We start from the raw sequence: 51,285 nt of genomic DNA, 5'->3' as shown, positions 1-51,285 counted from the left end.
GCCTTGAGCCTCCAGAACAGGGACAGGCCCCGGGAGGCGCAGCAGCCTCCGCTCCCGACCCAGCACCTCGGGGCAGAAGTCTCCCCCTCCCCCAGGATGGAGGGCTGACGGGGGCCCTGCCTCTCCAAGGGTGAGGACAGCATGGGGGCCACCTGCAGGGGCAGCCCAGGGTCCCTGAGCCGGCCCAACGCAGGGTCTGGACTGGGATCCCCGCCCGCTCCACCCCACACCATTTCATCGTCAGAAGCTATGGGAAAGCAAGAAAGAGGAAGCGCAGAACCCTCTCCCCAAGCCCTAGGATGGTATCCGTCCCCATTTTCACCCTCATGGTGAGGCTTCTTGTGCAAGAATAAGGAGCATCCTGTGAGTTTACACACCTGGTCACACTCTCTTCAGGAAACCACTTTTTTTTAAAACCTCTATCTCTCCTTGGTAAGGACTAGACACCCTGTGGTGGCTGAGGTGACCCTCCAGACAGACGGACGTGTTTCTGTTTTTAAGATGCCACTTGCTGAGCATCTTCCGTGGGAGAGATACTGCCCTGGTCTGTCTGCATCTATAGTAATAAGTGACGACAAGAGCAGACACGGCGTCGCGCTCACCACGGGCCGGCACTCCTCTGCCGCCTCCCACGCAGTCATCCATTCATTCCTCCCCCCTTGCACGGCAGGGCCGTGCAGAGGAGGAAGCCGAGGCAGAGAGAGGTGAGGCAACTTGCCCAGGATCACACAGTTAGAACTGGTGAGGCTGCATTCCAACCCCGGTAGAAAGAGGCTCAGAGAGGTGAAGGAGCTGACCTGGGGTCACAGAGGGCTCCTGCCCACCCCAAATCAGGCCCCTGAGTGGGCATCTCCTGCCCTGGCCCCAGCTCCCAGCCACACCCAGTCCCCTGAGGACTCTGGCTCCACCGGACCGTCTCTCCGGCCCCTCCGGGGCTGAGGTTGATGACTGGTCTGGCTCCCTGGGGATGTCCCCACCCTCCCCACTGGACTCCAGCTGCAGCAGGGAGTCAAGCTAGATGGGAAGGAGAGTGGGTCTCCAGTAGGTGCTGTGCAGTCCTGGAGTACCCCAGGGGGCCCTTCCTGAGTCAGAAGAGATGCAGAGTTCTTGCCCAAGCGCCCACAGCTGCAGGGCGCAGAGCTGGGATCCCATCCATCCACCCCACAAAAGCTGTGGGGTGTTGGGGCAGCCCTCAGGTGAGCAGTTCGCCTGTGCCCAATGCTTGGACCACCACCGTGGCCCGCTGCCTGAATGTCAGCACATGCCCTGGGGGCCCAGGCCTGCCTCTCCAGGGACGCTGGCTCGGGGACTCGCCCTGGGCAGTCAGCACCCAGAAAAGAACCCCAGCACAGGAGTAATCGAGTCGGTCTCCCCCAGGGCTGCGATAGAGCTACCCTCTGTTAGGGAGACCGCCCCTTTTTACGGAACTGGGTTTCAGGTCCACGATGGGCCGGCCCCGCAGCTCGCACTGCGGACAAACAGGTCTGCGCCCTCGCGACCCTGCTTCTGGCCCGCCCGCAGGCTAGCCCTTCGTGGCACTATGGTGGTGACCAAGGCGTGCGCGGACCCATGCGAGCCCTCGAACGTGGACAGGCTGGGCCAAAAGGGCCCGCAGAGATGCTGCCTGCTGGATCCGTGCCCCGCGCGGAGCACTGCCGGGGTCCGGGCCGGGCGGGGCCCGGGGGCGACTCTGGGGGCGGGGCTGGGCGGAGCTTGGGCGGGGCCGGGGTGGGGCCGAGGTTGGGTCCCGGTCCAGGGGCTGCCCGCCGCGTTCCGGCCACTCGCACTGCTGCTCCTGTTTTGCCGGGCGGCATCCTAAGCCCCTGCTCCTCTGGGGTCTGGAGCCTCGAATCCAAGCAGGCAGCCGCTAGAACTTAGGCTGCGGGCCTGCCTCTGGCGGTGACGCCCGGTGCTACCCAGACACGAGAGTCCTTGAGGAACCAAGGGGACCCAGAAGTACCCCTCCGCTGCTCCTCCACCCTGCTGGATACTCCAAGACAGGGCCGCGGGAAGGGATCAAGGTTCCGCGCCCAGGACTCCTTCCAGCCTCCCAATAAACTGCCAGTGACCCATCACAAGATGCCTGCGTCCACTGTGTAGGACTGAAGCGGCCCGATCGTGGGGGGAGGGGGGGCAGAGAAGGCGCTGGTTCTTACAGCATTCACGTTTTGAGCGCCCTCGGTGCACCGGGCATCCCGCTGGCCCTGGGATTTGGCAATCAACGAGACAGACCAGGCCCTGGCCTCCTGGTCTCAAGGTCCAGCAGGGAGAGAGCACCCCCTGCCTACGGATCATATCTGTGAGTAAAAGTGGAGTGAGACCAGGGCTCTGGGGATCTAGCCCAGTCCGGGATTCAGGAAAGGGGTAGATGGGGCAGGGAGGGTCCCCTGGCAGAGACAACAGCATGTGGGTGTGGGTGTGTGTGTGTGTGGGGGGGGGTGTTGGGTGGCCTCCTGGATAGCAGAAGCTCAGAAGGAAGCCAGGTGGGCGGGGCGATGGGGGGAGCACAGGCTGTGAGGAAGTTGGGGGCAGGGGTCTCATAAGCTCCCGGCTGGATTCTCATTCACCAAACTTCACTGACATCTCCAGAACCAGGTCTCTAGCTTCGGGGCCTTCCCCTGGGGGGACGGGACAAGGTGGGTGACAAGGAGGCTGTGTTCTCAGAGGAGCAGCCAAGCGGGGCTCCAAGAACATGTCATTCTTCTATTCGCCCTGAGAAGCTAGCTCACCCCCGGACAGACAGCTCAGAGCCAAGCCAGGGCAGGGAGAGCATTACAGGGACACGTGTGAGCAATGTGCGGGAAGGGCCTTCTTACCGCCAGGGCTTCCTAGGGCAGCTGGGCCTGCCCTGATAGGAAACGAGTTCCCTGTCCCTGGGAGTATCCAAGCAGATCCAGGGACCCAGGAAAACCCAGACCCCACTCTGCCCAGCTGCTGGCCCCAGAAGCAAAGCCAGAAAAGCAAAAAACTCAGCCTCTGCCCTGACAGTGAACGTGGCATGGGAGGCCGCCCAGCCCCAGCGTGGACTGTGGAACAGGACTACCCCAGAATCTCCTTCTTCAGGGGCTTTCAAGAACCCCGCCACCCGAGCCCAGGCTGGGTGTGGACTGGATGAAAGCCCAGTTGCCTCAGTCCAGCTGCTGTCAGATGCGTTCTCAGAGCCTCGGGACCTCAGCAATCACTCCTTAAACCCACCCATCCCGGGACTCCAGTACTGACCTAAGGAGGCGGCCTCCGGGGTCACTGGCAAACGCCGTCGTTGGAGAGGCCTGGAGGCCGGCCGGGCCTTCTCTGGGCCTTCCCTCCCGGCCTCGCAGAAAAGAGGGACAGGACGCCTACTGTGCGTGGCAGTCCGCCAGGCCAGGCGTCCCAAGTGCCTAAGGCAAGGCCTTTGAATCGATTGCTGAGTCATTTACATTTACTGACTCCTCCCTCTCCATCCAGGATGTTATTTGCTCCCTCTTCAAAAAATGCAAAGGGTGGGAATGCTTGGAAATGAGGTTGCAGTTATCAGGACCTTTGGGGAGGAAGGGGTGAATGTGGGGGGAGGGGTAATGAGGTTACAGGCTGAGACTGAAAAGGTGTATTGGGGCCAGACTGAGATACTCCCTGAACCCGCCGCATATGGGGCTGTCGCCCTGCGAAAGTGGGGAGCCAGCCCCTGGTGGTTCTGGAGTGGAGGAGGGTCGGTTTCCAGCAGCCTCCAAGCAGCGCCGCTAGGGACTGGCCTATGTCCCTGTATCCTGCCAAATTCCACAGCCTAGGCCGGGGAAGTGCTGGAGACTCTGACCCTCCCAGATCAGAGGCGGAATCTCCGGGGTCACTCCAAGTCTTCAAGAGCCAGGGAAAGGCGCGAGGTGCTCGCGCTCCCAGAGGGCGGGCAACGCTGCGGAACACCCGGAACGCTCCTGCGCCTGCAGCGCGGGGCGTCACCGCCAGATGCCGCTGTGGTGCTCGGCGCGCCGCCCTGTGCCCCGCCCGCTCCGGGGAAAGCAAAAGTGGCGCGGGCTGCCGGGGTGGGACGGACCACTGAGAGCGGGGAGGGGGGGCCCGGGGCGGGGGGCGGGGCTCCGCGCAGGCCTCCGGCGCGTCTCCCCCCTTTGCCAGCCTCGCGAGATGGTTCGCTCCGGCCGCGCTGCGCTCAACGGTTCCCAGGCTGGCCGGCAGAGCTGGGGCATCAGGGCTGCAACGCCGCGCGCACTGTCGGCACCAGCGCCGAGGGCTCCGCAGCACCCCTGCGCCCGCCGCTGCCGCCGCCGCCGCGATGCTGGGGCTGCTCATGGCGGTACTGGCCCTGGCGCTCGCCTACTTCGCGCTGCTGGACGGCTGGTACCTGGTGCGCGTGCCGTGCGCCGTACTGCGCGCGCGCCTGCTGCAGCCCCGCGTCCGTGACCTGCTGGCTGAGCAGAGCTACTCGGGCCGCGTGCTGCCTTCGGACTTGGACCTGCTGCTGCACATGAACAACGCGCGCTACCTGCGCGAGGCCGACGTGGCGCGCGCCGCGCACCTGGCCCGCTGCGGCGTGCTCGGGGCTCTGCGCGCGCTCGGGGCGCGCGCCGTGCTGGCCGCTTCGTGCGCGCGCTACCGCCGCTCGCTGCGTCTGCTCGAGCCGTTCGAGGTGCGCACCCGCCTGCTGGGCTGGGACGACCGCGCCTTCTACTTGGAGGCGCGCTTCATCAGCCTGCGCGACGGCTTCGTATGCGCGCTGCTGCGCTCCCGCCAGCATGTGCTGGGCACCTCGCCGGAGCGCGTCGTGCAGCACCTGTGCAAGCGCAGGGTAAGCGTACCCCGCCCCGAGCGCACTCCTCCCGCTGGACCCTGAGGACTCCTGGTCCCTGCCCCCCGCCCCTGGGGAAGGCCTGCCGCCTACCCCTTTTGGGGTGCCCCTGTCCGGCCGAGTACCGCTCCAGCCCTTTTCTTTGGACCCAGGGCCTTCTTCACTGATGCCATTCTTCTTGGGACCTCTCAGGGTCCCCTCATCAACTCTCCGTAGTCGGACTCAGCATGCTCCCCTCCTGCCATCCCTTATTAACCGCTCAAGGCTCCCTGCCCCACGCTACGCCTTTTCCAGAACAGGGAAGGCCAGACCAGGCGTCTCCCAAAGAGTCTAAGTGTGGCTTGGAGTGCGGAGCCGGCCTCACTGGTCCTTGGTTCTGAATGTAGCATGGAAGCTGGGTGGGGCTGGGGTGGGGAGATGGGGGCTGGGGCGTTAGTGAGAGGAGGTTGCTGGGAGTTCTCAAGGACCTGAGACCCCCTTCACCCAGCTTAGACCTGAGGGGCTGGGTCACCATCACCTGGGTTAGGGGTGAGCCCTGAGCCCTATAGAGCTGCAAGCCCTTCTGCCTTTTCCAGTTGGAGAAAAGAAGCCTGCAACACCTGCCTGGGGCTCAAGGCCCCTCCCCAGGGCCTGCTCCTCCCAGCACAGCCTGCTGCTGCATCATGGCCCCTGGGCCCTGGGGATGCTGCTGCGGTGCTGGTTGCCAGGGCAGGCTCCTGCTGCAGGCACGTTCCTAAAAGCATGCTTGGAGCCTCCATGCCAAAGCCAGGGCCCGCTGGGCCCCTAGGTGCCCTCAGGCAGGGTGCTGCCCTCTCTGGCCCTGGACAGGAGCAGAGGAGGAACACAGCCGCACGTTAGTGACAAGAGGCCCTTCCTTTGTATGGAGGTGGGGAAGCTGAGCCTCGGGGGCAATGCGAACCGCTTGAGGCTGCACAGTGGGCCACAGGCCAGTCCCCTGGTGTTCTGTCTCTCTGAGTCAGGGACGCCCCCAAAGGGCCGGGATGCCTCCCACCCCTCACCCACAGAGGTGCTCTGTATGTCCCTTCACGCGTCAGGAGGCTGGGAAGGATGGCCATCGAGGCTTTAAATCGACGGGCTGAGAGCTGCGAGCAGAAGGCGGAGGAGAGGGAGCCAGGGCCACTGTCCTGCAGGGGAGGGGGGTCAGGCGGGGGCTGATGGGTGAGACCCACATGAGAGGCGGGGGGGGGCCCATACCATGGCAGGCGAGGACACTCAGCCACAGATAGCCAGGGGTCACCCAGCCTGATCCCCTGGGTCAGGAGGGTCCCGGGTGCAGTCCTGGGTTTAGTGTGGAACAGGCTGAGCCCAGTGCCCAGAGATCTGCATGCTGAAAGGCTGGTGTGGTGCAGCACGGCCTGGCAGGGAGGGCTGGGCTACAGCCAAGTCTGGATCTGGTGATTCCAGCTGGGCTGGGAGGAGGATACTTCCAAGAGCCAGGCCTGGATGTTGAGCAGAGCCAGGCCCAGCTCTGCCCAGACTTACCCTGTGACCCGGCTCTGAGCACCTCTGCCCAGCCTCCCTGGTGCCCTGAGGTGGGTGGGCATTCACCCTCATCCCTGAGAGTCCCGCAAGTCCTCGGACCCCTCCAGCCTGGCCCAGCCCCTTGCCCCGTGACAAAATGGTGGCCGAGTTTGCAGGGAGGCGGCTGGTGTGGCTGAGCAGGAGGGCGCAGGAACGCGGTGCTGAGCTGGGAGGTGGCGTCCAGCTCCTGTTGGCGCGCTGAGAGGGGGCCTCAGGCCTGGCCCTGTCCTGGGCTCTCCCGGCAGAGCCGCTCCGACGCCGCTTCTGCCCCTCCATCCCCTGCCCTGCCCCTGGCCACTCTGGGTCTCCCGTCTCCTGTCGCCCCCTCCAACCAGCCGGCCTCAGAGGCGTTTGCCCCGGACCTGGGAATGTGCAGTGGGCTTAGTCGCGACCCAGTGGGGGAGACAGGCCTGGTGAGGGGCGTGATGCCCTGAGAGCGGGGGAGACACAGGCCTGGTGAGGGGCGTGGTGCCCTGAGAGCGGGGGAGACACAGGCCTGGTGAGGGGCGTGGTGCCCTGAGAGCTGGATGGGGAGAAGCCAGCACTGCGGGCGCCCTGGAGGGGCTGGGGCTGGGGAACCGTGTGAGCCGAGGTCCAGAGGTATGAAGGCAGCAGCCTGGCTGTCCCCCCCACCCCCGGCCCTGCTGGTCCCCACGGCAGCGGGTGGCTGGTGGGAGTCTCACCCTCGTCTTCCCCTGCAGGTGGAGCCCCCTGAGCTGCCAGCCGACCTGCAGCACTGGATCGCCTACAACGAGGCCAGCAGCCAGCTGCTCCGGGCCGAGAGCGGGCTCGGCAATGTTGTAAAGGACCAGTGAGCACCACAGCCTACCCGCCCTGCCCACCAGCCTTGACTTGGGGGCAGTTGCCCACCCTTCCCCGCCTGCCAGGAGGCAGAGTGCGCAGAATGGGCTGGCCGGGCTGGGCTCTCTCTGAGCTGGAGTGGCCTTGGGACCGGCCCAGCCCCCTTCACACGCTCAAGGCCCTCCCCCGCCCCCATTATTGATGCCCCTCTACGCCCCATCCCACGCGGAGCACGGGATGCGGGTGACACAGGCACCCAGACCAGCTCTGCACTCAGGATGATGACGACGGGCAAACTGGGAGGCCCAGGGCCCTTGGCATGCAGGCAGCGGGGTTTGGGGGTGGCCCACCCAGCAGGTGCAGCCCCGTGTCCGTGTGTCGAGTTGGGGGAGAGTGCCGGAGCAGGGGACTGGCTAGAGTTGCCCTGAGCACCAGAGCCTGGAGTCTGAGCTGCCGTGGGGGTGAGGCCGAAGCAGTCCTGGAGGCAGGGCTGGGCGGGCCTGGGGGCCTGATTCGGGCATGGCAAGGAGCTGGGAAGGATCCGAGCAGCATTTCAAGGCAGATCCCTCTGGCTGCGAGCGACGGAAGGGGGGGCTCAGGGCAGAGTCTGGCAGACCAGGGGTCAGGGAGACTGACCCAAAGGCACTCAGGAGGGAGGCCTGGCCACCGGGCTCCTGGGATGGGGCAGGTCCTGCAGCAGAGGCTCGTGGCCCTGGAGAGTGTGCTGGGGCCAGTGCAGGTCAGATGGCACAGGGGCGCCAGTGGAGGGGTTGAGCCGTCATAGCTGGGGGTGTCCTAGTTGGGGCCTGCTGCTGAGGAGGGATTGGGGCGTGGGATTCTGCCTGGGTGCCGTCACCCATCTGCACCCTTCAGTGCCCATAGGACTGTGCTGTGTGACGCTGGGGGGGTGTCCTGCCCTCTCTGGGCCTACAGCACCTCAGTTGTCTGCCCTCCTGCTGGGGCTGTCCCTGCCTGACTTTCTGCCCCGCTGTTGACTTTTTTCCTTCCTGTGCAGAGCTGCTTCCCTCAGTGGGCTGAGGCTGGAGAGGGTCTTCTTGGTTTTGCTTGAGTGGCTCTGTCCTGGCAGCTGCTCTTGGGGCTCCCTGATGGTGTCACCGGCCAAGGGCTCCCACTCCTGCCCAGTCTCCCGCCTTGCAGCTGGGGAAGGGAGGCCTGGAGAGAAGCAGGCACTGGCCCGGAGCCTCCGGGAGCGCTGAGGGCAAAGCAGGTGGGCCTTGTCCCTGGCTGGCTGGGGACAGAGGTCAGGGCTCTGGGTGTGGGATTGCTGCTTTCCCGTGGTGGGGAGGGGCTGCCCAGGGCAGGGTGCCTGCTCACCTGTGCCCCTGCAGCTGCCCGCTCCGGCCCACGGGGCAGGCCAGAGCAGCTGGGGCCCAGGACTGCCCCCTTGCCACCCAGTCCACGACCCGCTGCCAGCTGGAGCCAGGAGCACAGCCACACCCCTCATGCCTCCCCTGTCCCCACAGTGTCATCTGCCTCACAGCCACCGTGGGAACACTGCAGTGTTTCTGTTTTATTTAAAGAAAGCCCGAGAGTAAAGGGTCTTAAACGTGAGCTTGCTGGGGAGTCCTCATTTCCGAAGCCCTGGTCCCCCAGGGGTGTTTTCTGGCGTGGGGGGCTGTCGGGCTTGTTGGGTGAGGTTGGGGACCACGCTGGCAGGCAGGGATGCTGTCCCCATTCCACAGAACATGGGGTCGAGGCCAGAAAGGAGCTGCCCCAAGCCCCTCCAGCCCTGGTCCTCTCGTCTGCAGTTTTCCACAGGGACTTGGGAGGTCATGCCCCAGACTCTGGGTCTGGGCCCCCAGGCTCCTGGGGTCACTGCGCAGGGTGTGGGTGCCAGGGGGTCAGAAGTCAGTGGGCCTTGATGCGTGGGGGCCAGGGGGAGCATAGGGGCTGTTCCGCAGGCTGCTCCAAGAGGGCAGGGAGTGGGACCCCTGGGATGTAAGGCAGGTGAGTGATGGAGGTGTGGGTGGTGTCCGTGCTCTGACCACATGCCCAGGAGGGCCTGGCACCGGGACCTGGGAAAGAAGGGCAGTTGGAAGCAGCTGGGTTTGCAGGAGGCGTTCAGCGACGGGGCAGGGGAGCTGGAGAGGCGGGGAGCAGGTCAGCGGTGTGCTGCCAGGGTGGTCAGCTGGGGCCTCGGCCCTTTCCACCTTTCCGGGCAGCCTGAGGGCCTTGGGGACTGACGGGCCGTGCCTCATGCCTGTCCTGAGCCAGTGGCCACGTTGGGGGCAGTTGGGCACCCGCACAGAATGTCTGTTTCTCTTCGTGTAAGAGGTGTTTGCACAGGTCCTGAGAGGTCGGGGGCAGGGGAGGTTGGGGGATCGTATTCGGTGTCTGAGCTGAGCATTGCCAGACAGGACAAGTTCCGGGGTGGGACCACAGATAGGAAATGGTGCACGCGATGATCTGGGCCTGGGCAGGTCCAGCCAGTGGTCCGTTGTGCAGCACTCGTGGTGATTTGCTCCGGATGCCCCGCGGGATGAGGCCACTCCTCCCCCAGCGACTCCACAGCCAGGCTGAAATTGTTCCCTTTGCAGGAAGGACAGGGAGGAAGGAGGGAGGGAGGGAGGCCCGGCTGCTTGGACCCAAAGCCTTTTCTGGAATTGACGAAGGTGGCGACTGCTCTCTGCCCACGGGCTGCCTGGCCTGGAGGCAGCTCTGCCCCTGGGACCCCGGCCCCACTGCCCCATCTCCAGGGAGCGGAGCGTGGTCTTGCACATGGTGCTGTGGGCACTGCAGGTCGTGGTGACTCAGCTGGACACGCTGGTGGGCTCAGGACAGGTGTAGCATCGCAAGGCCAACAGTGGGGAAGGAGTGGAGAGGGATGGGTCAGGCAGGCCCCGGTCCTCCCAAGCCCTCTGACCAGAAGGCCCAGGTTTGAGGGGGACAGCTCCACCCCGGGTCCAGTCGCCCACCGACCAAAACTCAGGGAAGATTCAAGAGCTTCGAGCTGGGGTCCCTGAGGCCTGAGGCCGATAATGCCCCTGGAGGAGCCAAGGCCAGGCAGGGATGAAGCAGCTTTGGGAACACTGGGGGGGCACTGGGGCCCCTGCAGCAAAGGGCCTGGCAGGGGCAGGCGGGTCACCCCTGGTGTCCTCATCAGCAAAATGCAGGACCTGAAGGGCTGCAGAGGGGATCAGGGATCAGGTAAGGAGGTATGTGGCGTGCAGGGTGGGCCGGGCTGGGCCCGGTGTGCCCGCTGGTGGAAGCTTAACAAGGGAGGGGAGAAGAGCCACGGCCCAGTGAGGCCCAGGCCGGTCAGGGCGCAGGCTGGTGGGGTGGTGGGGGCGCTTAGGGCACACAGGCTCCTCTTCCCTCCAGCCCCAGTGCCCCACCCCTACCATGGCAGCCCGGGCCGCCCGTGTGCACAGTGAGGCCCCTCCCCCCCCGCTGACTCTTGCTGTGTCTCTCAGGATGACCTCAGTTTTCCCCTCTGGGAAATGGGCAGAACCATCTGGCTAGGGCCCACCCAACCGAGCTCCTTTTCTGGTTGGGTGTGGGCCCCCCAAGGGCCTGGGATGTCTCTCAGACCTCGAGTCTCCCAGTATGTCTGGTTTGCTTCCCTCTTCTCCACCTCCTGCTCCCCCAACCCCCAGGGCCTCCCTGGTGTCCACAAGTCCCCTCCTGAGACCTGCCCCCACACCACGGCCCAGGAGCAGGGAGCATGATTCTGACCCTGCCCGCCCGCCCCAGCGGAAAGCCCTTCTCTGGCGCCTCATGCTGATGAAGGGCTGTTCTCCAGCGGGCACCCAGGGCCTTGGCCACCAACCCCCCTGCCAGTCTCAGCCCTGTGGAGAGGCCCCTCCCCGCCACACCCCTCCTCACCCTGGCCCAGGTCGCAGGCGCCCCACCTGCCCCAGAGCCCCTCCGTGCCTGGCCCACCCCACTCCCACCTCTCCCATCTCACACCACATCTCCTCTGCCTCCCTGCTTTCTTCCTCTCCCTCCGTCCCCCCCAACCCCCCAGGCACTGCCCCCTCTGGCGGCCCCGCACCCCTCACCAAGCTCACAGCTGGCGGCCAGCGCCAGCAGCGCCAGCCGTGTGCCCCCCAGAGCCTGGTCCCTGCAGCGCGCGGTCCTGGGCCTGCCGCGCAGGGATGGTGAGCACCCGCTGCAGCCACCAGACCGGTCAGCCGAGCAGATCAGGGGACTGGTTTTCCCGTGGGTGGCAGAGGTACGGAGACCCGCCCCCCCGCCCACTGGGGCCCACCCGCCTCCAGCTGGACACCCGCTCCTCCCTCATGCCTCCACCTCCCGCAGTCTGGGCCCCTCCCCGCACCCTCACAACCCCCCCTTAGGACTGGGGCTTCCTCACTCGCCTCTGCAACTCCCTCGGTGGGGCTCTCTACCTTGTCCCCCCACCCCAACCTGAGACATCCCTGCACCTGAGGAAGACCCCCAGGCTACCTGGAAGGGAGCAGCAGAGGGTGAGGGCTCTCCTGCACCCTGACTCCTGCCTCAGTCAGGCACCTGTCTGGCCTGGGGTCCCCACTCCTTTCTCCAGGGTGGATTCCTGGTCTAGTGGTTCCGCGTTCGAATCCTCCCAGGGCGCCCCAGGCCCCAGCACCCAGCTTCTTTGAGGTGGTCATGTGGAACGCAGTGATGGGGAATGGCCGCCAGGACAACCAGCCAAAATGTGCTCACAGGCTTAAGGGGACAAAGACAGGAAAAGTGCTGGGTCAACAGGAAGGTCCTGGATGGTGGGAGGGGGAACGGGCAGGGTCGTCTTGGGATGCTAATCCTGACATCCCCTGGAGGCAGGCACACCTGGGTCAGGGCCAAGGGGGCTGCCCCTCAGGCAGGGCTCCCCTGGCCCAACTGCAGGTCACGAAGTGGACAGGCAGGCCCTTGCCCCGGCTCAGATGGGGGAGATGTGGATTTGGGCCCTAGATTCAAGCGGCTCCAGGCACTGCTCCCCCTCCCCGCCCCAGGGCGGCCTGCACCTCAGCCTCGCCAGGTGTGCCCCACCTGTGACCCTGTCACCCCCTCCTCCAGGCCCCATGCTGCCGGAACACTCGCTGGGAGCGTAGGGGCGGGTTGTTGACAGGGCTGCGCGCAGACGCACGGGGCTCTGCTGAGGCCTCGTTCGACCGTCCGTCTTCTACCGAAGGCTCCAGATCTCACTCCCCAGTTCGACCCTTCGTCTTCTACCGAAGGCTCCGGATCTCACTCCCCAGTTCGACCGTCCATCTTCTACCGAAGGCTCCAGATCTCACTCCCCAGTTCGACCCTCCGTCTTCTACCGAAGGCTCCAGATCTCACTCCCCAGTTCGACCGTCCATCTTCTACCGAAGGCTCCAGATCTCACTCCCCAGACTCCGCCCCCACTCTTCCTGCACCAGGGATGCCCTCCCCACCCCTGCCTCTCGTGGTTGAAGTTCTGTCTTGGGACTGCCTGCCTCGCCCCGCCGCCACCCCACGGCCTTTTCTAGCCTCCGGGCATCAGCTCCATTTGGCATCTGGTCTTTGACCCCGAGACTGGGAGGGCCTATGTCCCCCTGGGCACTGGGTCGGGGGACACCTAGCCTTCCTTAACACCCAGAATGTGTCAGACACTCCGCCTGCTGGATCTTATTTTCCTCACTACAGCCAGCGATGGTACCCAGTGCTAATGCCTGGATTTTGGATGCAGGATGGGAGGCTCTAGCAGCGAGCTGACAGGCTGGTCATCCAGGGAGGGCTGGGCAAAAGCCAAGACAGCAGCTGGGCGTGTCTGATTCTGCTCTTCACCAGGCTGCCAGGCTTGATGCTGGGCGCAGCTAGTCCTGGTGGTGCAGACACCACCGAGCCGAGGTTCCTCCTCGGGTTGAGCCCACTTCCTTTGCTGTGCCTGGCCCACCGCCCTCCTGCCCTCAGACCCAGGGCCCCCACCTGTTCTTTCCTTCCGGAACATGCCTGGCCCTTGGGCATTAGTTCCTCCTAGAGTTTCTGCATGACCCCTGCTGGGGAGACACAGGCTGAACCTTTCTGCCAAGTTGCTACCTACTTAGGGTGAGGAGGAATGTGCCCCAGCCAGCGTCTGGGCTGCTCTGCTTAGGATGCCTCCCTGATAAGAGGTCTACATCCCTCTCTCTGTTTCTCCAGGAGCCTCCGGATCAGAGATCAGCATGCCACCAGGCTCAGGGCTTAGCCTGTGACCAGGCTCAGGGCTCAGAGTGTGACCAGGGCCAGGGCTCAGAATGGGACCAGCATCAGGGCTCAGAGTGTGACCAGGCTCAGGGCTCAGAGTGGGACCAGCATCAGGGCTCAGCCTGTGACCAGGGTCAGGGCTCCGCTGCTCTGTCTGCCTGGCATGGCCTCCTACCCAGCCTGCCTGTGGGGTTGTCTCCTCAGAGCAGGCTCTGTGGATCCCCAAGTAGGCCAAGGGGTTTCCCTACCTGGGTTTCCACTTACCTGTGCCCCTCTTGTGTCCGGCAGAGCAGACTGAGGGCCCTTAAACCCATGTTTCTAAGATGTGAAGAAACTGCGCAGACAGTGTGAAGGGCTCCTGGGGCTGTGGCTGCTGCCTGTTTCTTCTAACTGCAGCACCCAGTGGGACGCCCTAATGGATTCTTCCCTGTCCTAGTGGGCACTCAGGCTGCTCAGTCTGTGCTCAAAACACTGCTGTGAGCCTCCTCCTCTGCAGTCTTCACGGCCTTTAGCCACAGGCAATGGGACACACACACGGGGGCCAGATCAGTCCCTCGAGCACCGTGCCGTCTCCCTCACGGGCAGGGCCCTCCTGGTCCAGTGGTTAGGGCTTCTTACCCCACGTCCCTCCCGTCCCAGGTGTCTGGGTGACCTCTCGGGAGCCTGCACTCAACAACACTCCAGGGACATCTTACAGCTTCACAGACGGCACCTCCAAGAGGCTGCGCGATACCCGCAAGGGCACACAGCGGGCGGGGTCCCTGCCGCCTTGGCATCATTGTCCTGCCATTTTTTTGCTCAAGGATTTAAAATGCTACTTCCTTCATTTTGCTCCTCTCTGATTGGGAGTGTGGTTGAATGTCTTTTTCTCTGAATGTGGATTTGTAGTTTTCTTTATATAGGAAAGGAATCCACCTCTTTTTCACATATAGCAAATGTTTCCCACCTTGTCTTCTTTTAGTTTTGTTTATGGCATTTTTCACGCATTTCTTTTTAGATTTTTATGTCATCATGAATCTTTCTCCATCGAATTTTGAGTCTTGTTTTTCCTAAAATGATTTCTCTTTTTTTTCTTTTTAACAGCTTTATTGGGTGTATTTCCCATACCATGCAGTTCACCCTTGTGAAATGTTTTTGGCATATTTAGAGATATGTGCAACCATCAGAGTCGGTTTTTGAATACTTTCATTGTCTCAAAAAGAAACCCCTACCCTTTGGCCGTCACCCCCCAACCCCCTGATGGGAGCCCCTGGGGGCGGAGGGTCAGCCCCCCACCTGGGTGGACATGGTCCCCTCTCTCAGGCCTTCTGGGCTGAGGCCAGTGGGTTCTCTCCCTGTCCTGCTCCTGACTTACTGTACGCCTGGGTCAGGCTCTGCCCCTCTGAGCCTGGCTCTCCCCACCTGGGCCAGGAGGGTGTGGCCAGCCCACTCCGCACCCCCTACTCATGGGTGGCAATAGTGATACAGCGGCTGGAGCCTGCTGGGCATCTGGACTTGTGGGAGCATCCTCCAAAGCCCTTGCACTGGTGACACTGCAAGGCCTGGACTGCAGCCACAGGCATAGGGACAGACAGATGGACACACAGACAGGGACAGAGCTGAGGGCACCTCCTGCACAATGGCACCCTCTCTTTCCACTCAGTGACGCCTCAGTGGACACTCAGCACCCGGCGGGGCTCCCATGATCCCCTGGCCATAGGCTGAACCGGGGGAGGGAGAGGAGACCGCCCAACCCCCGTGACCCAGCCCTGGCGGTGATGAGGGCTTTCTCTGCATTGAGCTCAGATCCCCCTGTCTTCCTGTCCTCATCCATACACCCTGATGACGCAGGGGCCGTTCTTGGGGGTCATTGGTGAGGCCTGGGCCCCGAGCCTCACAGTCTTTTCCCACAGGGCAGAGACCCCCCTTCCCCAGGGTCCCTGCAAGGGGATACAGTGGGCAGATCCCAGAAACAGTTGGGAGGGGGTGGGCTGGGGCTGTTCAGATGCTTCCTCTGTCCATCTCATTTAGGGCCATGGGGCTGGTGAGGCGGGTGCTGACCCAGATGGGAAAACAGGTGAGGGCTGGGGGAGTGGGCTGGCTGGGATTGGATTGGGGGGCCCAGCTGGTCTTGTTCAAGCATCTGGGTGGGTGGAGATGCCACCCCAACTCGGGGGTCGGTGGGGAGATGATGAGGCCAGGTGTGGGCAGCCCCATTTGGGGGCATGTCCCCGAGGAGCCCTCGAGCAGGCCTCAGGGGCAGAGGCAGCCAGCGACAGTGGATGTGGGTGGAGCCAGAGAAGACTGCAGAGATGGGAGTGGGAAAACTGCCTCCAGAATAAGGCCAGACCGGAAAGGGGAGAGGCCTGGATCCTCCCTGGGGGAGAGGAAGGAGGAAGGCAGGAGAGGGTGGACCCAGGAGCAGGCCAGGCCATCAAATTCAGGTGGGTGGGGTCACTGCTGGACTGGGAAGGCCTGTGGGGGTGGGGGAAGGAGGGGTCAAGCCAGGGGCAGGGTGCTGAGTGGTCCGCAGCTCCTGCAGGGACGAGGACAGGGTGAGGGCTCAGCTGATGGGCCCGCAGGTCCGGGGAGGGGCTGGGCAGAGGGTAGGAGCTGGTGGATGGGAGGGCCAGTGCCTCAGGAAAGGGGGTGCGGGGGCAGGAAGTGAGCTCCCCCAAGGTGGGAGTCACAGCTCAGTGGTGGCCGAGATCGGAGGGACAGGCTTAGAGCAAGTGGGGAGGGCTGGAAAGGAGGTGGCCCTGATCCCTGGACTCACCCGGCTCCAGGTTCAAGGCAGCGGCCAGCAGGAGCCCAAGGAGCAGCCTCATGTCCTCCTGGGGGAGGCTTGGCTCCCAGGGCGCCTGGGCTGCCGTCTTAAACCAGCTGCTGCTCTGCCCTGCCCCACAGGCCAGCGCAGCCGAGGAACTGGACTGGGGCCTGGGCAGCACGGGGGTCCAGCCTGGTCCCCAGGCTCGATGGCTGTGTGGCCTCCGGAGAGCCTCATTTAATTCCATAAACCTCTTTCCTGGTCCTCAAATGATACGACTGGGGATCACGTAAGGTGGCGTGACACACGATGAACCCTCAGCACACAGCCTCTAGCCTCCCAGGTGAACAGGAATGAGGGTCTGGCTCAGGCCTGGGGGCCTAGCCCCTGGCCCTAAACATGCAAACAAAGCTTAGGGCCCCAAAACCAGAAGCTTCACCAGCACGGCACCCTGCGGTGAGTTAGCTGAGCAGCTGCCCTCCGAAGAGCCACAAAACACGGTCCTCAGCTTTCCCATCTGTCAAATGGGCCTCCCTCCAGAAGTGGTGGTTCTGCACTGCCTACCCCCTGGGAGTGACAAGGGACCCTGGTCATGATCGCGACTGTATTGCAGGGCCCAGGACCTGTGGGTGTTTGCCAAGTGCTGTGGGGCGGGGAGCAGAAAGGCCCTTGGTATTAAGAGAGGCCCCATGATGGGTGAGAGCCCAGAAGGACCCTCCTGAGAGCAGGAGCCAGACTTTGTGGGAGCGATGCGCTAGCCAAGCCATTCTGCCAAAATGGGAGGTGCACCGTGGGGGCGGTGTGGGTGGCTGTCTGAAGGGGGCCAGCCCTGCTGGCCCAGAGGCCCTTGTCTGCCCTGGCAGCCCGAGTGGCTTTTGTCCATCCCTCTATCTGGTGGGCCCCTGTGGGTAGTCAGTCTCAGACCCTGCTCCCAGGCACAGAGGAAGAGCCGGTGTCAGGAGCTAGAGAGCTGGGTGGGGGGTGGGTTCCTGGGGTCCTACCTCCTCCACCAGCCCCGTCAGCCTTCCCCAGGGGGCCGCTGGGTGAGGTGATAGGTCTGCCTCGCTCCCAGGGAACCAGAACGGGGGCCGCTCCCGTGAACCTTGGGAGTCCTCCTGCCTCTCCTGCCTGGCTCCCTCCCCTCCCATGGGTCATCCCCTGCCCTGGGCCAGGGCTGGTTCCGAGGTCAAGACTGGGCGACCCAGGGTGGGCGGGAGTCTAGGACAGACAGAGCCAGCAGGACCAGCAAACCAGACCACTGGGTGGAGGTGAGCGCAGGAGGGGTGGCTGGTGAGACAGAAAGTTGACACACGTTCATCCGTTTATTCAATAGCTCGAGGAGGTGCAAACGAGACCTCTCTGGGAGGCCGTGTGAGGGAGGGGGGCCATGGCCTGAAGTCGATGCCCATGCTGGGTAGGGTCAGGAAGTGGATGGGAAAGGCACCATCCGTCCGTCCGTCTGTCCGTTCATCCATCTGTCCACCCGGTGCCTCCTGTGTGCCAGGCCCCAGACTGGGCAGTTACGCCCCAGCCTGGTGAGCACTATTGTCCCCATTTTATCAGCAAGACAACAGAGGCTCAGAGGTGTGAACGACAAGCTCCAGATCGGCCTGAGGGATAGGATCCAACAAAATTTGGGGAAGGGGGAGAGATGAGAGACCTCTCACTTTCTTTTTACCTTTGTCAGAGGTTTAGAATCATGAAAATAAATACACGTTCATCACCACAAATCAGATGTTACAAAGGGAGGTGAGAAGCAGCTGTCCAGCCTCCCCTCTGCACGTCCGTCTGCACCGGGGCCGCAGCTGTGTTCCAGGCAGATGGACGGCACAGGAGTCCACGGAGGTGCCACCACACAGTCAAGCAGCCGCTCCTGAGACAGGCAGGCTGCTTCCAGATCTGAAACGCCGCAAAGAGCCGCGGGGAAGAGCCTGGGCCTCTCCGCCTGCTGAGCGGCCTCTTGTTTCCGTTGGGGACCCTCGATCCTGACGCAGGTGGGGAAGGGGTCTGGGCCGGGCGAGCTCGGAGTGCCTGGCGCCCCTCTGCCCTCGTCTGTGCTTTTCCGCCCCTGGCCCAGCACCCAGACACAGGGCTGGACGCCCTGACTCTTTCACGGCTTCTCACACCTAGTGCTGATTTTCTCCTTCCTTCCTAACCCTAAGCTGTTACAATGATTTCACATGCTAAAATCTCTTAAATTTATAAACCCACCTTCTCAGCTTCCCCTTCCTCTCCCAGCCGATGGGAGAAGTGACTGCAGGGTGGGGCAGGGGTGCAGTGGGGGCGGGGGACAAGAAGTCCCACCTGGCTTGGGCAACTACTTCACCTCTCTGTGCCTCAGTTTCCTTATCTGTGAAAGGGACATGATAACGGCTCCTACCTTGCAGGGTTGTCTTGCAGTGCTTAGAGCCACGACTGCAGGGAAACGGGCAGATGTTAGTTACTAACCTCATGGACAGTCGGGACAAGTTGACTTGTTTGATTTCCAAGGGCCCTACTGGTACGGTCCCCTGATTTTGCAGTGCCACGCGCTTCCCACTAGGGGGCCCGGCCAGGGCGTGAGCATAACACATTAGGTGTGTCTGTGCTGAGTTTTGACCACAGCCGGGCCAGGCAGAACCCAGTCTGTGGAGATGGGATGGGCAGCATGGTCCCCGGTGCTGGGGGCGGTGCCATGGGTATTGGGATGGGACCAGGTCAGGGTGGAGGAGACGGAGGCAAGAGACAGGTGTGAGAAGCTCCCCCAACACCAAGCACACACAGCTGCTGGATCCCTGCTCTCAGTGACCCCAGAGCCCACAGGGGGCCAGGACGGGAGGGAGGGAGGGAAGGAGGACCCGATCTAGCCGAGGAGCCACCGGACCCAGGACAAAGTGCTTGCACAAGCAGGGAGTGACAGTGCTTCCCAGGCCTCTCCTGCTGAGTCAGAAGGGCAGTCTGCCCAGGACTGCCCTCCCTCCCAGGAAGCATCTGGAGCTGCAGTGGCCCCGCAGCCAACTCTGCAGGGAGTGTGGTCGCTTCCCTGAGATGGACCGCTCCTGGGAGTCTTTGGGTGGAGGAGCTGGGGGTGGGGTCTGGCTTCCCCCCAGCCTCCCCCAGGGAGGGGCTCACACCACACTGGGCATCAGGGGGAGGGGCCACCTGGCTGGCTGTCTGGGGTTCAGTCCTTCTGCTTCTTGGCCCTCTGGGAAGCCTGACCCAGGCCTGCCTAAGGACCTCCTACCGGGGCTCCCCCAGGGCAACCGGATCCCCTGAGGTCTGGCGGTCCCAGAGCGAAGTTCTCAAGAGGGAATTTCCAGCACAGGTCCCCCTGACAGGAGCCATGCTTAGGGGCCAAGGGCTTCTGAGTTCCAGGGACAATACCCCACGTGGGCACCTGCCACCATCCTGCACACTTGGGCCGTGCCAACCTGAAGGGGCTCCTTGGCCCTCCCCGGACACTGGAGCTGGGGGCACTGATCAGCTGAGGAGGCCTCAGGCGCTGTGTGACCCCCGGCACAACGCTGCACGTCCTGACTGGCCTCACTGGAAGGAGGGCCCGGCTCCCCGGGCCACCCGGATACAGAACAGCAGACACTGGGCAGACCCGGGCTTCTCCAAGCTGGCCAAGGGTGGGGCTCACCTAGGGTGGGTGCCTTTTAAATGATGCCCTTTCTTGGGTCTCTGGGGGTCCCAAGGCCCAGCTTGACTGGGGGCACCTGAGAGCCACTCCCTGAGCTGAGGCTGGAGCGCTCCGGCCGGAGCGGAGCTCCCGCCCTCCCCGTGGGCAGAGTCAGAGGTCGAGGGGCCCGCGAAACCCTTTGGGGCCAAGGCCGGCGCACCCGGCACTCGTTCAGTCTGGATCCTGCTGCCGCCCGGATAGCAGTCAAGCCGCTGCGAGGGGCGAGGGGATCCCGGCTGCGCGGGGAGGGAGCGCGGCCCTTTGCACCCTTCTTTCCCGATCCGTCCTCCCCTCCTCCCCCGGACCTCCGCTCTCCTTCTCCCCTCCCCTCTTTTCCTGACCCCAGTCCCCCTCCCTTCCCCGACCCCTCCTCCCCTCCTTCCCCGGACCCTGCCTTCCCTTCCCCTCCCCTCCCCTCCGGCGGACCGAGCCCACCCCTGCCCGGCGCGGCCCCAAGCGTCCACCAGAGGGCGCCCCGCTCCGGTTCAAGGATGCACCACCCCCGCCCCCGCCCCGGCGAATCCTCGGCACTCCGGGAAAGTTCGCCGCCCCAAACCCCCGCCCCCCGTGAAGAGGCGCACTCCGCCAGGGCCTGCTTAGGGCTGAAGGCCAGGCTTCGAGTGGCCACCGCTTTGCTCCCTTCCCTCCTGGCCCAAAATAGTCCTGGGATCAGCTCTCAAGCTCGACCAAATATAGCCTGGCCTCTCCAGGCTCAGGCTTTGCGCAGGGGCCCAGCGCCGGGTCTGGAGGGGCCTCAGGGGCCTCTTCAGGCTGAGCCACTTCCTCCCCTGCCAAGGGCTGCCTAGACACGAGGGGACGGCCGACGGGGGGGTGGGCACAGGTCTTCCCCGATCGGCCTGCCATGCCACACCTGCCCTGGACAGCTCTCCTGGGGCCCTGGAGAGCCTTCTTCCTAGGACTGTTCTCCACCCCCTGGGTCCCTAATCTCCCCTCCCCCTCCAGCACACTTACAGGGCAGACGCAGAGGTCCCCTTCACATCAGTGTTCACCGGCCAACTGAAGATCCCCCATAAACAGCACACCGTGCCCACACCCCCATCCTTGGACAGAGGAGGGGGCTGAGCTGCCCCGTCAAAGCCAGATGCCTTGGGAGGTGTGGTCCCACATCGGCCTTCTTAAAACAACAGGTCATGACCTGGAAGCAGACCCCCAGGTGGCTGGGGGAGGTCAAGAGTCCTCTTGCAGACACTCCTGGATGTGGCTGGGGGGGTCTGGGGAGGGCAGAGGGGGAGTGTGCAGGGGAAGTGGGTGGGACCGTGCTGCTCAGCACTTTGCCCTTGAGTGAGGCTGTGGAGGGCGGGACGGGGCTTTAGAGCAGACCCCAGAGAGTGGCCAGGAGTACAAGGGCCAGGGTTGCAGGGGCCGCGAGGCCAGCGCCGTTACACAGGTCGTACTGGCAGCAGGAAGTGGTGGACGCGTGCTTGGAGTAGCCATCGTACACGGTCTCAAAGCAGCTGGGCACACATGACTTGCTCACCTTCATCCTGGTCGGGGTGTAGTCTGCAGAGGGATGGGGAGGTGGGCCAGGACGCTGAGGGGGCCAACCCCAGCACGCAGGGCCATTAGGCCAGGTTCCCCTAAGCCAGGAGCTCCCAGAAAGGATCCTGGGGCAGGTGGGAGCCTCCCTCCTCAGCTCCCTCACACTCCCCCACCCACCGCCGTGCTCCCCAGGCAGGGCTGTGAGGGGCATCCCAGCAACTCACAAGTGCGCGTGGTCATGCAGTAGGTGACCATGGCCGGGCAGCGCATGGGGTTGAAGCAGTTTTCGCCATTGTAGGCGCACACGTGGCAGTCCAGAGCCTGGGCTGGGGGCCGGGGGCCGGGGCCGGAGGGAGATCGGAGTCAGAGAACAGCAAGAGGCCCCCTCCTCCAGCCCATCAGCCCCCTGGTCCTGTCAGCTTCCCCAGGTCAGAACAGCTGGGAGGAGAGGCGGTCACTGGGATTTCCACCCCACCCCCTCCAGCCTGCCTGCCCCCAAAGGTGGGTCTGTCCATCCCTCTGTTCTCCATCCATCTTACCCACAGGTAGGCCCACCAAGGCCACCAGGAACAGGGCGAGCAGGGGCACCATGGCCGGAGGTGAGAGAGCAGAGTGGGAGCAGGGAAGTGGAGAGCAGCTGGTCCTCGATTCAACTCAGGCCAGGGCTGGGGCAGGGCACAGACGGGGTGGGACAACCCCCTGCCCTCTGGGAGCTCCTGGTCGACTGGAGGCGCTATAGCCCTGCACAGAGGGGGATGAGGACAGGTGGTCACAGCAGGGCCTGAGGGACCCACAGGCTTGGGCAGAGGAGCCCCCCAACTCAGCCTGGGAGTCAGGGAAGACTTCCTGGAGGAGAAGACATGAATGAGATGAGAAGGAAGCAGGGGTGGGGAGCCAAGGGGAGGCCAGAAGGCTGGAGGGGCCTTGAATGCCAGGCCAAACCCACAGTCTACCGGGGATGGTTGATGCAGGGGCCCAGGAGCTTGGCACCCAGCCCTCTCCCACCCAGGGCCCTGGAGCCCTGGGGGTGGGTCTATCCTCACTGATCCCCCTACCCTTTGCCCCTGGTATGTCCCCGCGTAGGCCCCCCCACTTCCTGACACTTTCAGGGCCCAGCTAGGGACCCCTCTCCCGGAAGATCTCCAGAGCCCTGCCTGAGGTTTTGAGTCAGTACTGCAGAGCTCAGGCCTTGCGCAGGGGCCCAGCGCCGGGTCTGGAGGGGCCTCAGGGGCCTCTTTAGGCTGAGCCACTTCCTCCCCTGCCAAGGGCTGCCTAGACACGAGGGGACGGCCAACGGGGGAGGTGGGGGTGGGGCACAGGGCTTCCCAGATCTGCAGCGGAAGGCTTCGGGGCTCTGTCCAGCTTGTGGGGGAATGCGCTTTGAATGCACTCCAGGAGGGCACTTGGGCAAGACAAGAACTTCCTGGTCTGGACCTGCTGTTTGGAGCGGAGATGCCCACTCTCTCAGAAAGGGTCTGGGGGGGTGTATGGAGTACGACTCCCCTCCCCGCGCGGATAGTCCAGCCCCGGGTCCCCGAGTTAGACCCTCCCCTTCCCGAGAACAACAAATCCATCTTCCATGACCCATTTTCCGGGCGTGCACCTCGGGATGTCAAAGGTCTGAGCAAGGCCGGGCCTGCGGCTCCTGCTCTTCCCGCCCCCTCCCGGAGAGCCCCACCCCCAAGACTGCGGTCCCAAGTTCGGGCGGCTGTCGGGGTGACCTCAACAATGACCTTCACCACAATGAGCCCTCGGTGCGCCTAGGACTCACCCCTCGCCGGCCCTTCCAGCCCGGGTCTGACAGTGCGTCCGTCCTTGAGCCCCGCAGTGACCACGCCGCGCGCCGCCCCACGGCAGAGCCGCCCATCGCGCGTGACCTCACCACAGGCCCCGCCCCGCCCCGCCCGCGAGTTAGTCCTTCCCGCGGGGACTGGGCCCCACCGCCCTCCGCGGAGAGCCAACCGTGCCCAGACCTAGGCCCCCCGCAGTGACACCCGCGCTACCGTCAGACGCACGCGCCCCTCGGGATGGGGCCACGGGCCATCTCCACGGAGACGGAATCTTCTGCCCCTCCCTCCCTCTCCCTGCTTCCGCCCGCCGCCCTTTGCCCACTCACCCCCGTGTTGCTAGTCAGCCCCGCACCCCAGCAGCAGCCCGCGCCCCTTCTTCCTTTAGCCCAGTTGTACCGGGATGTTAGCGGAGCTGCAGCGAGTGCGGGGGGGTGGGGGGTGGGGCGGTGCTGACTTCTGGATCCGGCTTCTGGGTCCCCACGTGGCCCCGCTTTACCTGCTGTGTGACCTCGGCAAGTTACCTAGCATCTCTGGGCCTCGGTCCCCACACCAGGTCCCTCTTAACAAAGAGTAAAAGCAAGCCTTGAAAGGAGCCCATTGTTTCATGGACCCCCTTCCACGGTAATAATAATGTTTAAGGCAAATTTTAAGATGTTCATGGGCCCTAAATTTTTTTTTTCTAATGCGAGGGAAAAAATGCAACATTTTCTTTGACCCTCAATTTTATTTTTCTTTAAAAGCGTTGAACCACTTTGGGGACCGTAGGCCCTGAGCCTCCAGAGCGAAGTGGGCACTCTCCCTGGACGGACTGGGATGGTTGGTCACCCTATTTGCCAAATAGTCCCTGAGATGCCACAGGGTGCCAGGAGTTGGAGATAAAACGGGCAAACATTCGCAAATATTCTCACGGTCATGAAGCTCGCACTCTAATGGGGCATAAAATAAACACGTGGGTCAAAACCCAAGTATGCTGTGGGCTTCAGCATCAGATCATGATGAATAAACAGCAACTGGGTTTTCTGCCTGCCTTTAAACAACTGAAAAATGGGACAAAATAAATGAAGCCATGGTTCTCAGAAGAGGTCGTACAGCAGGCAGCAGGGGCCATGACCCTGGAGGTGGGGGAGACAAAAGAGCTGCTGGCCACAGCGCAGGGAGGGGAAACCCAGACAGAGCCCGGAACTCTCTGAGGAGAAGAGAGTTCAGAGAAGCCAAAGCAGCTGGATCTCACAGGGCAGAGAGGAGAGAGCTGTTCCCTCTCCAACCCACAGGGCTGGGGAGGTCAGCAGAGGGTGCCTGTGTCTTCAGCTGAGGCCCATCAGTGCACACATTTGAGGAACCAACCCCAAGATGTAGAAGGAGCAGGCACAAGGGTTCCCAGAGCTCACACAGGCTGGAGGAGAAACCTTGTGTCAACTGAAAAAAATACAAACCCGCACAACCTAAAAGTCTTGAGTTAATATTTTATTTGGGGACCCTACTGAGGACTGTAGCCCAGGAGACAGCCTCTCAGCTCTGAGGAACTGGTCCAAAGAAGTAAGGGAGGAGCCGGGACATATAGGAGTTCTTGCTGGGAAAAAACAAACAAACAAACAAATGTACTCAAACATCAAAAGATCACTGCTAGTCACAAAAAGCAGACATCGCAAGTTAATGATTTTAGTGCTTTTCTCTGTTCGGGAAGATGCAAGAGTCTGGGCTCATTGAAATTATTCCTTTGATGTGCATCTTAGCTATCTAGGGGGAGTATCCTGTTTTCCTCTATCCTGAATTCCCCTCAGGGAAACTATAAACTCATGGAACCCAGAAATTCAATGAACCTCAAGCACAAGAAATTGAAGAAAACTATACCAAAGCACATAGTGATCAATTGCTTGAAAGCAGTGATAGGGGCTTCCCTGGTGGTGCAGTGGTTAAGAATCTGCCTGCCAGTGCAGGGGACACAGGTTTGAGCCCTGGTCCGGGAAGATCCCACATGCCGTGGAGCAACTGGGCCTGTGCTCCACAGCCGCTGAGCCTATGTTCTAGAGCCCGCGAGCCACAACTACTGAGCCCGCGCACCTAGAGCTCATGCTCCACAATTAGAGAAGCTACTGCAATGAGAAGCCCACGCACCGCAACGAAGAGTAGCCCCCGCTCACTGTAACCAGAGAAAGCCTGCACACAGCAACAAAGACCCAACACAGCCAAAAATAAAATAAATAAATTAATTAAAAAAAAAACCACAGTGATAAAGAGAAACCACTAAAAGCAGACATTGTGTGACGCACAAGAAGAGAAGGACGCCAACAGGTTTCTTGTCAGAAACAGTACAAGCCAACACAGTGAAGCAACATTTGAAATACCAAAACACAAAACCAAAACAAAGAACTTGGAATTATATGCCCCCAAAAAACATCTCTGTAAAGTGAAGGGGAAATAAAGATATTTTCAGACATGCAAAGGCAAAAAGAATTCTTTTCTAGAATTAAAAAAAAAAATAAAGAAAGAGCAAGAAAAGAAAAATCAAAGAGCTCTACTTAATAAAGTAACAAAGGAGATAAAATGGAATCACAGAGAGTAATCTGGTCATTGACAAGAAGGCAGAAAAAGAGGGGAAAGGAAAAAGAACAAGTGGGACTGAGAAAAGACAGAAGGCAGGAGGAGAGAGTTAAACCCATGACACCTCTAATCACACTGAATGGTCCAAACTCCCCAACTAGGAAGCAGAGGTTGTCAGATTAAATAAAAAGAGAAAGAGCCATGTCTCTGCTGCCCTCAAGAAGTCCACTGTACATGTAAGTTCACATGTAGGTTAAAAGGCAAAGCACGGAGGAAGAGACACCAGGCTCACAGTAATTAAAAGAAAGCAGGAGTGACCACATTCATCTCAGACAAAGTGGATTTTAGAGCAAAAGATATAGCCAGGAATAAAGAAGGGCATTACATAATGATAAAAGGGTCGGTTCATTAAGGGGACATAGCAATCCTAAATGTTTATGCACCTAACAACTGAGTTTCAAAACACACAAAGCCAAAAAACCTGATAGAACAAAAAGGAGAAAAAAAATTCATGATTCCAGCCAGAGATTTCAACACTCCTTTCTTAGAGAATTTTTTTTTTTTTGGCTGCATTGGGTCTTCGTTGCTGCACACGGGCTTTCTCTAGTTGTGGTGAGCAGGGGGCTACTCTTCGTTGCAGTGCGCGGGCTTCTCATTGCAGTGGCTTCTCTTGTTGCGGAACACGGGCTCTAGGTGCACAGGCTCAGTAGTTGCGGTGCATGGGCTTAGTTGCTCCGCGGCATGTGGGATCTTCCTGGACCAGGGCTCGAACCCGTGTCCCCTGCATTGGCAGGTGGATTCTTAACCACTGCACCATCAGGGAAGCTCAACACTCCTTTCTTAAGAGCTCATAGAAGTCAACAGAAAATGAATAACGATAAAGGAGACTTGAATAACACTACCAGCCCACGTGAGCTACTTGATAAGTACAGAAGGAGAGCCTGTTCCTTTCAAGAACACACAGAATACTGATCAAGTTAGACCTATTGTGGGCCATAAAATAAATCTCAACAAATTTACAGGGATTGAAATCCTACAAATTATTTTCTTGGGCTACAGTGGAATTAAATCAAGAAATCAAGAACAGAAAAATAAGATCACCAAATATTTAGAAGCTGGGCAACATATTTCTAAATAACCGGTGGGCTAAAGGAAAAATTTTAAAGGAAATTAGAAAGTATTTCCAACTGAATGAAAATGAAAACACAATATATCAAAGTTAGTGGATGCAGCTAAAGCAGTGTTTAGAAGGAAAGTTTTGGCACTAACGCTTGTATGAGAAAAAATAAAGCTCTTGACACAATGGCCTATGATCCCACTTTCAGAAACTAGAACAAGAGTAAATCAAACCCCAAGTAAGCAAAATAAAGTAAATGATAAAACTAAGAGCAAAAAAATCAAGGAAATAGAAGTAGAAAATCAATAGAGAAAATCAGTCAACCCAAAAGCTGATCTTTGAGAATATCAATACAATTTTTAACCCCCTAGCCAGACTCTTCAGAAGGAAAAGAGACAAGACAGATCGCTAATATCAGGAATGACAAAGGGAGCCTTGTGACAGCCCATAACGGCATCACAAAAATAACAAGGGAACTTTATGAATGACATTGTTACCAAAAGTGGGGTCTGCCTGCTCGCTGCTCAAAAGCCAATAAAGAGGCCAGGTTGGTGAAAAGGAAAGTTAGGTTTATTTCCGAGGCTGGCGACCAGGGCGGGGGGAACTCCTGTCCGAAGGCCGACCCCCCCCCAAAAAAAATCAGTGGGCTAGAGCTTTGACAGACAGAGGGAGGGGGCTCCATGCAGAAACACCACAGGCAGCTCTGACAGTCACCTTGAAATTGGCCATCAGTGGTCTGATCAGCATCATCTTGATTGCTTCAGATACAGTTAATCTTCATTCCCAGGGTTGGTTTGTTCCCATTTCTTTGAGGCCAGTTCTCAGAATTGTGGCAGCTTATGTCATGGCTACAGCCTGGTCATCATGTAGTTAACTTCTTCCACCTGGTGGGGATTTCTAACCTGGGGCCCAGGTGGCCTCGGTGTCCCTTCAGGGATGGCTGCTCTGCGGAGCCTTCCCTGACCCCGTGTGGCGGCCTCCTCCTCCCTCTGCCCCCTGAAGTTTGCTGACGGCACCCCTGGCTTCCAGATGGGGGGTGGGGGGTCTTCTCTGGAGTTTGGCACCAGGAGACACTTTGCTCCCTGGCTCCAGCTGGCCCAGCTCAGAGCGCCCTCCCCTCTCCGGAGGCGGATGTCCCTGCCCCCGACCTCTTGATTCAAATCCCAGCCACACGGCCGGCCTGCTGTGGGATATCCCGAGGACTCGGGATGGTCCGCGCCCTGTGCGTCCCCGCCCGTCTGACGTCCGACCTCAGTGGCCCCGCGTGTCTGATCCGGCCTTTCCACTCCCTGCCCCGGGTGCCGGGTGCCGAGGGCACAGAGTGGGCTCTGAGGGAGGGGAGAGGCATGCCCCCCTTGGCAGCTCCTCCCAAGGCCCGGCTCTCCGGTGGCCACCGCGTGGGGGCGGGGGCGCTGGTCCTCGGAATATTCCCGCCGCAGCAGGAGCTACGGTCGCATCGCAGCCCACGGGAGCGCGGAGCGGGAGAGACCTGCCGCGGGCAGAGGGTGTTGCTCAAGGTCACCTGGTAGGACAAGGTGGGACCCGGGCGAGCCTGGGCAGGCGGGGCTTGGCCGTGAGGGGTGGGGGAAGGGCTGGCAGGGTGCGCGGGGCGGCCCTGCAGGGAGGGGCTCCACCGCGTGGTCTCAGGCAGGCTGGCGGCGGCCTGGTGAGGAGCTATGGCCTCGCATCCCTGCTCCACCTACAAACTTCTGCCGGCGCGCCTACTCAGGCCTCCCCCAGGAGGGCCCTCCTTGTCTGGGGCTGCAGAGGAGGTGCCTGGGGAGGGTCGTGTCCCCTCCGGGGGTGAAGGGTGACGGTGGCCCTCCAGACATCATGCACGCTGCCAAGACTGGCCCTGGGTGACAAACCCTTGGGACTTGGGGGCCTGGTTGTGTGGATGGCTCCCCCCCACCTCCTCTACCCCCGTAACGAGCACAGACACGACCACACTGGTTTGCAACCATTTATTCCTGTGCAGGGCTTTGGGTAGAAAAATAAACGGAAACCAGACAGAATGAATCTGAAGCCTGCAGGGAGCCGAATGCCTCCTGTCCCCCTCCTCCCCGCGCTGCTCAGGGAGGGGCGTCTTCTTGTGCTGGGGGAGGGGCGGCTCCAAGCCAGCAGCTCTTCGTGCCGCACCCGCCGCCCTGCCCTAGACTGTCCAGGGGAGCCCCCAGCCAGGGTGTCTGAGCCCCCATTCTGGTCAGGGAGAAGAGGGGGTGGGGCCCCGGTCCCGAGGGTCACAGGCCGGGGGCCCAGGTGAGGGCGAGGAGGCCCAGGGCCAGCGCCAGGCCGAGGGGGGCGCTGGTGAGCAGGGCGCGGGCGGGCGCAGCGCTCTGCTGACTCTCGTTGCACAGGTCGACCTGGCAGCACAGGGTGGTCGAGGACCACGTGCTGACTTGGCCCTGCAGGCTGTGCATGGGCATGCACGACTCCGCGCAGTCCTTCTTCACCAGGTTCCCAGATAGGGGCTCCACTGGGGACGGGTGGGCGAGGTCAGGCCCGGCAGCACCTCCCACCCCCAGGGCCTCCCAAGTGCCAGTTCCCAGCTTCCATCGCCACCGTGACCGGACGGTCACCGAGATCACGCCCACCATCCTCCCCAGGGATGATCCTCCAAGCCCTGGGACACCGGGACAGAGCCCTGGAGTGTCCTGCAGGGGTCCCTTTCCCCTCCCCCAGATCGCTCACCCTTGGTCACGGTCCTGCAGAAGTTTGAGTTGACTGGGCAGGTCTGAGGATTCTCACAGTTGGTGGAGCTTGTGCATACGTGACACCGGAGAGCCTGGGCTGGGGGCGAGGGTGTAGGGGTTTCAGCAGGCCCCAGGGAGACCTCCCAGGGAGACAGGGAGGCCTGGGTTTACTGCCGGAAAAGACTCCTCCTGGACAGAGCCGTCTGTCACCCCTGCCCTAGGTCAGTCCCCTCTGAGGTCCCTGGGCCCCGCCAGGGTTCAGGTCTTGCACGCAGCCTCAGGAGGCAGGAGGTGACAGTCCCCGTCTGCTGGGGCCCTGGCACCCCACACGGAGGAGCTGTCCAGTGCCGGGCATCCTTAGAGGACCAGTGAGGAGGTGGCCAGTATGGGGTGCACTGAAGACCCTTCCCCAGGGGCATCAGAGGCTCTGGGATTTGCTAATAGTGGCTCACAGGACCTGGCTGCAGTCCCCACCCTGGGGGCTGTCTCCTGGTGGGCAGCCCACGGTGAGGACCTGAGGCTGCGTTGGGGTCCCGGAGGCTGTCAGGTTGGCCATGCTGAGCCTGTGGGGTGGGGGGGAGGGTGACCCAGGAGGGCCCTGGGCCCTGGAGAGGGGGATCAGGGGCTGAACCCTGGGTATCTGTCTTTCCCCAGGAGAGGCATCTCAAGACAACTCCCAGCATCGCTCCCTCTTAGAATGTCTGATTCTCGGGGTTGATTCTCTGATTCTGAAATATTGTTAAGTCTGTGATCCCACAAAGTTAAGATGCGGGATTCACTTTGTTCTAGGGTTCACAACGCCAAGGTTCTCTGTGCCTAGAGGTGAGCAACTCCAGGCTTCCAGGGTCCGGCTCCCCACTACCCCCAGCCCCCAGCCAGCCCCTCACCTGGCCCAGAAGCCACAGCCAGGGCAACAAGGAACAGCAGGGTTGTCTTCATCTTGGGCGTTCCCCGGAGCAGTGGGAGCCCCTCCTCTCCGGAGGCCTTATAGCTGGGACAGGTGCTGGTGGGAGGGAGGGGCGGGGACCTGCCCCTCCCTGCCTGGCCCACGCCCTCCAGTGAGGCACACCCCTGCCCTGCCAGCTGGAGGGATCTCTGCCCCAGCTCCACCCCCCCACCCCCCCACCGCCCCACCGCCTGCCCCTCTCTGGGCTGTGGACAGCGGCCTCAGCTGGCTCTGCAGCCCGCCTCCTCTCTCTGTCCTCTGCCCAGCTCTGGTCACTTTGTCTTTTTTTTTTTTTTTTTGCGGTACGCGGGCCTCTCTCTGTTGTGGCCTCTCCCATTGCGGAGCACAGGCTCCGGACGCGCAGGCTCAGCGGCCATGGCTCACGGGCCCAGCCGCTCCGCGGCATGTGGGATCTTCCCGGACCGGGGCACGAACCCGTGTCCCCTGCATCGGCAGGCGGACCCTCAACCACTGCGCCACCAGGGAAGCCCGGTCACTTTGTCTCTGACCTTCCACTTTGTCTCTGACTTCCACCCTCAGATAGGGTCACAGAGTCCCAAACCTGTGTGGGTGCCCTGGGTGTGCCCAGTGCTGTGCTCGGGGCCGAGGGGTGTGGTGCAGGAGGAGGCTCAGGCCCTGCATTCTTGGGCTCCCGGGGGCTCTGGGTTGCTAGGTTGACCCCCAGGGGTCCTGGGAAGAGACCCTAGGGAAGTGAAGTGTTCACTAAGATGTCTGGACCTGGGGGAGAAGGGGAAAGAGAAGCCCTCGGGGCAGGGACGTGGATGCCAGATGTGCCTGCGGAGAGGTGAGCACCAACTGGGTGAGAGGGATGTGAAGTCCAGGGGGCCTGGGGCTTCGGAGGAGGGGCAGGGGCTGGACTGCTGGGGAGGGGGTGGTGTGGAGGCAAAGACTCAACCCCCCATCGTCTCCACCGCCCCTGCCTCCCATCTTTCCAGGCCCCAGGACCCCTCCTCACCAAGTGCTCCCTCCGCCATGCTCCAGCCCGACCCTCCTCCAGCAGCTGCCTGCATCCTGCCTTGTGACAGTGGCTCTGTGTCTGCTTTGGTCCTGAAAGGCAGTGTGTGCTCTTCCAGGCCAGGCCTAGGGTCCCGCCTGGTGCGGGGTTCAGCTGGGGGCTGCCAGGCAGGTCCCGCCCCACCTTCCCCCTCCGGCCGTGCTCACAGGGGGGACTCGGACCTCTGCGCATAGGCTCCCCCTTCCCTTGTCCCTCTCCCCGCAGATTTCCCCGTCTGCTTGCTGGCCCTGGGACCCCACTACTTCTCCGATGTGCCCGGCAGACCCTGCTGGGAGGTGCGGGTGGGACCTGCAGAGGCAGGCTGTGATGACGCTGAGTGGGGCCGGGGCACCGATGGAGGTCGGCCCTGGGCCGCTGCCAACAGCCGAACCTGCCGGTGGACACGCCCCTGAGGGTCTGGTGGGGCAGCGCCTGCTGTGGGGATCTGGGCCAGCCTAAGGCTCTTTGGAGCAGCGGCTCAGGCCGGTCAGGTCTGGGCTCCAGACCCCTGGCCTTTCCTCCTGGCAGGCCCCCGGGCAAGCTGGCTCCTGAGCTGGGCCTCACCTCCTCCCTGCCGAGTCAAGGGTGCATATCGTGATGCTGGGGGTCCAAAGAGGTGTGCCCACCCTGAAGCAGTCACTAGACCTGCAGGACCTACACGATGGTGGAGGGGTGGTGTTGCGGTGCCTTCCAGGATCCTGGGAGGCACAGGGAGAGGGCAGGCAGGAGCCCCCGAGGCAGCCCCCCATCAGCCTCCTCAGCCCGCGAAGGCTGCCTGTCCTACTGGTTGGTCCCTGGGGCTTGTTTAAGGCAGCTGGGGTCTGGATTGACAAGGCAGGTGACGTGGGGGTCCCTGGGCCCTGATCCAGAGAAAGTCACTCTGAGCTCCGAGGCCTCCCTCGGAGTGGGAGGGAGGGTGCCCAGGAGGCCCTGGGAAGCAGGGCACAGGGCTCAGTGACAGGGCAAGGGGTGGCGGATGGCAGGTGGGGAGTGGGGACTACTTGGGCCAAGGGTCATGGAAGCTGCTGGAAAAATAGGTTTGGGGGATTGGATTTCCTGTCGGGCCCGGTGGCGCTGCAGGATCGAGGGATGTCGGGCCGACTGGGAGTGGAGGTCTGGGCGTGAGGGCGCTGGGCAGGGGGCTCCCCGCATGTGGGGCTGGAGGGGGCCCTGTACCCCCAATCCACCTCCGTGAGGCACCTCAGGCTTTTACGTGGCTGTGTGCCCTGGTGGCAGGGCTAGACACTGGAGCAGAGGCGGCAGCTGGTCCTGTTCTGTGGGAAGGAGGCCTTTGCCCCGGCAGGGCTGCCCACGAGGACGCGAGCTGCCTCCCCTGGGGCTTCCTAGCAGAAACATCAACCCCAGATACACTTTACTTGTGGGAGAAAGTGGGTGATTCCAATGACAGGAGCTCTCAGAGAACTGGGAGTTATCAGGATGGTGCAGTCGGGGAGGGCTTCCTGCAGGCAGTGCTCTGGCCACCACGGTCTTAGAGGCCGGGTTCAGGGGAGAGAGGAGCCCTGAAGCTCGTCCCCTACCAACCCCTTTCACTGGTGAGGAAATAAGGACCAGAGAGGACCGGGATGGCACCAGGTCATCTGGGAGTGGGGCAGAAACTGGCACTTGTTTCTGTCACCACTGACCCCTCCTTCCCTCCACCCTCACATGCTGGAGAGAGCAGCTGCTTTCCAGAACCCGAGCCCTCCTATCGGCCTGGGTCCCTAGACCTGACAGTACCAGCAGGTGTGACACCCAGGAGAGGCCTTGGAGGGAATACTACCCCCTACACCCACCCGCTAGCCCTGCCTGCTCCCTGAACTCAGCTGGCCAGGAAGCCAGACGCCAAGACAAGCCCAGGTCTCTGCCTGCAGCTGAGGTTCTCCTGCCCGGGCCCCCTCCCTGCACCTTGCCTTCCTGCCCTCTCCCCCTCGTCTCAGCCTGGGCATGGGAGAGGGGCCAGGGCCACTGGGGTTACACAGAGCAGGAGTGTGGCCCAGAGAGGGAAGCGCCTGGCTCAGCGTGGCACAGCAGGCACCCCAGGCCCTCCAAAAGGCCCCCAGGCCTGCCCCGGGCTGAGGGTGGGCGCCTCCAAACCTCAGGCTGAGACAGGCTTCTTCAGCTCAGGTCACCAAAAGGGCAGCCCTGGCCCCAGCTACACCCCCAAACTTCCCTCCACATCAAGGCACCCCATTCACCCCCTCTTCATTCCTTCAACAGAGTTTTAGAAGGACTCAGCACGTGCCAGGCACAGAGGGTGTAACAAAGACTGAACGAGGAGAGACAGGGTCCAGGCTTCAGGGCCCCCCGACTAGCTGGGGAGATGTCGAGGGGGTGGACATGTGAGGCTCTGTGTGTACCCCACGTGAGCATGATGATCAGGGAGGCCGAGGGACCCAGGGGGGCTCTCCCCAGGGTGGAGTGGGGAAGGACATCCCGGCAAGGGAGCCAGGGTCTGGCTCAGGGGCCGTGCATGGCCTTGGGGGTCATGCTCCCTTTCTGTCTCTCTCTTCTTCCCCAGCTGGGGTGAGGTGACTTCCCCTGAGTCAGGCAGTGGAGTGATGCAGGGTCTCCCTCGGGCCTGCTCTGTTCCTGTAAGTCACACACCTGCTCGCATACGGGGCCTCCCTCAGCTGACATACAGAGGGCAGGGCCTTGCCCAGGGTCACCCAGTCAGTGAGTGGGAGCCAGAGTTGGGCCTGGCCCCCCAGCATGGGGCTGTAACCCTCACCCTGGCCTCTCCACTCCTCCCTCCTGGCGCAGGAGAGTTGCCTTTATACCCAGGGCCGCGGGCCTAGATGTAGGTCTCTCTCACCAACTGCCCAGGGCCTGACGTGGCCCCATCCATCCTAGATCATCCCCTGGGACCCTGGCCACCAGCTGCCCTTCTCCAGAGACACCTTCTCCCCATCGCTGGGCGAGGCTTCTGGATGCAGGTAATATCCTTGGGCTGGGCTGGGGCTGTGGTCCAAGGCCGGCTCTGCCCCTCTGCGCTGGCCTCTCATACATGCGGGGCCCCTCTTTCCTGCTCTGCCAACCAAAAATCCAGGGAGTAGCCACATGGGCAGCCCTTCCCTGCCTTGAAGCACAGCCTGTTGCCAGGAGTGGCTGGGCAGGAGCCCTAGGGCCAAGAGAGACCAATCCCCCTGAGAGAGGCCTCACAGGACGCCTGCTCACAGCAACTCCTAGAAACAGCACTGGGCACCTCTCCACGAAGCCCCACATGGGCCCTGACTGTCAGCTTCTCTGGCTGTGTCGCTGAGAGGACACTGGGACTTGGGGATCTGGGTGATGAGGGCGAAGCCCTCGGGTGTGAGCCGCATCCTTCCATGAAGGCATGGGTATAGGGTCTGGGGTAGTGACCACGGGACCCTTCTCACTGTCCACCTCACTTCTCTGTCCTCACTTGCTCCCAACACCTCCCCACCCATCCACCCATCTATCCATCATGCATGCATCCATCCACCCATCCATCTATCCATCATGCATGCATCCATCCACCCATCCATTATCCATCCATCCATCCTCCACATCCGTATATCCACTCATCTACCTATCCATCCATGTATCCACCCATCCTTTTATCCATGCATTCATCCATCTTCTATCTGTCTATCCATCTATCTATCTGTCCATCCATCCATTCAACCATCCACCATCTACCCATCTACTCATTCCTCTTACATGTCCTCTAGGAAATAACTACAGGGATGTTTCTCTATCTCCTCTCTCCTTTCTCCTCTTCCCTTTCTCATTTATACGCACACCTACCCCTGACAAGAGAAAACAGTAATTCTCAAAGACCACAGAGTGAAACCTGGTGGCACTCTGAGAGCCTTAGGTCTGCAGGTGGTTGGCAGGCAGCTCTGGAACTTGCAACACCTCACATGCAGACACTCCCTTTTTATTTAAGATTATGTTAACTGGGGAGGAGAAAGGCTTTGGGAGGACATCACTGATCCTATCCCTTAAGAGGGGAATAAATATCTAATACAAATCACGCGCTCCGTGTCTGTCCGCCTTTGGCGCTAGTACCCCTTACACAGGGCAGTGGAAATTCCTTTTCTTGGCAACCCTGCACCCCTGTCACTTTGTCCCCTGCCCCTTAGGAACAGGAAATGACCCCTTTTTGGGTGCTGCCACTCTTTAAGCCCCACTAAAATATGGCCAGGACAACCTAGAATTTAAAAAAAAAAGTTTTTTGGAAACAGCTGATGAAACTGTGGAATTGGGACTATGTGTCGGGGAAGACTTCAGTCTGCAGTGAGGCCCCGACTTCAGACGTGGGCAGCCTCTCTGCAGACCCTGCATTTTGCAGACACGGTTCCCGGGCACAGGGCGATGGGAGCCAGCAGGGCGGCATCTGCAGCAGCCACGTGGCCTGGGAGCTGGGGGCACTCTGTCCTCACAGGGCCGGGTGCCTGCTCCTCCAGGCTTCAGGCAGCTGCTGAGCTTGGAGTCCGGAACAGCCCAGCTCCAACGCTCTCTGCTCAGCTTGGTGGCCTCAAGGACACGGCTCTGGCACCAGTCATGGTCCAGGAGTTTGCATATTGTTGCAGCCCGCTCTGGGTGTGGGTACAGCCCTGGGGCAGGGAGTTGGGTCCCAGTCTGGGCCTGCCAGGAGCTCATGACTACAATCCCAGGGGCTCAGGGGATCAGAGGGTTTGTGCCGTCATAACTTGGGACGTATGTAAGAAGGGAGCAGGGGTGGCCCCCCTGGCTGGAGGGAAGGTGACTCACAGAGGCCCAGGAGCCCCAAGGGATGTGCCCAGAGCAGAGGAAGCAGCTCTGACTGCAAAGCCCAGGGCACACGGAGGGCCTGGTGCTCCAGGACCCCTGCTGGGTGGCGGTCTGGGCTTCTAACCCAGAAGACTGCAGAGCCACCCCTGCTCCCAAGCCCTCTGAGCTCCAGCTGCCTCCCTGCCCTCCCACCCCACCCTCCCTCAAGGATTTCAGAAATAACAGGTCGAAGTCTGAGCCTTCCATGGACGGCCCCACCCCCCCGCTCCCTAAACGCTCCTCCCTAAACCAGCAGCAGAAGTGGGGGCTCCAGGGTCAGAGCCAGCCTCCCTGCCCCGCTGCCCGAGAGCCCTGCTCTGCTGGCGCATCAGGTGCCCACCCTCAGGCTTCCCACCAGGGGTCCTCTTGAAGTCCCTCCAGCCCTCCCCTACCTCCGGGCCTTTGCACCTGCCATCCGGCTGCCTGCCTGTGGTCAGGATCACAGCCACAGCCTCACCCTCTGAGAGGCCAGTGAGCCCTGCAGCACCCGACCTCCTCCCGAGTCCCCGTCAGAACGTGCGGGCCCACCTTTGCTTGTCGGTTTGCGGGCTACGGCCCCCAGGTCTGCTGTGTCACCGTGGTGTCTCAGTGTCCACGTGATCCCTGAGTGTCTGTTGATTTAATGACTGGGGGGCACCTGTAGGTGGGCGTAGAGAGAACTCAGGCTTGGGTGCAGACCACCACTCCCCCACCAGGAACCAGGGGGCCGGGAAAGGGTCCGGAAGGCTCTTTGTGCCTCAGTTTGCTCATCTGTAGTGAGGGAGAGTGAGTGTCTTCACCTGGAAACAGCCCCCTTGCCCCACCCCTACTTCTGAACACAGAAGCTCTTGGAGGAGGTGGCCATGTGTCGTCATGTGGCTTCCATTGTGGTTCTCCGTTGGGACTTGTAGGGGTGGGGCCTGCCCCAGAGGGAAGGTTGGTCAGACAAGAGAGGCAAGAAAGGAAATTTCCACTTTCGTTAAGAGAAGAAACCCCAAGCTTCTAAGGCTGGGTGGAGTGGTCCAACCCTGAGCTCCACCTCTGCTGCTGGGATGGCTGCCCCATACGTGCCCCATAAACACCTCTTCCTGGGCCTCTAGGCCTGGCTGTGCTGGGGGCTGGGAGGGCCCCCAAGGGAATCCTGACACCCTTATTTCAAGGCAGGGCACCCTCAGCCTATCTTGTCCTCCAGACAGCCCAAGGTGCAGACAGTGGGCAGAAGTCCCACAAGAGGGCAGGCCCCCTCCCACTGGCTTGAAACCTCTGCTGCCCTGCACTTCTTGGGACCGCTGTGCTCCCCGATGGAACGGCCACCACTGCCCTGTTACAGGAGCAGGGGACCAACAGTGGCTGGGCACACAGGACTTGGGGCCAGAGAGGTGGCTGCCGGGAACAGGAAGGGCCTTCCTCCCTCTGGGGCAGGTAGACGGGCTCCTGAGGAAGGGCCCTGGGCAGATGTGTGGAGGAGCAAAACTTCTGGAGAGTTGGGGGCTTTGGGCCCTGGGAGGAGACTCAGAGCTCCGGGTGCCTGGCGTGCCCTGATCGGGGATGTACGATGGGCAGGGGTGGGCACAGAGCTGACCACCCATGCTGGGGGACACTGAGGCTCCGAGGGGCTACCCGGGGGGTGCCGTGTCAGCCCCCAACTTGGGATTTGCTGAAAGCATGTTTCTGCCTCTCTGGCCAAAGGGGTTCAGGACAGAAGTTGGCTTCTTAGAGAAGAGGAAAGTGCTGCATCCCCACCTGAGCATGTGCCTTGTTGAGGACCCCCCTCATAAAGTGCCACCTGCCCCTCCAAGGCACAGCGGGGCCCCCAAGACCGAGGACGAGAAAACTCACCGGACCCCACGTCTCAGACTGAGCTCAGAGCAGCCCTGCAGCTTTATTCCTTCTCTCTCAACACCCTGGGGGGTCGCCTCTGGGGGAGGTAGGGCCACCTCCCAGTCCCGATGCTGCCCCCGTGGGCAACCAGGGTACCGTGGGATAGGTCTAACTTCACCTGGCAGGGGCTGGCCGGGGTGCCAGTGGCCTTCCAGAGGCTCCGTCCCTCCCCGATTTCAGCACCCTGAGCCCCGGAGGCAGGAAAGAAGGAGGCCCCGTGGGTCTGTGATGCGTGAACGTTCTAGCTGACCAGTGGACGGGAAGGTGGGAGAGCGAGGGGAAGAGGGGCCAATTGTGGACGAACGAGCGTCCGCGTGGGCAGGGGAGTGGCCGGCGGGGCGCGTGGAAAGCCCAACCCTCAGATCTGCCTCTGCCCGCACGGGAGGCGGCTGGAGGGACCCGATGGCCACGGAGCACAGGGGTCCTGGGAGGCAGGACCTCTCGGAGCCCCAGGGGAAGCCCCTGAAGTGGGATGGCGGGTGCTGGGGAGAATCGAGGTGCCCATCCCACTCCCGGATGGTCAGGGGACCCCAGGAGCCCTGGAGAGGGCTGAGGGTGTCCCCACATCGGTGGCTCCCTGAGGGAGGGGGGCTGGTGTGGCCTGGGGGGAGCAGGGAGGAGTGACAGGGAAACAAGGGCTCTTCCTGCCAGCGCTGGGGCTTGTGGGGGGGGATGCGTGGGCTGCAGACGGACCCCGTGCAGCCTGAGTCCAGGCTGAGAGTGGTCAGGAGAGAGCCAGGGCCGGCCCGTGGCAGTGGCGGGGGGACTCACCCGGCTGCCTGGAGCGGCGCCCACAGCAGCCTGGCGGAGGCGCTGAGCCTCAGGGTCCCATGGCCGCCCATCAGACCCACGGCCGTGCTGCTGTTGCACTGGCTGCCCGGACAGCTGGAGACGGAGAGGGCCAGGGCCCATGGGTGCCTGCTCCGTGCACACCCACCCCGCCAGCCCGCCGGGAGGTCCCGTCTGAGGACACGGTGCTGCCGGGGCACGTCGGGGCGCAGGACTTCATGACCAGGATGTCTCTGGGGCTGGCTGCGGAGAGAGGGCCAGGGCCCATGGGTGCCTGCTCCGTGCACACCCACCCCGCCAGCCCGCCGGGAGGTCCCGTCTGAGGACACGGTGCTGCCGGGGCACGTCGGGGCGCAGGACTTCATGACCAGGATGTCTCTGGGGCTGGCTGCGGAGAGAGGGCCAGGGCCCATGGGTGCCTGCTCCGTGCACACCCACCCCGCCAGCCCGCCGGGAGGTCCCGTCTGAGGACACGGTGCTGCCGGGGCACGTCGGGGCGCAGGACTTCATGACCAGGATGTCTCTGGGGCTGGCTGCGGAGAGAGGGCCAGGGCCCATGGGTGCCTGCTCCGTGCACACCCACCCAGCCAGCCCGCCGGGAGGTCCCGTCTGAGGACACGGTGCTGCCGGGGCACATCGGGGCGCAGGACTTCATGACCAGGATGTCTCTGGGGCTGGCTGCGGAGAGAGGGCCAGGGCCCATGGGTGCCTGCTCCGTGCACACCCACCCAGCCAGCCCGCCGGGAGGTCCTGCTGCCTGGAGCCGTGGGCACTGCAGGCACAGCCCCGCTCTGGGCTCCGGGATCTCGCGTGTGAGTGTCCCAGAGAGCCTTCCGCTGTGTGCGCGGGTGGGTCTGCGGAGACCGGGCGCTCCCGTGACACCTGGGGTCAGGGAGTGACGCGGTGACTCTCCACACCCAGGCTGTCTTCCCCTCCCTCTGACACATGTGGGGGCACTTATCTGCTCTGGATTTCCGGCTCTGGAGTGAATGTCAGGCCCTGTGCTCACCCCGTCCCTTTCCGGGACTGCAAAGCCCTAGGAAATGGTGGGTACGGGATTAGAAGGACACAGGGCAGGCTGCACAGTTGCCTTTAGAGCTTCACAACCCTCCGGGGAAGGGAAAGTGCTAGCAGGGAGGCAGGGGCCCCTGGGGAGCGAGTGGGGCGCTCGGGTAAGACGCCGTCCCCCGTGGACACTGGCTCGGCTGGCACGCCTGCAGCACGGCCCGCTAAGCAGGGTTCCTGAGATGCCGCCCCTGGCAGCTCAGAGCCCAGTGGTGCTGCGTCAGCATGAGTTGCTCCCCCCAACCTGTCCTGCGCAGAGCGCACTGGAGCCTGTGAGCCTGACCGAAGGGGACTCCTGTTCGCAGCCGGCCCAGAACCCAGAGGACTAGAGGGTCGATCTCAAGGCACCTCAATGTCCTTGTCCAGAGAAGGTGGGTAACAAGAGGGCCAGCTTCCGTGGTTGTTTGGGGTTAAACGGATTCATTCATGAGTGGTGTTGACAGCAGGCTGAACAAACGTCTCTTTTGGGTTGGCATAGTTAGGAGCAATGTTTAGGGTGGTGCCATCAGGGCCACCAGTGCCAGGAAGGACACTGCCCTCTAAGGCCTTGGCCAAGCAGAGGAACAGAGCTGCCAGCTCCTGGCGGGTCGAAGCTGTGCCCTGACCTTCGCCACACTTTCCTTCACCACAACCTGCTGTGAGTAGACCGGCTTTGCGAGCGGACCTGAGTTCCATTTGGTACCAGTGGTAGCAGTGACTAACCCGTTTCTGAGTTACTACTGAGAAGACACAGCAGGTGCTGGTGACACCGCCCAGTGTGGGCACATCTTCCCTGGAAGGCTCTGAGCTCCAGCTTCCTGGCCTGAGAAATGGGATATTAGGCCGGGGCTGTTGGAGGATTGACTGAGAAGATGGACTCATACCTTGGGCCTGGCGCCCAGCAGGGGCTGGCTCTTTGCTGTGAGGACCTCCGAGGGGCTGTGGTCCCAGACCCCTCCTCACCGGATCCACAGAAGCCGAGGCTCAGAGATCACCCTGTCCCCCAGGACTGCCCAGTTACCATCCCCATGGTCAGATGAGAAAACTGAGGCTTGGGGAGGCACCATGACCTATTGGAGGCACTTTGTGGGGGACGAGGGGGCGCAGAGGAATGACCGCCCTGCCACTGCCCAGGCTGAGTCGGCCAGAGGGCTCTTGTCCCTCCACTCGCTGTCCCAGGCCCCCCAGTGCCCCCCACCCGCCCGGGTCTGCCAGAACCCTCCTTCTCAGGGGCGCCTCACTGCTCCCTCCCCACTTGTCAGCCCAGGGGTCCCCCTGACCACATGGTCAGGCTGGGTCTGACTGCTGCCCCTGGAGGGGACACTCAGGGAGTGCCGCTGGGCCAGACAGGTGGATGGACAGACAGATGGGCAGTGAGGGGCAAGTGGGAGGTGGGGTGAAGGCGGAGACTGCAGGCCTGGGCAAGGCCCCGCCCCAGGGAGGGAACTGAGCCCTCAGCGTGTCTGGTCCTGTCCAGGGTGAGGGAGCTGAGGCCCTGGGTGTGAAGGGAGACCTGGTGGGGGCGGTCCTGGGCGTGCTGGGGATCGCTGGGGAGAAGCTTGGTCCCTCTCACTTTGAGGCTCACTGTTTCCTAGCCACCTCCCCCCAGTAAGCCCCTCGAGGACAGGGACCTTGTGGTCCCTGCCTTGTACCAGGGCCACAGCCAGGGGCGCACAGTAGGTGCTCAGGGGCCATCTGCCAGGTGGCTGAGGGAGGAGCAGCTCCTGGCTGTGGCCCCTGCAGCTAGCTGGGGCTCTGCCAGAAGGGGGCTTGTCCCCTGGCCCCTGAGAAAGTGACACGCAAGTGTGTCTGGGCAGGGTCCTTCCCCGCCTGACAGACAGGGGAGGGTCCGGGAGGCACTGGAGGGGCCCTGTGCTCCCGCACGGTGTCCCTGGGCTGAAAGGAGGCCGATGGCCAGCTGGGTGGTGGGGAGACCCCCGCATGGGTCCCAGCCCTGCCGTGCACTCATGGGGGCTCTGGCCACACACTGTGCCCCCCTGTAATGAGTCCCGGCTGCCAGGGCCTCTGTCACCATCGGGATTGACAAGGGGCTGCGGCCCAGAAGGTGGGCCCCTGGTGAGGCTGCTCGGCTGCCCCGTGCGTGGCAGAGCCCCTGCTTCCTGTGGGGAGCCTGGGGAACACGGCTGGGGCCTCTGCAGACGTGACCCCAACGGTGGCAGCAACCTGCAAGGGGAGAGGGCTCCTTGTTCCCTCGCAGAAACAGACAAAGCTGCCCGGCCGGCCTCTCCTGGACCACACGCAGCGCCCATAACTGACCGTCACCACGTCACACCTCTTCTCTCTGAGGGGCGGCAGCTTCCAGGGCCCCCTTCGTTTCAGGTCTCCACCCTCTCCCTGCCACCCCTTCCAGGTCAACCATTCCTGCTGCACAGACCCCTACCACGCAACCTCCCGGGGCCCAGCAGCGCCCTGACCCTGCCTGTCACTGTCACCAGCAGGCCCTACTCGAGAGCTGGGGCCCCGGTTCAGCCCGCGGCTGCTCAGACCTGAAGAGGGGACCCCGGGAGGTTGGAGGAAGGAGGGGCCTGCCCTGGGGGGGTGGGGGGAGCCTGGAGAAGGCAGGGTCTGGGTGTGGTTGGGCAGGGCAGGCCGGGGCCCCAGCACAGTGCGAGGTGCCCAGGTCAGGGGTCCTGCCACCCATGATGTGAGGTAGGGAGCCCGGGAGAGGCACCCCGGCCGGGCTGCCGGCCGAGGCCAGGTGTTCCAGGCATCATCCTCCTTCCGTGCCCACATCTTGCAGAATCCATGGACCACCTGCTCCCTCCCTCCCAAGTATTTTACAGGGACTCACTCAAGCCGGGAAGCCCATGCTGGGGCCTTGCTGTGACAGTGTTGTGTTGCTGACAGAGTTTCTCTTAACCCACCCTTGTATGGACGCGTGAGTGTTACAAACAAGGACGGGTAGTCCCTGCCCGCTACAGCCCCGGGGTGGGCCCCCTGCGGATTTCCTGCTGGAGGGCGTGGTGTCCCCCGAGGGTCTGGGTGGGCCGAGGAGAGGCCAGCGGGGCGTGTGGGGGCCTCCAGGCGGTGTGGGTGCTCACCAGGGCGCAGAATCACACAGTACTTGTCGGGCGGGGCGCACTCCACCAGAGGATCACAGGGCTCCAGGCCGCAGCACTGCGGGGCCTGGGCCGGGAGGAAAGGCTCAGTGTTCAACCGAGCCTCCATTTTGTCACCTGTAGGATGGAGAAGGTGTGAGTGCCCTTCTCACTGGGTGGATCTGTGCATACCGAGCTTAGGACAACAGCTCGCCACATACTGTTCATTCATTTATTGATCACCGGCTGCACAGACTCGGCTGCCTTCTCATCCTCAGGGGATTCTACTGTGAGGCTTCCCCATAACAGGTCCTGGGTTTCTGGATGGTTTGAGAAAGCCTGTATCATTATGCAGATGGATCCCCATAGTATGTAGGGGGAGACTGGTTGCTTTTTTCACTCAGCATAATTCCCTTCAGATTCATCCAGGTTGTTGCCTGTTTCAATAGTTTGGTGCTTTTTATTGCTGAGAAGTATTCCATGACATGGATGGACCACAGCTGGTTTAACCACTTGCCCATTGAAGGACATCTCGGTCGTTTCCAGTTTTTGGCACTTTTAAATGAAGGAGGGTTTTCTTGTGAACATCTTCATTTCTCTGGAATACGCACTCAAGAGTGCAATTGCTAGGTCATATGGTAGTTGCATGTTGAGTTTTATAAAAAACTGTCAAACTGTTTGCCATTGTGGTGATATAATTTTACATTCTCACCAGCAATGTATGGATGATCCTGTTTCTATGCATCCTCATCAGCATTTGGTGTGGTCACTATTTTTACTTTAGCACTTTAATAGATGTATAGTGATATCTCATTGTGACTTTAATTTGCACTTTCATAAAGGATAATGCTGTTTAAAGTCTTTTCATGTGCTTATTTGCCACCTACCTCTGCTTATTGGTGAAATGTCTGTTCATGCGTTCTGACCCATTTTCTTTTTTTAAAACATTTTATTTATTTATTTATTTAATTTTTTTGGCTGCATCAGGTCTTAGTGGTGGCACACAGGATCTTCATAGAGGCATGCAGGATCTTTCATTGCGACACGCGGACTTCTCTCTAGTTGAGGTACACGAGCTCAGTAGCTGCGGCATGCAGGCTTAGTTGCTCCGAGGCATGTGGGATCTTAATTCCCTGACTAGGGATCGAACCGCATCCCCTGCATTGGAAGGCGGATTCCTTACCACCGGACCACCAGGGAAGTCCCCTGGCCCATTTTCTAATTGGATTTTCTTCTTTTTAATTGTTGAGTTTTGAGAGTTCCTTAGAATTTTAGATGATACTTTGTTGGATACGTGCCTTGCAAATATTTTCCCCCAGTCTGTAGTTTGTCTTTTCATCTTCTTATCAGAATCTTTAGCAGGGCGTAAGTTTTTAATTGTGATGAAGCCCACTTTATCAATTGTTCCTTTTATGGATTGTGCTTCTGGCATCAACTCTAAGAACTCTTTGCTTAGCCCTAGATGGTATCTTTTTCCGTATCCTTTTAGTGGTTATATGACCTGTAGACATGTCATACTTTTCATTCCTGATATTGATAATTTGTGTCTTCTCTTAGTCATAATCATTCTTTCTAGGGATTTATCAGTTTTACTATTTTTTTCAAAGAAATAACTTTTGATTTTTTAATTATTTTGTGCATTTCTGTTTTACTAGCCTGTTTCTACTTCTTTTGGGTTTGTTATTCTTCTTCTAATTCCTTGAAATAGATACTCAGATCTCTGACTTTCAGGTTTCCCCCGTTAATATATGATTTCAGATCACAAATTTCTCTTTATAAGCATGGCTTTAACACTATGCCACAGGTAATAATATGTCATAGACATGTTGTAATTTAATATAAATATTTTCTAATTTCCATTGTGATTTTTTTGAGTCTTAGGCTATTCAGGAATGTATTGCTTAATTGCCAAATATTTGGGAGTTTTTTAATTTTTGTTCTTAGTTTCTTATTGAATGTCACTGTGGTCAAAAAACACACTCCAGATGATTTCAATCCATTGAAATTGTTGAGAATTGCTTTACACCCAGCATATGGACAAACGTTTGGTGAATATTCCATGTCCCTTGAAAAGATTGTTCAGTTGTATGTAATACTCTATATATGTTATGTGGAATTAATTAAAGAAATCTCAGCTAAATTTGTAGTTGGGACAGGCCTGGAGTGGGGAGCACTCCCCCTATATGCATAGTCAATTACCCCAAGGGGAACACACAAGGGGCTACATACGTTGCCACCGGAAGGAACCCCTACTTCCTCTCTAGCAGAAGGAAGACACTGCTCTCTGCAACCCGCAGCTCAGCCAGTCAGAAACTGCAGCAGCCGAACCAATGGGAAGCCTCCATCCATCGGCCTCCCAGCTCCTCCAATGGGCTGTTTGGTTATCACGACAGCCCCGCCCAACTCCCCTGTTTCCCTATAAAAGCAAGTTCCCCTTCCTCATTCTCTGGGTTTGCCTATGGTTGGCCCTAGCTGGCTTGTCTCGAGTCTAAATTCCTCTCGCTATTCCTGAGTAAACTCAGGAATAGTTTATTTTTGCTGGTAAAATACCTGGCTGTTATATTATTGAAGTTGACAGTTACTAAGTCAAGATTGTTAGTCATGATGTGCAAATATTCTATACCTTTATTAATGTCCTGACTTGTTCTATCGTACACAGAGAAAAATATACTGAAATCTACCAATTCTTCTTTTATTTCTGTTAATGTTGGCTTTATATTTTGTGGCCATGTTAATAGATGCATACTGTTTTAGAATTATTTCAGCCTCTTGGATTAACACTTTTGTAATTACCAAAAGCTCTCTATGATAGTAAAGCTTCTTGTGTTGGGATCACCTTTGTCTGATATTAGATACTCTACCAGATTTCTTTTGTTTACTGTTTGCAGGGTATGCCAATGACTAGTTTTTGACCCAGCATCTGTGCCCGCCCAGGACAGCCCCCCGCAGAAGGGCTGCATTGGATCTTCCTGGTGCCGCCAGGCGAGGCTGGGCCGCTAGGGGCGCCAGAGGGAGCAGTGGGGCTGGGAGGAAGGAGGACACACTCCTTCCGCCGTGCTTCCGGTTTGCGCATTGCCGCTTCCGGTTCTCTGGCGGCTGTGCGGAGTTTGGGGCATAGCTCGTTCACCTGATGCGGGCTTTTCTCTCCGCAGTTGTTTAACCAGGTTGCGGTTTCGCCGGCGTGGAAGCCTCGTTCATCGCTCTCCTCTTGGCGGGGGTCTCTGTGACCGCTCCGTGGGCTCCGCTCGATGGCGATTCTAGGTGTTAGTGGTTCCCTGATGCCGTGGTCGGCCGACTGTAGCCTGAGAGCAGTCCGGCTGCTTGTTTTTAGTTGCACCTGGGAGCCGAGAATGTCTTTTGTACGCTTAAACGGTGGGGGTAGGGGGGAGCGGGGGGAAGCAACTTTTGTGAAATATATGAAATTCAGGTTTCGTCTGTCATAAGTAAAGTTTTTTTGGAACGTAGCTACGGTTGTCCACTTCCATGTTTACCGCCTCTGGCTCCGTGTATCTCGCTGCCACTCTGTGCCACTCCTGTCGCAGGCAACTCTTTACACTATTGATATCGTTGGATTAAATATGCCATGTAATTCTTTAACTCTATGTAGTGAAACCCCAAGACCTCGTTGTTATTGCTTCAGATAATGATATTCATTTACACTGTCTCACATTTACCCTTTTTCTTCCCCTCTGTCTGTGCATTTCTGTGCTTATGTTTGAGATCATTTTTCTTCTACCTCATAATTTTTTTGAGTGTGGTCCGCTGGGGGTAAGTTCTCTGAGATTTTTTTTCTTTGAATTTGTTGTTACCTTTGATCTTTCTTTTTATTTGTTTAGTTAGGGTGTTTTTTTGTTTGTTTGTTTGTTTGTTTTCCTGGCTGTGCTGCGAGGCATGTGGGATCTTAGTTTACACCACCAGGGATTGAACCTGCACCCCCTGCATTGGAAGCGCAGTCTTAGTCACTGGACCACCAGGGAAGTCCCTGTTACCTTTGAATTTCGAAGGATATTTGTGCTTTGTATTAACTTCTAGATTGATAGCTATTTTCTGCCAGTGGTTTGACGATGTCATTCCATTGTCTCCTGTCTTTCACTGATTATTTTCTTTTGGAACTCAGTTGTTAGTCTTGATGTTGCCCCTTTAAGTGTGGTGGCTATTTTCTCTGGCTGCTCTTAAGATTTTCTCTTTATCCTTGGTGTTCAGCAGTTTTACTGTGATGTGCGTGGGTATGATTTTTCTTGATCCTGCTTCAGTTCCTTAAGAATTTCTTAAATCTGTGGGATGATATCTTTAATCAGTTTTGGAATCGTATTAGCTCCTGTATCTTGATGAAATGTTGTGTCTGACCCATTCTCTTTTCCTCTTAGTGGATCCACATTGTCTCAGTTAGCTGCTGCTGCTGCTGCATAACCAGTGGCTACACAGCTCTCAGAGTTAAAGCATTGATATTATCATCCATGCATCTGAGGGTAGGCTGGGTTCAGTGCTTCTCACTGCAGATTTGGGGTCAGCTGAGATGTTCAGCCACATGTATTCCCCATCCTCCTGCTACAAGGGCACTAATGAGCATTTTCTCTCATGATGGTGATAGCGGCATAAGAAAGCAGCCCCTGGCAAGTTACAAGATTGAGCCCCAAGTCAAGGTCAAGGAAATAAATCCAGCCTTTGGTTGAAGGGCCTGCAGAGTTATATGGCAAAGGGTTGGTTAAGAAATGGGGTCCATGTTTACATCTGCATTCAAGTATGTTAGACTCTTCACCATGTCCCAGATATCAAGCTCTTTGCTGTTTTCTAGTCTTTTAAAAGTGGTACTGTGTTTAGTCTGATGTTTTCTACCTACTACTCTTCTTGATTACTAAAAGCTCTCTTTGGTTTTGTCTCAAATGCTGCTAATCCAACTCTTGGTCCTTTCTATCATACCCTAGATTTTTATTTCATTAATTTCTGCCACTTCATTATTTCTCATTACAAATTTCTAACTTTTGAAATGGAATGTCTAATTCCTTAATTTTCCGATGTTCTTCTTTTCTGTTATAAGCATTTGAGTTTTAAAATGCTTATCAGTTTTCCCCTGGAAGCTGCTCTAGCTTTATCCCAGTGTTTTGTTGTGTATTGTTTTGTTTTCTGTAGACTTTGTTAACTGTCCAACTTAAAGTACTTGAAAATTTTCATCATGCTGTCTTGTTTTTGAGCAGAGTGCCTATGTTGTAATTGTTGGGTGCAGGGTACAAGATATGTTAGCTGTGTTGTTCAGTGTTTTTACTAAACTTCTGCCCTCAGGTCTGCCAGTTGTTGGGAGAGGTGTGTTTAAACATTCCACAGTGTTGCTGGTTTTGTCCATTTCTCCTGTCGGTCTAGCACTTTTTATGTATTTTGGAGCACTTCTGTTAGATAGATACACACAAGTTTTAAGTTGTTAAAAAAATTTTTTTTCCAGTGAGTTGAATATTTTGTCCTTTACGTCTCTTAGTGATTTTTGCCTTAAAGACTATTTGTCTGACATTAATAGTATAAGTCCACGATATCTTCTTCCATTTTTTTTTTTTTTTTCGGTACGCGGGCCTCTCACTGTTGTGGCCTCCCCCGTTGCGGAGCACAGGCTCCGGACACGCAGGCTCAGTGGCCATAGCTCACAGGCCTAGCCACTCTGCGGCATGTGGGATCCTCCAGGACCGGGGCACAAACTTGTGTCCCCTGCATCGGCAGGCGGACTCTCAACCACTGCGCCACCTGGGAAGCCCTCTTCCATCTTTTATGATGAATTTTTCTGTGGTCTTTTGTTTTGAGTGTTTTTCTGGATGAAAACAAAAACTTCAATCTAATGATCTGTCTCTGAGCTGGTGATTTTATTTATTGTGGTTGCTAAGGCAGGCAGATATATTTCTATCATCAGTTATGTAGTACTTTTAATTTTTTCTATCCGTTTTTTCTCAATTATGATCTTTTTTCTATACCTATGCAGAAGGTAACAAACACCATTTCTGTGGCCCTTTGGCATTGACCCTTTATGCCTATGGCATCTCTAACCTCTCTGTGAACCACGTAGAAACCAGAGAACACTTCATCGTTAAGCACGTTCCTCCTGCCTTTTCATGCCGTTTGTATCCCATATTCTGTCTTATTTTCCTTAACCTCTCAAATAAGAAATTATTATTTTTGTGCTCTCTAGTCAGTGTTTGTTTTGCTTTATCCACATGTCTTAGTCTGCTCGGGCTGCTACAACAAAACATCATAGACTGGGGGGCGTAAACAGCAGACACTTATCTCTCACAGCTGTGTAGGCTGCGAGTCCAAGCTCACTGCCTTGTCCTCTGTCTCCCGTGTTGAGCTGAGGTCTGCATAGGGTGTAACTGCTGTTGCCTCCGAGACGTGTCTTTTCTCTCTGGCAGCTTTTAGGATTTTCTCTTGGTTTGAAATCTGGACGTTTTACTCTGAGTGTGTCTCAGTACAGGTCTGTTGTGATTGCTTGACCTGAGTATTCATGTCTTTCATCACTTTTGGAAAATCATCCATTGCTCTTTTCTTTGAACATTGCCTGTACTCCATTTTCTGTGTTTTCTTCTGGAATTCTGCTTGTTTCTGTATTAGCCTCTCTCCTTCTGTTCTTCATGTCTTCTAGTTTCTTCTCTGTGTTTTCCATTTCTTTTAATCTCTAGGTTGCAGTGGAATAGTTTGTTCAGCTCAAATTCCAGTTTATTGTTCTCTCTTCATCTATGTGTAATCTGTTATTTAATTTCTCCCTTAAGTTTATTTTTGAATTTTATTTTTTTATGCAGCACGTCCTTATTAGTTATCTATTTGATACATACTAGTGTATACATGTCAATTCCAATCTCCCATTTCATCCCACCACCATCTCAAGTTTTTATATTCAAAGATTACATCATTCGCTTCCAGCAGTTTCCTTTATTTTTTTGCCTAATATTTTTTGATGGTATCTCATTCTTTCCTCATGTTTTCTATGCTCTTTTATTTCTTAAAGCAAATTTATTTTGTATTATATATCTATGATTCCCAATGTTTGAAACCTTTGGTGGTCTACTTCTACTTACTCCTTGTTTCTTGTGTCTGTGATTTTTTATTTTTTAGCAGATATTTATTGAGATAATACCTTTGGGACTCTGACTTCTGAGTTGAGCAGATATTCCTTCAGAGAGGATTTTCCTTTGTTCTTCTAGGTATCTACAGGGAGAAACCCATCATTGCCACTTAACATTTATTTTGTGGCTTGAGGTTTATCGGAATAAACCAGTAGTGGAAATACAAGCCCCAAGGTCATATGAGAGTTTCTAATTCTCAGTAAAAACTTCTCTTCATATGTTCTTCTCCATGTAGAGCCAATACTGACACAGACAAGCTTCCTTGTGCAGAGAGTATCTCTTTTTTTCTAGTTTAGTATTTAATTTAGGGCATATCCCTTCTGAAGCGCCTCATTTATGTTTTTTTACCTTCACTTCCTCTCTTATGGAGGCCAGGGCCTCGTCTGCCACCCAAACTGTGGCTCTAGGTGACTGGAGAGCAGCAAGTATCCTGAAGGCAGCTGCCAGGTTCACTACTTGCTGTCCATATATTGTCAAGATTGTTTCCTTTTCTTTTTCTTTTCTTTTCCCTTCCTTCCTTTCTCCCTCCCTCCCTCTCTTCTTTCCTTTCTTCCTCTTCTGAAATGTTCACATTAGCTTGGCATACAGTTGAAAAGTATTTAGAATGTTTTTTCATGCAACATTTTTAAGTGTTTTATAATAGGAGGGTTTTTAGCTGCCCAGTTAGACTTGTTGCTGGGGGAAAGCATTTCTATAGTCCTTCCTTTATTCTCCTTCCTTTGTGATATGTCTAAGCCTCCACTTGAGCATCTGACTGTAGCCGGGACAGCGTGTGTGCGCATTACGTTCTTGGGTTACATGGGAGCACTTGGAATGCTTCACCACTAAGTATGGTGTTTGGTTTAGGTTTCTGGTGGGTGACTTTCAGTAAATTATTGACATTTTTTCCTGTTCCTAGTGATCCAGGATTTTTAAAAAATCATATAAGTGAATGTTGATGATCCTGTGGTTATTATCCTTTATCTCCTTGGTTGACATCTTTGTCTAAGGCTGACTCATTCTTAACGTGTCTGGAGCAAATTGTACTTGGTCATAGCCTGTTATTATTTTAATACAGCCAATTAGCCAGTTTTTGCTTTTAGTTCACAGTTACATGGACCTCTAGTGTTCCTTTCTTGTACTGTTTTTGTTTTGTGGTAGTATGGGTTCTGCGCTTCGCCTATGAAGGGAGTGAGTTGGTAGGAGCGTTCCAAGTGCTTGAGACAGGATGATGTTTCAGAAGGTGGACGTGCTTGTTCAGAGGTGCAGAGGCTTTGGCGAGCCTGTGTGTCCAGCACCTTGTGATTTGCTCCATATGTATCAGGAGGGGGGGCTTTGCTGTGGTTGAGGAGCAACGTTTGAAGGCTACAGTCCCTAGTTCCTCTGCATGTCTTCACGT

At 58.8% G+C, this 51,285-nt stretch overlaps 3 protein-coding genes across 3 annotated transcripts; 1 reads left to right on the top strand and 2 right to left on the bottom strand.

Moving 5' to 3' along the window:
- The first annotated feature begins 4,167 nt into the window (after positions 1–4,167).
- Positions 4,168–8,686, top strand: THEM6 (thioesterase superfamily member 6). The gene is made up of 2 exons (XM_082601101.1): positions 4,168–4,777; positions 7,021–8,686. The coding sequence occupies exons 1-2, from the start codon at positions 4,265–4,267 to the stop codon at positions 7,132–7,134; spliced, it is 627 nt and encodes a 208-aa protein (XP_082457227.1). The 5' UTR covers positions 4,168–4,264; the 3' UTR covers positions 7,135–8,686.
- An 11,437-nt stretch (positions 8,687–20,123) lies between these two features.
- On the bottom strand, positions 20,124–23,033 carry LYNX1 (Ly6/neurotoxin 1). The gene is made up of 4 exons (XM_082601359.1): positions 22,949–23,033; positions 21,717–21,918; positions 21,402–21,503; positions 20,124–21,198 (listed from the first exon to the last, which is right to left on the bottom strand). The coding sequence occupies exons 2-4, from the start codon at positions 21,766–21,768 to the stop codon at positions 21,008–21,010; spliced, it is 345 nt and encodes a 114-aa protein (XP_082457485.1). The 5' UTR covers positions 21,769–21,918; positions 22,949–23,033; the 3' UTR covers positions 20,124–21,007.
- A 5,832-nt stretch (positions 23,034–28,865) lies between these two features.
- Positions 28,866–30,305, bottom strand: LY6D (lymphocyte antigen 6 family member D; the record flags this gene model as incomplete). Its single annotated transcript, XM_082601100.1, has 3 exons — positions 30,206–30,305; positions 29,317–29,415; positions 28,866–29,101 (listed from the first exon to the last, which is right to left on the bottom strand). Exons 1-3 carry the CDS (start codon positions 30,255–30,257, stop codon positions 28,866–28,868), a joined length of 387 nt encoding a protein of 128 aa, XP_082457226.1. The 5' UTR covers positions 30,258–30,305.
- Positions 30,306–51,285: the final 20,980 nt, after the last annotated feature.

This window comes from Mesoplodon mirus (genome assembly GCF_964341445.2).
Source record: "Mesoplodon mirus genome assembly, chromosome: 16".
NCBI lineage: Eukaryota > Metazoa > Chordata > Mammalia > Artiodactyla > Ziphiidae > Mesoplodon > Mesoplodon mirus.
The sequence above is the reverse complement of the archived record's forward strand: the minus strand, read 5'-3'. Positions and strand labels throughout refer to the sequence as shown.

Bases quoted from the DNA above. Each gene is read 5' to 3' on its own strand.
- THEM6 (XM_082601101.1), top strand. From the start codon at position 4,265: ATGCTGGGGCTGCTCATGGCGGTACTGGCCCTGGCGCTCGCCTACTTC. The intron at 4,778-7,020 runs GTAAGCGTACCC...CTTCCCCTGCAG, and splicing joins AGCACCTGTGCAAGCGCAGG to GTGGAGCCCCCTGAGCTGCC.
- LYNX1 (XM_082601359.1), bottom strand. From the start codon at position 21,768: ATGGTGCCCCTGCTCGCCCTGTTCCTGGTGGCCTTGGTGGGCCTACCT. The intron at 21,504-21,716 runs GTAAGATGGATG...CCCGGCCCCCAG, and splicing joins CTTGGTGGGCCTACCTGTGG to CCCAGGCTCTGGACTGCCAC. The intron at 21,199-21,401 runs GTGAGTTGCTGG...ATCCCTCTGCAG, and splicing joins CTGCATGACCACGCGCACTT to ACTACACCCCGACCAGGATG.